This window comes from Marmota marmota, unplaced genomic scaffold (genome assembly GCF_001458135.2).
Source record: "Marmota marmota marmota unplaced genomic scaffold, marMar, whole genome shotgun sequence".
NCBI lineage: Eukaryota > Metazoa > Chordata > Mammalia > Rodentia > Sciuridae > Marmota > Marmota marmota.
Window position 1 is genome coordinate 57,446,284 of NW_026000037.1, and position 72,089 is coordinate 57,518,372.

At 42.4% G+C, this 72,089-nt stretch overlaps 1 protein-coding gene across 4 annotated transcripts; it reads left to right on the plus strand.

Moving 5' to 3' along the window:
- Positions 1-10,369: 10,369 nt before the first annotated feature.
- Positions 10,370-50,866, plus strand: Gad1 (glutamate decarboxylase 1). 4 transcript variants are annotated; one of them, XM_048812456.1, is made up of 18 exons: positions 10,370-10,511; positions 11,140-11,297; positions 12,754-12,881; positions 16,162-16,224; positions 22,032-22,190; positions 23,455-23,697; positions 28,693-28,783; positions 36,251-36,363; positions 37,568-37,683; positions 37,768-37,847; positions 38,077-38,131; positions 39,455-39,571; positions 40,822-40,886; positions 43,419-43,497; positions 44,511-44,660; positions 47,221-47,328; positions 48,583-48,672; positions 49,435-50,866. In XM_048812456.1, exons 3-18 carry the CDS (start codon positions 12,800-12,802, stop codon positions 49,606-49,608), a joined length of 1,785 nt encoding a protein of 594 aa, XP_048668413.1. In that variant the 5' UTR covers positions 10,370-10,511; positions 11,140-11,297; positions 12,754-12,799; the 3' UTR covers positions 49,609-50,866. The 4 variants fall into 4 exon arrangements, with proteins under 4 accessions (XP_048668413.1, XP_048668414.1, XP_048668412.1 ...); XM_048812455.1 differs by lacking the exon at positions 10,370-10,511 and adding an exon at positions 11,803-11,878 and having other exon boundaries at positions 10,983-11,297; XM_015479305.2 differs by lacking the exon at positions 10,370-10,511 and having other exon boundaries at positions 10,984-11,297.
- The last annotated feature ends 21,223 nt before the right edge of the window (positions 50,867-72,089 follow it).

Consider the following 72,089-nt stretch of genomic DNA (forward strand, 5'->3'; position numbering starts at 1 on the left):
GAAATGACCTATTTTCATTTCAGTTTGCATTGAACACTCCTCCTCACCATAGGAAAATCACCAGCTGTTAATCTGATGATGCTAACTTGATTATAGAGCCAGCCCTGCCCCATCAGAAGTTCACAAAATACTCAAATTGATGCTGAAAACTAAATGTGTTAAAATGCGATTTTTAGTTTTAAAGGAATGAAGTAATTCTAAGGAAGAAACTATTAATAAAAAGCCATAATATCACAGACCACGTTACAACTAAATCTAAGAATTTATAAGACTTGCTCATCCAGTATGTCTCTCCCTCTTATTCATCCAACTTTCACTTTTTAATCAATGAAAATTGGGGCATTGGCTTAGCCTAACCATACGTCTGTGTGTAGTAATAATAGCTAAAATGTAATCTACAAAGTACTTTTAAAGTATTTAGCCCTTTATCTTCTCACAATAGTCTTATGCGCATGTTATCCTCTTTGATCATACAAATTGAATTTGGGGTGATTAAAAACATATAAAGTTATATGTTAGCTAAATTATGGAAAGTCAGGTAAGGAAATAGAAACTTAGAGATACCAAGTTACGTCCTGATTTTAGAGATCTAGTGAATCTTGAATCTGTTGTTTCATGCTGCCTCACACATAGTTAATTCTAGAGACTAAGTCAACCAACAAGTTGTATCTATATAGACAATTCAGACCCAAACCCTTGCTTTCTTCCACAATGTAAAACACATTACATTTATGGTAAAGAACCCAAATATCACTGGGTGCAATGGTGCATGCTTATAATCCCAGCAACTCCAGAGGCTGAGGCCAGCCTGGGCAACTTACTGAGATTCTGTCTCAAAATAAAAAAATAAAAAGAACTTGGGATCTGGTCAGTGGTTAAAGCACCCCTGGGTTCATTCCCCATTACCAAATATGTATATCCAACAATAAGAGAATATGTAAGAATGCCTACTCAATAGACCTGATAGGAGTCCATTGAAAAAGTTTCATTTGTTTATTCAATAGTTACTGATGGTCTAGTAGGTTTATTATGGGCTGCTGGTGGGGGTCCAGTCTCTGTTTTTAACCAGCACTGTTGCAATGCAGGGTGTTACACACTGCCTGAGGAAGTCCAGGGTACTAAGGGAACACTCAAGAGGGACACCTAAGCCAGGCTAAGCATCAAGGGAAAACCTTCAAGAGGAAAAATGAAATCTAAGCTAAAAAGATAGAATGCATAGGAATTAGCTACAAGAAAAAGGTGTGTGGAAGACAGTGGTGGTGGGGTAACACAACTTGCAAAAGCCCAGAGATACATTGCATCCAGAAAATAAGGTCAGATTGTAAAATGAACAGAACCATGCATGCGGCCGGGGTTCGATCCTCAGCACCACATACAAACAAAGATGTTGTGTCCACCAAAAACTAAAAAATAAATATTAAAAAAAATAAAAATAAAATGAACAGAACCAATGAGAGCTGAGAAAAAAGAGGAAGTTCCAGGTATAAAAGGGCTGGGTAATGTGGGGTCTTTAGAAGTCAAGGTAAAGTTTGAAATCTATCTTTAGAGTAGTGAAAGGTATTTGAAAGAAAAGTATTGTACTTTAAAAAGATCCATCTGGTAGTCAGGAAGAAAAATATTTTATCAAACTATAAATCATAATCCATTGGTAAATTGTGAAATCAATATAGTGAGTCACAAGTAGCTGAGATTTTGAAAAATTAAATACATGAAATAGAAAATAGTATATTCTACAAAAAAGCATAAGAAGTCTTAATTTGCTGGGCATGGTGATGCACACCAGTAATCCCAGCAGCTTGGGAGGCTGAAGCAGGAGGATATCAAATTCAAAGCCAGCCACAATAAGTTAGCAAGGCCCTAAGCAACTGAGACGCTGTCTCAAAAAAAGTAAAAGGACTGGGGATATGGCCCAGTGGTTAAGCATCCCTGCATTCACTCCCTGGTACCACAAATTAAAAAGAAAGAAACAGTCTTGTTTTGCAAAGCTTTTGTTTCAGAGGTGTATGTGTGCATCCTATATCTTGATGTAAAATGTATTTCTTCCTATGGGTCTCAATAAAAAATAAAAGAGCGGTATGAATAGCAAAGACTAAAGTAGGATACAAAACTCCATTGTTAACTGTTCAAAATTGCCACCTGGAAAAAGACAAAGTAGAGATGAAGTGGACTAGAGGAGTTACCTTTACAAGTAGAAAGAATTGACAAGAAAGGGTGATGGATTTAATGTGAAGGAGAGGTAAACATCAAGGATGAGTCCCAGTTGGATCACTAGGTATATGGTAATGCTAATTCCAAAAATACTAACACAGAATGAAAAGTAGTTTTGCTGACAAGACAAAGATTCACTTGCATCAGTTGAGTATGGGAAGTATATTTGTTTCCTCTGACTGGCAGAATAAGTTACCACAAATTTAGGGGCTTAAAACACAAACTTCTTACCTTACAGTTCTGGAGGTCATAAGTCCAAAACAGGTCTCTCTGGCCAACATCAGGGTATCAGCAAGGCCACAGTCCTTCCAGAGGTTCTAGGAGATAATCTGTTTCCTTGCTTTTTCCAGCTCCTAGAGTCCTCCTGTATTCCTTGACTCATAACCACATTTCTCCACCTTCAAAGACAGCAATGTCTAGCCATGTCTCACAGGCTACCATCTATTTCTCCCAGCTTCTCCTGCCACTTTTAAAGATTCTTGTGATTACACTGGACGCATGTGAATTCCCCACAATAACCTCCCTATTTTAAAGTCAGCTGATTAGCAATTTTAATTTCATTGGCAAATTAATCCCCCTTTGCTCTTTAACAGTCACAGGTTCTGGGAATTAAATTGCTGATAACTTGGGGGTGGAGGGGTATATTATTCTGCCTCCTATAGGAAGTAATGGATACATGTTATCTCAGGTTTTGGAGTTCGTGGTGTGGAACTTAGAAAAGACACTTGGGCTAGAAATATACCATTATTAGAAGGCATCAAATCAGAGAAAGTCATCAAAGAAACTGTGGATGCCCCATGGAGATAGAGTATTCTGAATAGAAGAGGATCTGGGATAGAGTCGTAATGATCACCAATACTGAAGTAGTAGTCTAAGTACACAGAGGAGACTGAGGAATCACCAGGAGGAAAATCAGAAAAGGAAATATGAAGGATACCATTGGTTGTCTACTTAGCATCCGTTCCTTTCTGTTGCTTTGTAAAGAGAGCCCTGGATCTGTTCACGTAGTCACTGCCCCCATCACCACCCCGCTCCACACACATACACACAGCCATGAAGCTCCAGAAAGCTGACTCCATCTTCAGCCAATCCGTGCTCCCTGGTGACTCTGACTTACTCTCATGATTAGAAGAGATGTTCCTCCATTACTCTGGGTAGGAACTAAGAAGGATGCTGCCCTGTCACTGCTGGCTGCTTATGATCATGAGAACTAATCTAGCTGGGCACAGTGGTACACAACTGTAATCCCAGTGGCTTGGGAAGCTAAAGCAGGAGGATAGCAAGTTCAAAGCCAGCCTCGGCAACTTAGGGAAGGCCTAAGAAACTTAGCGAGGCCCTAAGCAACTTAGAGGAACCATGTCTCAAAATTTTTAAAAATTTTAAAAAGGGCTCAGTCGTTAAGCACACCTGGCTTCAATCCCTGGTACAAAAACAAACAAAAACTTAGAATGAAGCAGATGCTGAAGATAAAAGAACAAGAACAAAAAGAACCTAGGTCCCTGATCCTCAGCACCACATAAAAAATAATAATAATAATAACATTTAGCTGCTGCACCAACTCCCCGGGAGCCAGCCCCTTGTTTGAGCTTACTGTTGAGATACACTTATTGTTTTTTTTTTTTTTAAAGAGAATTTTTTAATATTTATTTTTTAGTTCTGGGCGGACACAACATCTTTGTTTGTATGTGGTGCTGAGGATCGAACCCGGGCCGCACGCATGCCAGGCGAGCACGCTACTGCTTGAGCCACATCCCCAGCCCGAGATACACTTATTGTTGAAGCCAGTTTGGGTCAAAGTTTCTTTTACTTGCTCACAACTCATCGTAGCTGATATAGGTGTCACCACAGGAACCCAGAAAAGAGTTTCAAGGAAGATGGAAAGATCCATTTTGCCAAAAGGTTGTAGAGATGACAGATAAGAACTATAAAAGGTGACTGGATCACAACAAAGAGGTGGATGGTGGTATTAGGCAAAGTACCAGCTGCAGCCACATTTGGATGAATTTGAGTGCATCAGAGGTGAGAGAAGCAATAACAAGGAGTTTGAAGAAAAAAGATGGAGTATCATTAGACGACAAAAAGATCATAGTTGTGTGTCACTTAAAGATGGCACTTCTGAGAAATGTGTCTTTAAGTGATTTTGTTATGTGGACATCATAGCATTTACTTACACAAAGTAAGATGACAATGACATCACTAGGTGATGTAATCTTACGAGACCTCAGTTGTGTATGTTGTCAGTTGTTGACCAAAATGTTGTTATAAGCACCGTCAGTGGGATAATAATATATACTAAGAGCTTGTGTTAGGCACCATTTTAAGTCTTCCACAAGTTAATGTTTTTAATCCTCATAACACCTCTATAGTGTAGACATTCTCCCCAACTTACAAATGATAAAACTGAGGCCTAGAGAAAAGAGAAGAAATATTAAAAATTTTATGTCACTAGGGACTGGGTTGTGGCTCAGGGGTAGCGCGCTTGCCTAGCATGTGTGAGGCACTGGGTTTGACTCTCAGCACCACATATAAAAACAAATAAATGAAATAAATGTCCATCAGCAACTAAAAAAAATTTTAAAACATCACATTAGCCTAACAGGGAGGAGCAGGAGCAACAGTTGACATTTATGGAACACCATCAACCAGGCACAGATGAACTTGCTAGAAAGGGTTTTATGAACACCACAAAAGATAACTCACAGAGCTGGTATTAGTTTCCTGTTTTGCTGAAGAGAAAACTCAGAGCAGTTAAATGAGAACTGATAAGTAGAATCAAGATGTAAACTCAAGACTGACTGACTTCAGTGTTTTTACTTTTTTATTTTTTAAATACCTTTATTTTATTCAATACCTTTATTTAGTTTATTTATTTTTATGTGGTGTCGAGGATCGAACCCAGGGCCTCACACGTGCTAGGTGAGCTCTCTACCACTGAGCCACAACCCCAGACCCAGTGTTTTTACTTTTTTTAAAATATGATTTTTTTTAGTTGTAGATGGACAACACAACACCTTTCTTTTTTTATTTATTTGTTTTTATGTGTTGCTGAGGCACAAACCCAGTGCCTCATGCGTGCTAGGCAAGTGCTGTACCACTGAGCCACAACCCCAGCCCCTGTTTTAACTTTTCCTCCAGTCAAAAGCCACCTTGAAGAGCCCAAGAGGTCTTTGAGTCCATAGCATTTACAACATGAGAAGATTCCCCAGTGAGAAGAGTCACGAAATATTATTTCAGAAGAATGAAGCCTGGTCTGTTTACCTCTAACACTTTTATTTCGGAAGCTCTGAGAGAGTAAGCAATTTTTCCAAGGTCAAATTGTTATTTTGTGACAGAAGTAGAAGACCTCACTTAGCAGTGCACAGAGCACTGTACCTGAAGGGAGACAAAAGAATTTCCTGATCACTTCTCACCCACTTCCTGTAATCTCTCTGGATTTAACTTTCCTCATCTATAAAACAGAGGACCTTGAGTGATAATTGAGATTTCATACAACAAATACACCACATGATTTCCATGAGACTTATTTCTAACTTCTAAAATAAAATTTCTGTTGCTATGAGAGACAGAGAAGGAGACAAAGATACAGATCTCTAGTACCCCAGACTGCTTCCACCACCTCCACCACCTCCACCACCACACTGTCCCACAGTAAGCAATCCTGGACAGCCTATGCCAACATGCTTCCCTGAGTCCACCTTGGTTCCTCTTGGCCTTCTTGGTATGGGAGAGTATATTCATCAACTACTGCCATAATATTAATACATAACACATCACCCCCAAAACACATGGGTTTGCAAGTTAGCTCCACTTCAGTGGCAAAACCCAACCTCAAGGGGATGGGAGAGAGAGGAGTATTCTGTCCTGATCCAGGAAAAAGAACTTTCAAGTCTCCTTATACTCTGATGATTTTACATGGCTTATCCCTGCTTATGAAGTTGAGATAATATAACCATAACTCCAGGGAGAAGATGATTGCCGTTTAATCCTTTGTTTAGGGACTGCTTGAGATCTTGGGTTAAATGGATCTAAAGGATCCCGGGCTCATCTGTGGTCAAAGAAAATAGGACCTGAGTCTGGCAACTGAGGGTAAAAAGAATGAGATCCTGGCTGTGTTGGGGAAAAACCCATGGTACTAATTTACCAAAAATTTCAGTGAGCTTTGCCACATAAGTTCTTTGCATTAAACAGACTGGGTTGAGCAGCTGTGATAAACCCCTCCCGTTAGGTTCCAGTTAAGCCCCTGAGTAACCGATCAGAATTAGGGTAACAGCCTGTCCTGAACTAGAAGTTTAAGTTAATAGACTATCCACAACCAAATCAGAACCATCCAAAAACTTCTCACAAAGTAGTCCCAAACACCACCTGAAAATGGGGATTAAACACCTATTATTTTAGAGTTCAAGAGCACTAAAAGTAATGGGTAAAATATTACAATCCTTAGTCTTTCATTCCATACACCATTTCATTACAGGAATCTCATGTTAGAAATCCCTTCTCACACCCCATGTTTTTGGGGGAAAGACTGATTTGGCTTAACTTTTGTTGAGAGGATAGAACACAGACATATCTTTAAAGCTCCCTGTCAGAATTGAAATCCAGATCTGTTACTCCCTTGGTTTCCGGTTCTGTGATGAAACAGTTTCTTGCCTCCTATCAAATGGTTCACTTCTTCAGGGTAGCTTCGGGATGTAGCTGTGGGAAAATAATTAATGCCATGCATCCCCTTCTCTTCCGCCAATTGTACAGAGGACCCGGGTGTTTCAGGTCACCTTTGGAGTATCTCTCAACATTTCAAAAGGCTCTGCTTTGTGAAAAATGGCAGGGATGAGCATGACGTGGAAAGGCCTGCAGGCTTCCTTGAACAGCTCTCTTGTGGGGCCCGGCTCAGAAGTTGTAATCTATCGCCACCTGGTGGTCACTCTGTGTTCGTGTTTGGAATAGCATGAATTGGGCGTTTTAAGATTGGCACAAGGAAATTTACCCATATACTACTCACCCAGTCCTCCTTGATTAATTATGTAAAAATATTTTCGCCTTCTAAATACCAAAGGGCAAGGACCATGAAGAATTTAGTTCTACTCCTTGCGAGAAATCATTGTATATCCAGAGTCCTCTCCAGCGTTCTGACTAGAATTCTGCCTCCAACGCCAAACTTTTAACCCTTTCCTGCCTCCCAAGAGTGGGGTTTTTGTGATCTGTTGGGATAATAGTGTGGATTTAGCTATGCCTCTCCAATGAGAGCCCACAATGATTCGAGAACTATCTTTGAAGTACACAAACAGCAAACGGACTTAAGCTTGGACTTAAAAAAAAAAAAAAAAGCCGAAAGTGAGGTTAAGCATCACTTCCCCAGTCCTCATCTAGAGAGACCCATTTAAAGATGAGCACTGAGTTTTTGTTGTTATAAATTACCTGTTTAAAATAGATTTTAAAGAACCATCTGAAATGAGCCAACAACTTGACTCTAGATCACCTTTACTGGAGATTAAAAATGCTAAGTACATTTTCCAAAATTGTTTTTTTTATCTATTCACCTTGACAGGACCCCTCACACACACACACACACACACACACACACACACATGCACACACAAAGAAAGAAGAAAGGGGAGGGGACCTGGAAGCCGTTTGGGCGTCCCTTTCTTCTTTTGCTGGAATATCTTTAAACCTGGGGGTGGGGAGGGCATTGTGGGAGGAGAGACTTGTTCCCAAGTTCCAACCCTAGTTGAAAGGGATTTTGTATTTGGCAAACAGGATGGAATAGCCAGGCCGCAAGTTCACAAAACCCAAAGCCCAGGAGAGAGAGACCGGAGGGAAAGCATCCTCGCCCCCTCCTTTTGTTGCCTTTAGGCGTCGTTTTCCCATTTCTTCAAAGTGCTGAACCTCAGATCAAATGCAAACGAAACAGCTGGGCGGACACCACTCCCTTCCGGGCCACCAGTTACCACCCGGTTCGAGTCTCTGGAGAGGATATCTTTTTTTTTTTACACCCCCATTATCCTAAGCAGTCACCCTTGGGAGTGTTAAGATTAAAAGAACAGTGAAAAACACAAATAAAAATAAAGGTTCTAAACGTTCTCAAGAGCCAAATAACAACCATAGCTATCCTCAATCCAAATTCTTACCAGAGAAGTGGGCGAAATATTCCACCTCTCTCAACCCCCAACCAGGCAAAATATACATGGCAATTACTACCAAAAGCAGGGGGCAGAAAAGATGAGCCCAGCGGGCTATACATGTAATGCCCACAAAATGCCGGATTATGGGGCAGAGCGGTAGGTGCTGTCCACGGTACTGAAAGACCTGTGTGTGGGGGGCCCACCCAGGACCCACCCCAACTTCAACACTTTTTATATTGGAACTGGGTAGATTTCTGGGCCCTCAATTCCTTATCGTTCCTACTGAGCCCAAGCTCTGAGCTGTAGTGGAACACAACTGGGAATAAATCAAAGTCATGAATTCCTAAGTCTACTACTCTCCCTGGCTCATTGGAATGTCAATTCCATTAGTGCAAGGATGATATAAATTGAAAGGTCAAAGTAAACTCCAGCAGATTAGTGCCTGTCACATTGGAGATCATTAATAGACATTCATTTATTTAATTAAGTACTAATATTTATTTTTTCAGATGGCATGATATCTTTATTTATTTATTTTTATGTGGTACTGAGGATTGAACCCAGTGCCTCACATGTGCAAGGCAAGCACTCTACCGCTGAACTATAACCCAGCCCAGTACTAATATTCAATTCAACTTTTTAAGATTAAGAATGAGCAGGAGACTTCATTCCTTCCCTCCCCACCATAAGGGAGAAAGAGATGTCCTCAAAGCTGGACAGAGCCGACTTTAATTTGCAATAGTCTTACAGGTTCTTTTTCCAACACGATTATTTTCTTGACTGAAATGTTAAGGGTGTTTTGAATCCTGGGGTAGAAGGAGAAAGTGTTTTGAGAAATTCTCAATCTAGTGCTAAGGTGAAGTAAATGAATCTTTCTTTCCAAGGAATTTCAGGTCTCCGGAGAAGGTCGAAGAGATAGAGGGCGAGCGGGCATCTAGGCAGGACTGTGGACATCTCGGAGAACCGGGATTTGTTGCCACCTCCCTCCTCTGCCCAGTGCGTCTTGAATGATTTAGTACTGGCACCAGGCTCCCTGATTGGTGCAACCATATCGTTTAGGGAAGACTGGAGAAGGGGGGTGTGGATGGAATTCCTAGTTCACCTCGCTGTAAACCGCGCATTTCAAGGGGCTCAGACAAGCTACCGGGTGTTTCCTACGCGGAACAGGCACCCCTACATAAGTACGGTGCCCAACTGGGTGCACTAGTGCGGGGGACTGCTGTTACCACGCGCTGTGCCTTTCACGATGCTTTTGTGCCCTTCAAAAATGTCCTGGCTTTTACTGTAAGGTGAAGAAGAGGCTACAGTAGTTTCTTTAATATTAAAAACAACGATGTTATTTCAAACTTCTCCGCAAATCCCTCTTGTTGATCGAACTCTTGTTATCCCTCTTGCTATCTTCCCAGGGCGGAAGCTTCTATCTCCCTTATGGAATTTTAGATGACTTATAAGATTTGGGGAGTTTGTGGTGGTGAAAAGAAATAAGATATTCAGAGGAAGGGACAGGCCTCGGGTAAACCAGCGAAGCCCGAGACGTGCGAATAAATGATCCCTGCCTGCTGCATCTCAACTAGGGGGGTGGAGGAGGAGTCACCGGGAAAACGAGTAAAGCAATCACTGAATGTATACACGGTGACACCGAGACAAGGACAAATATCAACTTTGTTTTTTCCTAAAGAAAAATAAAGTGAGTGATAAGAAAGAGGAGAAAGTAAACTAACGAGGAGAGTGGCTAAGAGAAGGTTTGAAGAGGCAGAGTTACAGAGCTTGGTCGCCTCTCCAGGTGTTGGTTGGGGCGCGGGAGGAAAGGCCAGAAGAGCGCGGGGACTCTCTGTCTCCGGACGTTTGGCGCCCTCTGGTGGGAATTTTACCGTCAACGCCTTTTTATGGTGAGGGACTTGACCCTACGTAGCCAAGTCATTAAAGGTGCTTAAATACTGCAAAGGGAGAACCTGTTAAGCGCGTGAAATCGAAAGGAAATAAGGGGATGGGCCATAGCAAGGAGGGTCGGCCCACCCCTCCCAGGCCACCTCTGTGCTGGGGTTCCCCAAGCGTGTGGAGCGGCACTCGTGCGTGTTATTAACCTTCAGACATGATCAATCAGGAGGACTTCTTTTCCCTTCGCCAAGGAAGTGAGCGTATACAGAATGGGAAATGGGACCCTTTTCCTACCGGTGGCACCAGGTAGCTATACTCAGATGAGGTAATTTGGGGATGCCTCAAGCTGAATTAGGAAACTGGAATGAGATGGAGACTCCTCCATGGTCTGAGTGGTCCCCTTTATCTCTGTCTTTACAGCAAAACCTGGCACAGCAGAGAGCCAGTAAGGACACCCAACCCAGAGCGATTTCGCTCGAGGAAGCGTTTTGGGACCTCGGATCCGGGGGAATCACGCGGAAAGAGATTGGGGAAAATCCACTGCCCTAGTCTCTTCTAAGATATAAGGGGTGGGGGAGGAAGGGAGTAAAGAAGGAACGCTCAGTGAGGAAGAAATCTTCGTAGGAATTATCTTTTCCCTCCTCTCTCACTGCCTATTTCAAAAAATAGAGCGTGCTGAGTACGTTCTGGATTACTCATAGGACCTTTTTTTTCTTTCTCGGTGCAAAATCGTGAGCTGGATTTATAATCGCCCTATAAAGCTCCAGAGGCGATCAGGCACCTGCAAAGGAGCCCCGCTGCTCCACCGACGAGCTGCCCCCGCGAGCAGCAGCCTCGTGATTCCCCCGCGGAGCGGGTCCCCGCCTCCCCACTCCGCCCCCGCCTCCCCCGAAGCCAAGCAGCCACCTCTCCGGGTCTCTCTCTTCTCCTCCAGGCGCTCGCGTGCCGGACAAGCGTAGCGAAGGCGAGTTAGCAGCTGGAGGTGACGCCGGACACATACGCCTGTAGCAGAGCCAAGCGAAGCCTGGTGGATCCTTACACGCTGCGCAGAGGAACAGCGGGAGTGTCCGGCTAGCAGTCGCTGGAGCCCAGGTAGGTAAACGCGCAACCACTGAGACTTCCCAGTGCCCAGCTTCCGCTGTTCAGCTGGGTTCTCTCGGCCCTCAGCTTCTCGTCAACCTCTACCCACTGCGCCCACCACCCACCCACCTTCCAGAGCCGAGTGCTTCCCATCCACTCCAGTCCGTGTTCTCCGCTAGTGCGAGGCGCAAGGACTTCTGCCTTGCGCACTCTTCCTATCCCGCCGTTTTGTGCCCCAAGGTGGCACAGAGGCTTAGGTTCGCGCTGAAGTAGAAGGAGAGCGATTTTCCCTTGTGCGTTCAGACTGCGAGCGCCCGTCTTTTCAAAGGGCGCCTAGATAGCAACAACGGAAGGTGCGCCTAGAAGCAATAACCTGTTACTTCCCCAGCAGCAGCGTTCCACCTGCGCCCGCGTTGCTGTGAAAGCGCGCGCGCGCGGGGCTGTGTAGGGCAGGGAAAAAAGGGTGTGGAGGCAGTAGTTGATGGGCTCTTCTCTCGGGGATCTTTGATCTATCCAGATCAGCCCGCATTCTCTCGGTCCCGGAGCCTTTGGACACCATCGTGCCGGCGCGGAGCACCGGGCGGGGACGCCAGGTACTGATCTTTGTCCGTCGCCTCTTGCACTTTAGGCGCAAGTTCGTTTCCCGGGTGACGTTCGTTTCCCCCACCCTCTCGGGTTCTGTACGGCGAACTCTGGGGGGGGGTTAGGTAGCGGAGATGCACAGAAACTGGGACAGAGCCTCGCCCTAGGCTTCAAGATGGCTCAAAACCGGGTAGAACAAGAAACAGACGAGCAAGCGAGGTTCCGACCCGCTGCTTTCTGGATGATTGGAGTGCAAGGTGACTCTGTTTCTCACCCGGTCACGTCCGAGGGAGAAACGTCAAGATATGAACATTGTTTTCCTCTCACCTTATCTCACCAAAGTCCCGGGTCTCCGGAGCAGTTAGCCTCTCCTTCTTTCCAGGGAATTAGCCAGACACAACAACGGGAACCAGACACCGAACCAGACGTGCCCGCCCCGTGCCTCCCCACCCCCCGCCTTCCAGCACGTCGGCTGCCGAGAGCCCAATGGGGCTTGTCGCGGCTTGACTGAAAAATCTTTCACTGAGCGCTCCCTTGTGCTCCTAGCCCAGTCCCTCACACCCCCGCGTCCTGTACTGGCCTTGGTCCCCCCTTGTTTCTGAGCTGCACTCCAGGTCGCCCGGCTGCGCAGCCAGACTGGAGAGCCGCCCAGGGCTGCGTTGCCTGCGCCGGAGTCCCTGAGCTAGCGCTCACTTGTCCTCCGCCCCTCACCAACCGCTCACCCTGACCAGCCAGCTCGCTGCCTTTCCTCCCCCGCTCCCTCCCGCACCGAGACTTCAAGGGGAGTGTCTGCACACGCACACACACCCCACTCTGGCCTCTCTGTCGCCTCCGCTACGCAGGACTCCAAAAGCCCTCGCCACACAGCTTTCGCTTGTCTTTGCAGCCTGTTCTCGCGCCCAGCACACCGAGGACCCCGGACAGTAGAGCTTATGGCGTCTTCGACTCCTTCTTCGTCCTCAACCTCCTCAAATGCAGGAGCGGATCCCAATACCACCAACCTGCGCCCCACAAGTAGGTCCTGCCCCAATTTCCTATCAAATGGACTGCAGGGAAGATGGGGGGCGCTGGGACGTCGGCAGACTGCTCTGGCGGAAAGGGAAAGGGGAGCTCGGAGATGATGGAGGCTGGGAAATAAATGGGGCTCTGGCCCAGGTTCCTGCCAGAGGTCATTTGACTGTCAGGGAAGCTAGGTTACCCCCAGAGCATCCAAGAGCGAAAACCCCTCAGGGTTCTAGCGGCGGCGATTGTTAGGGGCTTCTCATTGGGCTAGGGGCGCTCAGGAGAGTGCTGTTTTTGTTGTGTGGTGTGGCTTCTTTGCTTGGTGGGACTACAAGGGTCAGAGCAGAGGGCAGTGTGAGGAGCCAGCGTCCTATTGGGAATAGAGTTTTCTGTCTCTGGCTTTCGTTAAGCTAAGATCTGACCTCCTCCTCCTCCTTTCCCCCTACGCTGTGCTCAAAGTCTATAATCAGCGGAAATTTCGACGTTAATTGCAGCTTTTAGAAAACTCAGGGTCCCTAATTGCTCCAAATTTGCGTCGAGCTATTGACAGTGAGGGAGAAGCCAGGGGCGGGAAAGGTGCATAAAACTGTTTTGAGACTGAGCCTGGACATTTCCTACACTTAATTACATCTCTGAGACAAAAAAGGGTGGGGGGCGGATGTTGAGCAACATTCTGAGTGGCAAGAGGTGCGGAAATGGAGGAAGCAAAAAGGTTTTCCAGGGTGGGAACCGAGAACACCTCTCTCCTTTCTCCCAGGGGACATAATTTGTCAGCAGGTGACAAATGTTAGAAAAGGGGAACAGATTAAAAGGAGTGGGATTTATGTGTCCCTTTCCTAAATCCTACCAGTTCCTCAAACATTTGCAGAATCTTTCTGTAATTCAGATTTTCTTCCTCTCTGTGAAGGCATGGGAATGAGGGGTTGTTTATCTTTTTTCCAAATTAGAGTGAAGTGTCTCCTCATCCCACCCACCCTCCCAAATTTTTCAGCTTCAGACACCCCAGAATCACCCCCAGAATTTCTATTCAGAAGAGGCTCAGGGAGGACAATGTGGTTAGGAGTACTTATTGCTGAGCTTTAATGGCACTTTCTATAAGCTTGAGAAAATAATTGTCCTCAAGAAAGGTGGGAGGTGTTATTGGGAAAGCAAAGACCCTCTCCAAGGACCCTTTGGCACTCACTCTGGCTCCTGGGCTGGAGGCCTTGTTTTGAGTCCTCAGGCGATGTTCCAGTTTCCTCTTCCCACCACCCAGGCAGGCTACAATTACCCACACAACAAAGAGGGGCTTGGGAGAGCCGCCAGCCCTGATGGCACGTGAGCCAGGCAGAGATAGCAGAGCTGACCAAAGCAGGCCCAGAGGAAGGCGAGGCTCAGGGCCTTTTGTCTGTTGCTTTGGCCTTGATAGATGTCTTTATTGGTCTTCCCCCTTCCCCCCTTTCTATCCAGCAGGTTAAGGAAGCCCTTGAATTCATCCACCCCCATGTCCCTGCCCCTACTTCCCATCAGATGGTCACTGCACCCAGCTCCTGGTGCACGACCCAGCAGAAATGATGGCCTGAGTCCACATATGGCCTGGCATCCCTGAAAGCCACTGTAGTGGAGGCAAGAGAGCCAAAGACGCTGCCTAGGAAGAGCAAAAAGCTCCTGTCCCAGTAATCTTCCCTACTTATAATCTAGCTGTGTCAGAATCCTAGGCTGTTCTGGCAGGCACACTCCACTTTCATCCTCTTTCAGACACACCCTGGCACCCAGCTGGCTCCACTTCTCTGGCCCTTCAAGGTCTCCTGGGAGGTGTCCTCTCTCCACCTGTGCAACCTGTCTTACCCTCTCACTCCAGCAACCCCTGGCCAGGCCTGGAACCCTCCTTGTCCTCAAGCACTTGGTCTTCCCCACTTCTGCTACAGCAAAGGGGCTCTCTAGCTCCTGCTTTCCCTCTCCACCTATTTTGCTTTCAATTCTGAAAGGCAACAATGTATTTGAAATCCAACCTCCCACGTAATGACCTTGGAAAACTCACTACCCCTCTCTGAGCTGCAATGTTTTTCTTTGTCAAATGAGTCTTAGATCAACACTCTACCTGCCTGTGTCATAGGATTGTTTTAAGGTTAAGATGAAATGATGTTTAAAATGAAGGCACTTTATGGGGTGGAAATAGTTCTTTATGCCTCGCGCATATTATTATTAGGGTTTTGCTTTGCAACCGATCTCCTGTAAGTGGAATTTCATCCGTGACACGTTGTCTCCCGGACGGACATCAGGCCATTTCTTCTCCCCACTAGGTCTGTGTTGTGCCTCGATTTTAATGGATGTCACTCTGCTTATCGCAGCCAACACTCGCGCTGGCTGGAGGCTGGGGCTCGAGCTGGGGTAGGCTGGGGGATGGGAGTGATTGGAGGCGCCTTGCTTTGAGGAATCAGAGGGAATTTCGCGTTGGCCCCATCGCACTGGCCTTTTTATTCCTTGATGGAAATTAACCGCAAAGGCAGGTAAACCCAGAGGGGTTTGAGAACCGCTTAGCGAAGGGGGAAAATCCGTGATCCTCTTGGTTGGCGGTTCAGACCCAGAGGAAGGGTACCTGATTCCGTTAGCCTTCGCTTGCTCCAGAGCCTAGGTGTCCGAGGGTAGGGTTAATGAGGGTCGGGGGTGGGAAGGACTCGGATGAAGACCCGAGGCGCATTATTGTCTTCCTGACTCCCCAGTCTGACTGAAGAGCAGCCATGCGGGCCCGATTATCTAGTCAAATACTATTTTTCACCCAATTAATTCCTGAACTCTTCCGCGACCCCATTTCATGCCAGTTTATTTTAAGCTGCCACTAGGCTGGAGACCCGCCAAGAAATTATGAGATGTTTCGGTCCCAGATGCTTCTGTGTTCCCTTTCTGTGCTGATGTGGTCGTCCTTCGAGTCTGCGGGCCGAGACCAGAGGACTAGGCCTTTGGGTGCTGGGCAACTCGAGAGGTGGGGTCTGGCACTTTGCACATGGGGGGTCAGCCTTCACCCCATCCGACCCAATCTTGGCGGCTGTCGGGTGTGGATCTCTTGGGGATCCTCGAACCCCGCCTTTCAGAGACACTGTTGTGTATCTGAAGCCAAGAAGAGGAAGTGAGTGTGATTAGGATTCTGGAGGGCATGCCCACAGATCTGGTTTCTAGTACCTTTCAGAAAAGAGCTTTTAACCAGGACGTTGAAGACCTTCCCCTCCCCCCGCGAAAAAAACTTTGCTCTCTACCCAGGTTCTGGCGGTCCAAGCCTGCCTAATCACACCCCTGTTGCTCTCTCTTGTCCTAGCCTACGACACCTGGTGCGGCGTGGCCCATGGATGCACCAGAAAACTGGGACTGAAGATCTGCGGTAAGCGAAAGGGCCGGTGGAAGCTTGGCAGAACCGGCGGGGAGCTTGGCGCGCGGGCTTTGTAGGTTTGGAAGAATCAGATGCACGCGGAGGGGATCCTGACCCCTAGGTCTCCTTATCTAATGTAATTACAGCCCCGACATCCAGTGAGGACACTCTTTTCGAGGTCCTGGCCCTCCTTTTCTCTCCCCTGACCCAAACCGAGGGGCCTTTTCCTTTGGGGTTCTTGCTCCCGGAGACCAGCTAGAAGGAACGCTGAGAGCCCAGGAGTAGACGAGGAAAACGGAACACAGCGCCCCCACGCGGCAACCTCGCTCTCCCAGCCCTGCGCCCTGCGCCGGGCTCGCCCGCCGGGTGGGTGCACTATGCCCAAGAGTCTGGAAGGTCTTCTAGAAAAGGTGAACTGACCCGGCTTTCTTGGAGAGCAGACCAAAGGGCGCAGCATGTGCCTAAAGCTGCCGCTGAAAAGTACCCCTCCCCGTTATCATTGCCCGTCCCCCTTCACCAATCACCCCAGGGCCTGGGAGCATTGAAGGTGGCATTTCCAACTTGAAGTTCGTGCCCAGAGATGTCATAATGGATTATTTCGTTCTTTGGGGCTCGGAGGCTAAGGGAAAGGATGGCTTGCAGCTCTCGGTGGCCTCCCTAGCGGAGGTGCCAGAAGCGCAGGCTCGAGTGTTTGCAGGGCATATCCTTGAAGGCGAGGAAGGAAGGGACCGGAGAGGACAAGAGCCCACAGGCAGGGAGAAGAGGGTGTTGTCTGACAAAATAGATCCAGAAGCTGGAGAGGAAAAAGAACTGCTCTCTGGAGAGTGGGGGTCTGGAATGAAAACGCCCAAGGGATGTAATTTTTTTTTTTTAAGGGAAAAAGGGAGATTTGTTCGAAGGGACACAGCTGAGCGGCTCCGGCTGAACAATGAGGACTTGGTTTCCTTGCTACATTTCACCGTCTAAAATTCTCCAGCCTTATCGGGCTAGAAAATACGGATGTCCCCGGGCAGGGGGTGGAGAGGCGGGGGAAGATTAACGAGGGGCTTATTAAAGAGCCATTCGTCAGCTGCTGCGCGCCGAAGATAGCGGCAGAGCAGGCTCGCGGCTCGCCAGCCCCATCAGGCCCCAGGAGCCAGTGGGCGAGTGGGTGCTCTCTGGACCTGATCTTCCCGGCTTCCCTGGGCACCCGGTTCTGAACAGGGTGGCAGTTAGGAGAACACAGAGGGGTTATTTAGCAGCTTTTTAAAACCGCTATCCTTCCCCGCTTGGCCGCGCCGCTCTCCTCTCTGCGTTTCTGGGGCTTGTCCCCTAGATCCCGGGGCCCAACATTTAAGGGGTAGACGGGGAGCTCAATTCCTAGACCCAGTCATTTTCCGGGAAAAATCCAGCCCTGCTTCAGGGCTGCCTGGGGGTTGGTCCACTACCTAGCGCGCGAGGCTGGTGGGCGAAGCCAGGGCAGCGTCTCCGCGTTGGGGCAGCCAAGGGTCCAGCGCTTTGTTCTATTAATAGTCCCCTCCTCTGCTGCCATACCCCATCACGCCGCGGTTCTAAGCTTAATGGCGCGTTTCACTCCAGGTCCCCTCGGTGGCGGTGACGCTTGCCTTCTGCAGCCGTCATTGTCATGCAGCTGGGCAAGCAGAACCGAGCAAGCCTGGGCCTCTAGGGCGGCCGAGGACTGGATAGGGGTAGGCTCGGGGAGAAGGCTGCCTTTCCTGTGGTTCTGGTGGGCTTGCTGGGACTAGAAGGGCAGCCCTCACCGCCCCCACCCCCACTCCCTGCTTCCGCTACTGGTCGGGTGGTGGGGGGGGGGGGAAGAAAAGCTCTAAGCTCCCTTCTGGGGACATACCTTATTCCCTGAAAGAGTAAAGGGGCTGGATAGAGTTAAGCTTCCTTGAGTCTAGGAATAGGGGACCCTAAGTTATCATTAACTTCCCCTTCCCTGATGCCAGCCAGTGCCATGAGGAAGAGTTCTCTTGAGCATTTGAGGGCTACCATCCTCAGAGAGTTTCTTACCTGTTTCTTACCCCACCCCACACCCCACCCTCACACTAATTTCTGGAAACTTGCAATCTGAGTGTCAGTAGGCAAGAAGACAGAATAGTCTCTTGAGAGGAAATTACCGTCTGCTAAAATGCTGTGCTTTTGGGGACCACAGGTTAGAAGACTCCCCTTTAGGTTTGATTGGGGGGTGGGAGAGCACCAGGTCAATTTATTTTTCATTCAGTAAATAAACTCTGGTTTTCTTTTTTAATCTAGTGGAAGCAGAATGCAGTCTCCCTGCTGCCCCCAAAACACACACCCCTAGGGCCTTGTACCTGCTAGGCTAGCTCTCTAGCACTGAGCCATATCCCCAGCCCCAGAGTGTAGTCATCAGCTCTGGATCCACAGCACCCTCTATTGTCTCCCACCTCCTACCCTGTCCCCACACATTTCCTTCATCCCAGACCTTCATATACCAGAGGGTGCCCTCTTAATCTGATACTAAGATTAGTTTGACTTTTCACCTTTAGACAGCAGAGGTACTAGTGGCCCTCATCCCATTTTCTTCTCTACCCTTTACCCTGGGTGACCTCCATTACACCTTCAGTCCTGGCTAAGATTCAGCCCCCCCCCCCCCCCCCCCCCCCCGCCTACTCTCTTGTCCTCCTTCCCCTTAACCTGGGAATGAAGCTGTAAGGAAGGTTCTGGGTGCTACTGATAGTGCCCTTAGCTCTGGAAGCAGAATCCCCATGGGAGAGTAATCAGAAGTAACCCAGGGTCTTGCCAATAATTGGAAAGTGGCTCCAGGCCTGGTGGTGTGACCTAAATAAAATGAGTCTCCGGGATCCCTGAGTTCTGGCCCTGGGTTCTGCTAAATTTCCAGTGTGTCCTTGGGCTTCCATCATTATTTTATACAGAGATCCCAAACTTGCTGCCAATTAGAGCCCCTGAGCCATTTTATTTAGTCCACACAGTGTGTTTAATTATGTATTAGTCCCCAACTTTTAAAAATAGAGAGACCTCAAGTATTCTGTGTTTCTGGTTTCTCTTGAAAAGAAGTGGGAGGAGATCTGGCAGTGTGCTGTTAGCCCATAAAAAAGTCAGAAGAGCCCCTTCCTCTAAGCAAAAGTAATTCTATGCCAACAGCTTGGTGAGCAGAGAATGTTCTGGGCTTAAGCCCCTACATGGCCTGTTGGCCATGAATCCTTATGCTGTGCACAGCTTGGGGCTCCACTTGGAAACAACTGGAGGAAGCCAAGTGCTCTCTGGTTCCACACAGCTCCCTGCCCTCCCCTTTCCCCAAGGGTTGGGAGCAGGAGTGGGGAACCAAAAGCAAGAACACCCCACCCCACCCAAGCTCACAGCCCAAAGACAGAGTCCTTACAGGACCTCACTCTTCTCCCTTTAAGGCAAGCCAGCTATGACCTGCAGAAACACAACTGCTCCCTGGCTGTCCTTGGCTTTCCTATTTGCTCTCAGAATGTAGAGTTCCATGACAATTATCCACACATGGAGTGCAGAGTTGAGAGGGGGGATAGCCTGTCCCAGTCTCAGGGACCCTGCTCCCAAGACTCCTTACTAGCCAGGGAAGTTGTCAAAGCCCCCACCTCCCTATCACCCTTCATCTCAGTGATCTCCCAGGACCTCTTGGGCCTAGAGAAACCTGCATTTACCTTTTTGAGGATCCCAGTATTTTAGAAAGACAATGCCTTCTTAAAGTGAAAGAAAGGACAGTCTACATTAAAAGTTTACATTAGCTTATTAATGGTTTTTCACACAAATCATAATTCAGTGTAAGTGTGCTCTACACAAGATAATTATGCAATCTAGAGAAAATTTGGGTTCCTAGATGTGTAGTCCAGGAATAGGAAACAGGTTTAAAGTTATGTCATAATTGTCATCACTCAGCCCCATCAGGACATCTCTGGATGAGCCCATATGAAAGCCTTCTTTGGAGACAGTATCCAAAAGCCTAAACTGTGGCCCTGCTCCCAGTCACTGGTTTCCAAAGGAGTTTCGAGATGAGGATACTTAAGCCTTCCCAGGAGTAAGTCAAAAGACCAATAGAGATCTGAGAGTGCAGAGTGGGTTTCAGCTGGACAGGACCTCACCCGCATTGGCATATGGTCTCTCTACTCTTGCAAATTCCAAGGTCATTTTCTGGGACAAGGAAAGCAGTGTCAGGGTTCAAGAACTAAGTGACCCTGCATCCTCCCAGAAAATGAGTGCTGGCACCTGCATCTGGATACTGGGGATTTAGAAGAGGAAGAAAGTACAATAGAAGAGGGAAAAGATACAACTCCCATCTTCATATCCACATAAGCAGCACCATTACAGTGTATCTCCCACTTCTGATGTTCTTTGAGGCTTAGTAATGACTTTAAAATGTGCTAGGAACAGTGAAAGGCTTGTGTGGGGGAGGATTCTAATCCCCATGGCCTCCACTCCCCATCCCTCTTCCACTCATCACCATTGAATCCTCTTCCTAGGGAAATGAAGCTGAATTCCCAGATTAACTTGCCTTCCTTTACACCTCCTGGGACTTTCTTCCAAGCCTGTCTTGTGATGTCTGCAACTCCCCAAGGATCTTAGTATCCACAAAGACAGCTTTGGTGTCACCAAGAAGCTTAGCACTTTCTCCCTTTTTTCAGTGTGATGCCTCATGGGCTCAGGCTGAGGCTGTACTGGGATAGGAGATGCTGGGGGAAAGATGGGGCTTATAGGCGGGAGCCCTGGAGGGCAGCTGAGGGAAGCATACTCCAGGTTGTCAGAGCCTTTTTGACTCAACCCTGTTTCCCCTTTGCTGTTGCTATCGTTTGCTCTGCCCACATCAGGTGGGAGATATTCTCCTGCCTCTAGGGAAAGAAGTGAGGGGCTATGAATCCACACTGGGCCCAGAGCTCTCTGTGGAGTTCTCAGATGCTTTCTATCTCCATCACAACATTAGTTGTCATCTGCTAGACTGTAAGCCCCTGTCTACAGTCTTCATCAGTTCCCACCCTAAATGCATCCCAAACTGCTCTTCCACAACAGGTGCCTTGTACACACTTACAAATTAAATGCCAAGGCCCATAAGATTTTAAATGTTCTTATCTTTCTACAAAACCTTTAACACAGAGTGGGTAGCACAGGAAAAGCTGAACTGCAGAAAAATGACACTGATATTCAGTCCGGTGAGGGTTCCCTGGCATCAGAGGAAAGCATCTTCCATGATCCTCAGGATCTCACCCTCCTCCCTCTGCTGTCCTCATTCCTCCTCCTCCCTCTGATGTCCTCACGCTCCTCCTTCTGCTGTCCTTCCCGCTCCTCCTCCCTCTGCTGCTTTCACCCTCCTCCCTCTGCTGCTCTCACCCTCCTCCCTCTGCTGTCCTCATCCCTCCTCTTGTCTCTGCTGGATCTCACCCTCTTCCCCTGTAGTCCTCTCCCTTCCTCTTCTCTCTTCTCCTTCCTCTGGTTGCCTGTAAACCTGAGGCTGGCAACATCCTGTCTGATTGGGTCCTTTCCTTCAACACCCCCATCCTGAGGCTGGTTACTGGAGTGGAAGCTGTCCAGTTGACTTAGCTCTGAGTTCACTGTCACGTTCAGAGAGAAGCCTGAGCCTCACTTACTATTTTCTCTCTTGCATGACTGGGTCTTTGCCACTGATGGCACTTGGCATTGCCCCATCCCTGCCCTCCCTCCTGCCTCAAGGCTAGCCATGCCAGAACCACTATATATAAAACACAGATACTCAGCTTTTCTTCTTAGCAGAAGTGAGAGTCCTGCTTGAAGAGGGGACCTGGTCCAGAGTGGCTAGGTAGTTTCTAATTTCTCTGACCCAGCTTCTTATACCTTAGGATTCTTGCAGAGGACCAATAGCCTGGAAGAGAAGAGTCGTCTTGTGAGCGCCTTTAAGGAGAGGCAGTCCTCCAAGAACCTGATCTCCTGTGAAAACAGTGACCGGGATGCCCGCTTCCGACGCACAGAGACTGACTTCTCCAACCTGTTTGCTCGAGGTGGTCCCTCCTCTGGCTCTTAGCTCTAGCACTACTAGCCAGTTGATTCCTTACTTGGTGTCTTAACTTTTTCATGAAATTTTACTTCTTTTGCCAAGAAATGTCATTACTGTCTGTGAACTCTCTTGTAACTGCTTTTCTAACATTGGAGTATAACAGACACCCTCTGTCCCTACTGCCAGGTAGCCCATCATTCTGGAATGTAGATTAGTGAAGTCCATAAAACAGTCAACTTTAAAGATACATGCAGACACAAATATGGATTCATAAAATCTCAGAATCCAAAGGAATCTTACATATAAGAGAATCTAGTGATTTTCTTAATCATACTTATCCTCTAACATTGCCAACTCCTCCCCAAAATAATCACCCTATGGGAAGTTGTTCAATTAGCCCTCATAACCAAGGACAACCCTAAAACTCACTGTCCTTCTGTAGATCCTTTACCAGTTCCTGTGCCCCCATAAATTTGTTCTCAGGAGATGCTCCACCACTGTCTCCTAAGTGGCTCAAAGATGAATCCACCGCCACCCACTTCTACTCCCCAGAATGCCACAGAAGCCAGACCAGAACATTGACTAAAACCTTAGAGATAATCTAGGAGTGGGCACAGTGCAAACTGCTTTTTGAGCTGTGGCTGACCTCGGTGGGGGTCCCCACCATTCTTCCTGGCTAGCTCCCCACCCCCCCAACCCTCCCCTCCTGACTAGGCCCCAAAGGATGAGGTCAAGAGAAAAGCAGGAATCCCTTCTATCACCTTCTTGAGGCCCCAATTTCAGTTCTAATTTACTGTCTGAGGACAGCACAAAGGGCCACCCTCTTCAGGAGGGACCTCATCCTCTACCAGCAGAGGCTTTACCCTCTGCCATCAACAGATCAAGCACATCATTAACATCAAACCAGATGTATAGGGACACTTGGTCCCCCAAGGGCCCATCAGAAATATCTTTGGTCATGCTGCTCACAAGTGCCCTTCAGACTCAGGTAGAGAACTGCAGTTGCAGGTTGCTCGCTGCTTCTCAAAGCACACAGTCCATGTACGAGCAGTCTGATGAGCAGAAAGTCTGTGAACCCCTGTAAAGTATATGCAAAATTTCTGTGTACATGCATACGTGCCTCCCTCTGGGGATGTCACTTCAGTGCATATGCACATCCTGGAATGAAATTGGGCCTCATGGATATCATGGCTGATATTAGGGATCTCTGGATCGAGAGAATCCAGGTACAAGGCAGGTGATAACCACCCATTGGCTTTCCCTCTCAGATCTGCTTCCAGCTAAGAATGGGGAGGAGCAAACCGTGCAGTTCCTACTCGAAGTGGTGGACATACTCCTCAACTATGTTCGCAAAACATTCGATCGCTCCACCAAGGTGCTGGACTTCCATCACCCACACCAGTTGCTGGAAGGCATGGAGGGCTTTAACTTGGAGCTGTCTGACCACCCGGAGTCCCTGGAACAGATCCTGGTTGACTGCAGAGACACCCTGAAGTATGGGGTTCGCACAGGTAAGGGTGAGAGCCAGGTGAACACACAGAAGCAATGCCCTCCATGTCCCCTGGCCAGTTGTGAGGACAGCAAACTCCTGGTGAAGGAGAAACACACCCTGGTAAAGAAAGGCAAAGTGTTCAGTGGCCATAAAATTAACCCTTGCAAAAGCTCATCATTGAGCTGGGTACAGTGGCTCATGCCTCTGATACCAGCGGCTCAGTAGGCTGAGGCAGGAGGATCGTAACTGAGAGTTCAAAGCCAGCCTCATAGTGATGCCTTAAGCAACTCAGAGAGACCTTGTCTCTAAATAAAATATAAAAAAGGACTGAGGATGTGCTCAGTGGTTGAGCGCTCCCGGATTCAATCCTCGATACCAAAAACAAACCAAAAAACCCTCATCATTATTTCTTGTAAAAATAAATTAAAAAGATACAGATACATGGTAATAGGTCAAGTTCATTTTGAGGTTCAGGCTATTCAGGACCTAGAGAGCAGTTTCCCCTATTTTTTCTGCCTCCATTTTCATGCCTGTTTTGTTCTGATAAATCTTACCTAACCTTCCCTGTCACGGACACTGTGGAGAATTTGGGCCTGTTTTCCTCCCTTTATTAGTTTCATAGAGCTGTCATTACAAATTACTACCAACTAGGTGATTTGAAACAGTAGCAACTTATTCTCTTACAGTTTTGGAGGCTAAAAGTTCAAAATCAAGGTGTTGGTGGAACCATGATCTCTTTGAAGCTCTCAGAGAAAATCCATCCTTGCTTCCTCCAACTTCTGGTGTTACAGGTGTTCCTCCACTTGTAGATACATGGCTCCAGTCTCTGCCTTGCCTTCACATGGCCTTCTTCCTGAGCACAGCTGTCCAAAGTTCTCTCTTCTGAAAAGGACACCAGTCTTTGGATTAGGGCCCACTCTAATCCAGCATGACCTCACTTAACGATTCCACTCACAAAGACCCTATTTCCAAGTAAAGTCACAGTTCACAGAAACAAGGGATTAGGATTTGAATGTGCAGGGATATAATTAGGATTTGAATTTGAGGGATGTAATTCAACCCACAGCACCATCTTATTGGATAGCCAAAAAGTCAGTCTCTCTCTCTCTCTCTCTCTCTCTCTCTCTCACACACACACACACACACACACACACACACCCTCTCTTTACATTCCCCAAGTCTCCAAATTCTGTTTCCAACTAGGAGACCTCAAGGTTCTCCTCTGGCCTCCCTTTCATTTTACAGGGTCCTCTCTAATCGGCAATCCTGGCTAAAGTGATTTCTTTCCAATTTCCTCAGGTTCAAGGACATTTTGGTCCTCTGAGCTGTTTCTTAGCACAGAAGTGAAGCAGCATTTTCTTTTTCCTTGTAACTCTCTCCCCTCTGCAGCTGACTTGCCTGAGTTCTTGGGCAGACAGATCCTCAGGAATTAGCAGTCCTTAGCACGCTTGCCACCACATGGGGAAACCCCCAAGGCCACAACTGGCTGCCCACTGTTCTTTTTTGTTGTTGTTGTTTTGTTTTTACTTCTTTCTCTTTCTTTTTCCTTTATTTTCCTTCTCACCTTTCTTAGTCATAAGAAGAGAGATTTAAGACCAAGACTGGGGAGGTTGGGGGAGATAGAGCAGAGCAGGGCTGTTATAATGAAATAATGAGGCGGGCCAAAGAAGCTTTTTAAAATAAGGAATTCCAAATTACTTTTGAAGTCTGCCAATTCCACTAAATAACTTCTGAGTGAACCCGACTCAATTATATGTAGAAAGTCTGATAGTTAAATAGTTAAAGAAAACCACTCTAATAGATTTAGATGCATCTCACTTTGGTCTGATGGCCACCCAAGCCCTGTGGAGAACAAGAAGTGTTATTTGACTGAATTTAAAATGAGTCAGAATTCCCCATGTTTGTTTTAGCTTGACTTGTTTTGGTCCACTGTTTCTTCTTTTGTTCATTCACTTTAATACATACTTTCTCAGAGAAATGAGGACTACATATTTTTATCATTAATAAACAGAAAAGAAAAATACATAATTTCATCATGATAGCACATCATATCATCTCAAAAACTGAAGATGCTCAGAGAAAGCAGTCATTAGTACAACATATGAATCCATTTAGGTATTTAGTCTGCAGCCATCCATTTCTGTTGCCCTGGAAGCAGGTACGCATTTACAGAATTCATAATCTTCCTAGCAATGTAAAGCTTTCCGTTGCATCTCAGGGAGTTGGCCCTCGCTAAGGTATACTGTTGCTGCCATATCATAAACAGCTACAGGTTGCTGGTCTTTGATTTAGGTGGCAATACAGAAGCAGTAGGGTAAACCTTGCAGGTAGCTACACACAGTGAAAAAAAAAATTTTTTAAGTGCATAAACAGCCAAAATAATGAATAGTTAAAACATACTAATTTTGTGAAGGGATGATGAAAGCATTTGGAAATTTCTGTATAAATTAACAAAAGACTGCTTCAGAAAAGGAACCAGCATCTATAGATTCTCTATGAACTGATGCAGGTACTAGTGAGGCTTCACTCACAGTAACTACTTAGGTGATTTATAGATATACCACATTTCTTTTATGATTGTTGTTGTTCTTCTTCCTTCTTCCTTCTTATGATGGAATATTTTAAACTAAGCAAAAGTAGAATCATATGATGAACTCCATGTACCAACACCCTGCTTTAACTATTATCAACTCCTGACAACTTTATTTCACATGTACCTCTGCCACTGCTTCCCCCTTTTTTATATTATATGGAAGCAAATCCTCAATTTAGTATTATTGCTTCCATACATATTCTTTTTTTTATTGGTTGTTCAAAACATTACAAAGCTCTTGACATATCATATTTCATACATTAGATTCAAGATATTCTTCATCTTCAAAAACTTCATTTTTTATGGGGAAAAACCCACAATGTCATTGTTTAATCTAAACACACACACACACACACACACACACAATTTCCAAGTGTCTCACCAATGTTGTAAATATTTTTTTTTTATTTTGCTTTAATTCATTTGAATCGGGATCCAAATAAGTCCCTCACATTGCAGTCGGTTAATATGTCTCCTAACCAATAGATTTTCTACTCCATCCCTTTTATTTTCACTTGTAATTTTTATGTTGAAAAACTTTACTTGGAAAAATAACCCTTTCTTTTTCCTGCTACATGATCTTAGGCTCTGTGCTGCTCAGTGTCTTGTCTGTCATCTGTTATTTTCGTTGGATACAGAGATTTGGAAATTGAAATGTAAACTAGGTTGTTGCTTGATAGAAATTCTGGTAGAAAATTTTGGAAGCATAAAATTGTAGCTATTTGCTAAAAGTAAGGTGGGGGGGGACTCAGTGTGCTTTATATTTGAATGGGCAAAAAGATAATGTTTCACTCTGTATCAGCCTCTCTTTGTCCAACTTTTGCTTCTGCCATGCTGTGTGCTTTTGATGCATTATCAGATAAAGTGTGGTAGTACGTATGTATGATTCAGTCCTGTTTAATATAACATTTAATATTTGTTGTTTAAAAGTTTTCAAATGAGTGTTGCATATATATTTTAAGTACATATATATTTTATTTTCAACAAAAAAAGTATTTTTTGGTATCGGGAATTAAACCAGGGGCACTCAACCACTGAGCCACAATCTCTAGTCCTTTTGATTTTTTAAGTTTTGAGACAGGGTCTTGCTAACTTGCTGAGGCTAGCTTTGATCCTCAGCCTCCGGGATTACAGATGTGTACCACTGCACCCAGCTCAACAAAATTCTTTATATTCCAGGAGATCTCATAGATTCTGTTGGCACTGAACAGAATAGAGTAAATGCTATAGCTTAAACTATTTAGACGAGTCTACATGAACATCTGGAATGCGGCCCCATATGTACACTACATTTACTGTTTATGATTTTTTATTTTTTCAAAAAATCAGTATTATTTTTTGAGGGTTCTTGAGATGCAGAGATTGGTATCTTCTGACATAAGAAATCATAGTTCAGTTGTTGTGAATGAGTCCCCCTCACAACTAGGAAAGAGCAGACCATTTCAGGGAGGAGAGTTAGACCAGAAATATTTGAACACTAACTCTCTGACAGTTATTTCACAGGCAAAGGCAATTTCCACTGGAAACATAGTTGTCAGCAACTTTCTAACACCAGTTCTCTGTCACACATCCCTAGATAATCTATTGTGTTGACTCCTCTGTGACAGCAGAACCACGCCTGCTGATATGGAGTTGAATTTTTGGTGAATGCCAAGTTGGCAAAAATTTGGCCACAGTCCTGAATTTCTGAGGACAGGGCTATTAAAGCATAGTGTGAGTTGCACAGGGCTTCAGAGTTGAGTAGCAATAACAATTACTGCACCAGCAGCCCAATAAGTAAAGGAAGACTGTATCTTCCTATTTCACAAAGGAGATGCTAGGTCAGCTCTGCAATCAAGTTAGTTAACAGGCACCTGGCTATATAAGGGCAAAATACATCAGCACTTGATGTCATGTTTGTCACAGCCACTCAAAGAATGATGGGATGACCTTAGTGTCAGCATCAGTAGATACTTCCCCCAACCTTGGTTTAATCCAAGAGCTAAGAACCCTTTTTAAGGCCTAAAGCCTCTTCTCCCATACCAAAGTTTGATTTAGGAATTAAGATCCTTGGGATGTTGAATTATAACTTGAAAAAGTTGTGAAAAACAATCAAGACCACCACATCCTCTAATTAAAAAATATGAAAGGAACTCAACTGAATCTCAATAAAAATATTATAAAGCATGATTCACTTTATGATAGTCACCTTTTAAAAAATATTTAAAAACATGATGCTTTAGAAGCCCATAAGTTGGGGGGCATCTTTATTATTAACATTGGTATAGACTGGGTCAACCCTTCTCCAATATCCTTGGGTAGCACAATTAGAAAGACCACTGTGATGGGACTTCATCAATGTGATACAGTAGGACAGACCTTTTGCTTTGAAGATAGAGTGAAAAATATGGGTTTGCCTTGATGCTTGCCTGTTATCTCTAGGTCATCCTCGATTTTTCAACCAGCTTTCCTCTGGATTGGATATCATTGGTTTAGCCGGTGAATGGCTGACATCAACTGCCAATACCAATATGTAAGTCTCATATATTCTTTTATATATATATATATGTATACATATATATGTGTGTGTGTATATATATATATATATATATATATTTATATGTAGTTGTAGATGGACACAATACCTTTATTTTATTGATTTATTTTTATGTGGTATTGAAGATTGAACCCAGTGCATCACACATGCTAGGCAAACACTCTACCACTGAGCCACAACTCCAGCCCCTCATATATTCTTTTCATATAAGCAACCATGATCTGTGACTACGGTTTATTGCTTTAAAATTTCAATTTCAGTAGTTCTGTTTTATTCCCTGGTCATTTTTTCCCTTAAAATCTTTTAGATTTCTCACAGCCCTAGTTTAATAGTAGATACTTGATTAGTGTTTTTTTTAATTGAATAATGCAACTTGAGAGAACAGTCATGAGAATTCTAGCTTTCAAAATAGAGTGTGAAATTTCATGTTAGTAGACTCCATTATTCTTACTGGTATATCTTAAAAGGCTACGTTTTGGGGTATGATCTTGGCTTCCTTTTCCCATTCATTGGTCCTTATCACTTAGGTAATATTTCTTCCATAATTAAAGCTGACATAAAGCCACTAGCCAATCTGATCAACATATTGCTTAACTAAAAATTCTAAAATGAAATTCAGCTGATACTGATACACTATACATTCCTTTCAAAATAACTAATCGTTTTGCTGAATTTGACATCTTCCCCACACTGGTTTATGTAGATAAAGCTTTCATTATTTCTAAATTCCTGTAAATTTACATGAAACTGACTCTAAGATCTTGGAGGTACAAGAACTACCTGGGTAGCCTTCTCGCAATGACCCTAAAGTTTCCTCTGCACACATGTGTCCTCTTTGGAGATAAGGACAGGAGTAATGGAGGGTCATCATAGCTTAGTAACTCCTGTCTTTTCTCTTAACAAAAATCACAGTGTTTCATCATGATCTATACAGCTAGACAATGGCACCACATTCCATTAATGTATTCAGAGGAAAATAATGAAACAATTTTTTACAATAATTTAAATAATAACTGTAGAAGAATTATAAGGGTGTTAATTATTGTGGAAATATTCAGAAAGCTAATTACCCACTTACTTATTTATTTATTCATTTTGTGTGGTGCTGGGAAATAAGCCCAGGGCCTCGTGCATGCTAAGCATGTGCTTTATCACTGAGCTATACGCATACCCTCAGCCCCACTCCGACTCTAAGTTCATGGTAGAATAGATTCTGAAAAATGAATTTAGGTCAAAGAGTGGAACTGTTTAAAATGAGAAATTCCATTTGATATCAAGACAATGCAAATTATTAAAGCTCAAGGTATTCCATTTTTCTTAAATAAACTATAACCAACCACAAAACCAGACAGGCATTTTCAAATTACATATTGTTCATGTGCATTCCAAGGCTGTCTAATGCTATGACTCAAAATACTAAAACTACATTCAAGAAATGTTTCTATTAATTAAAGATTCCTGCTTTGTTTGCTAATGTTAAAAACACTGACATGTTTTGTAAAGTAAATGTGACAAGTGAAGCCTTCAGTGCTAAAAGGCATTAAAAAATCAACTGATTGAAAAATGAAAATGGTTTTCATGCTCTCTGCTCACAAGTCATGAGTAACTTCACAGAATGTCCACATTGGATCACAGAGACTTTAAAGGGCCAAGAGGAATTCAGGTCGAAGACAAAATTAGCTTGGATGATGGCCTCCACCCAAAAGCTCCCTTTTGCAATCTTTACTGTATTACAATTTGGGGGATAAAAATATTTCTGCAAGTACAGGCATCATAATATGCTAATTATAACTTGAAAAAATTACACTAATGCTTAATTATAGCATATAACACTAGACAACAATTTAAATTAGAAAATACTGTTTTTAAGTCAATAATTTCAGAAAATAAATGAGAAAAGCAGATTGTAAGGTACATATTCACTAAGGCGCAAGTATCTATAGTAATATAGGTACTGAATTTACCCACCATCTTTAAATATGTATTCTGCAGACCCTCAGCTGTGGCTTCTTAATATATCTAAGCCACTTTCAAGGTAAATAAAAGGGACTCACCCTTTTGAACCATTTATGACCAGATATTCTCCTAAAAACACTTCTCTTCAACCAGAAAGATCCCACAAATTATTCTTTGTCTGTGTTCATAAAATCAAAATTCCTTACTTTTCTCTTACCTCAGCTCAGTCATGAAACACTAAAATATGTCCCAGCCATCTGAGGTCAAGGCCAGTCCAACTAAATGACACATAGTAATTGCCACTGTACTGAACAGTAGATATTTATAAAATATGATCTGATTCCAGTAGATCGATAGAGGAGGTTATTTAAAATAGTGAAATAGTTTCTGTCAGTTTTGGAGAAAAGGCATTGTCTGAAGAAGTAATAACTATTATCTAGAAATCGTTCTAAGCCAGTTCCCCTGGAAGATCATGAAATGTGGCAGCACTGTAGGAGCTTAGGCAGCATTTGCTCCCTTGGGACAATTCCTTCTCCAGCTGGGAACAGCATTCAAAATATGTCTGGGGAAGAATGGCAAAAATAATCTTTCATTGGCAGAGCATGATTTAATTAGTGATATCCCCTTTTCCCCGCTTGGCCCTGCACTGAGTATGGGGGCAGTAGTGATAGAGAATAATTACTATATTTCTCTGTACAGTCCCTGTAAAAGAACTGTCTAATATTCTCATTCAAGTAGCAAAGGGTAAGGTGCCTCTTAGCAAAGAAAGAACGTTTGAACATATATGCTTATGCCTCTGCACCTGCTTGTGCATGTAGCTTCGAGATCTGTTCTTCCACGCAAGGACCCAGTGAATCTTCAAAGAAAACTTGCAAATATGTAGTTGTCCTTGGCACATCCAGTTCTTTTCTTCCAAAACAAGTCTTCCAAGAACAAATGTACAGGTTGAGCAGTGCCCAAGTGTAAACGACAGCCTCTCTCAAACACCTGATGGCAATATATAATCTTAATGGCCAGCTCTATCACAACCCTTTGCTATGAGGTTATGATTTCAAGCATCTAGTGCTTTATTTTCATAGAAGTTACATAGGAGAAATTTCCTATGGGAGTTATCAGTCATCGAATACTACCAGGCAGGCTGTTAGAGAGGAGCCTGCAGTAAGCAGTTCTCATTTGTCACAAAAAAAGCAACTATGACGTGAAAGACTTGGGATTTTGGCTCTGAAAGATGCCAAAGTGAAATCTTAACCCAAGACACAGAATTTCTCTGAACATCACTTACTTCATCAGAAAAATGGGGGACGATAATATCCATCCTACAAAGTGGATCCTACAAATAATATCCATCCTGCAAACTAAGAAAGGTTGCAGTCCTAAACGCCTAGTGTATACAAGATGCAGTGAACACACTTAGGAGAGGCAGCCCATCCCACAGGTCACTGTTGCCATTTGAGACCCCTCCATTCAGCTTTGTGGATTTTTCTTTTTTCTTTTTTTTTTTTCAGTCTGTCTTCAACTCTGGACAACAGAGGTTTCACTAAGCTCCCCTCAAACATATTACCTTTTAAGATGAAGATGTGATACCTGCCATATCTATAGAGTGAGGAATCTAAGAAATATCAAGATACATAATCACCTTGTGTTTTAGTCAGTATTTTTGCTGCTGTGACTAAAAGATCTGACCAGAACAACTATAAAGGAGGAAAAGTTTATATGGGGGCTCACAGTTTCAGAAGTCTCAATCCATAGACAGCAGGCTCCATTCCTCAGGGCTCAGATGAGGCAGAACATCATGGCGGAAGAGTGTGACAGAGGGAAGCAGCTCACATGATGATCAGGAAGCAGAGAGAAGTATTCTCTTACCAGATACAAACATATACCTCATAGCCACACCCCAGTGCCCCACCTCCTCCAGCCACACCCCACCTGCCTTCAGTTACCATTCAGTTAATCCCATCAGGGGATTAATTCATTGATTGGGTTAAGATTCTCAATCACGTCTCTGAACTTTCTTGCATTGTCTGACACGTGAGCTTTTCTAGGACACCTCCCATCCGAACCATAACACCATGCAAGATTATTTCTTTCCTTCTTTAAAGAAGTCCTCATTTTGACAGTCACCAGGGATCCAAGTTCCTTGTGCCTTTTTGATCTATATTATAGCATATGGCTCTCATCCATATGCTACATGTTGGCTTCTGGAATTCTAGCCAGTATTTCTATGTTCCAGAACACAGGAAGGAGGAAAGCAGGAAAGAGTGAAGGGCTAAGGAAAGGAGAAGGGGTAAGGAGGAGGGAAGGAGGAAGGAAAGGCAAGCAGGTAAAAAGGGAACACTCTCCCTACTACTAAGAAACCTCAAAAGTCACACGCAGCATTTCCCATAGCAAAAGTTTAGCCAGAACTTAGTCCCATGGGCACACTTAAGGAGGCCAGAAAACATAATCTTTGATCTGGGTGAATTGCAACCTTAAAAAAATTAATGAAGAAAGGGAAAATTGATATGGTTAGCAACTAGCAGACTCTGCCACAAGGGAACTACAGAGGTTTGACAATCAATTTGCCTTGGTCCTGAATAAATCCCACTAGGAAAGTGAGTTGTACCATTAAAAAGGAGCTGACTCATGTCCCTACTCAGAATTTAGAAAGGCTCAGAATTCTCCTTTAGTGATACTCTGTGAGTATCCCCATCTTACCGTTTAAATCCTTACTTCCAGTCCCATGTTCTCATGCTATGACCCAAAGTATTTTGCAGACTAGTGTCTTTTTCTCTGATTCTGAAATGTGATCTTGAACTCTGACGTAAGCATCTAATCAGCTGCTTCTGAATCCATATTTAACCTTGGATCTCTTTATTTCATCTGTTTTCATCTGTCATGTAGGGAAAGAGTACCTAACCTGGGGTCCAGATTGTGTAAGAGGAGAATTTCCTATAATTATACACAAAATAATGTGCATAACTTTTTACCTAGTGATAGGGACCTAGCTTTCCTAGGATTCCTAAGGGAGTTTGTGACCCCCATTAAGTCAAGAACTTCTGCTCTATGGTAAACTTCAAGACCTTCTATAAGGCTTTGGGTGCAAGCATACTTCCCCCAAAACAATTATAAACATGACCTAGAATGGGAAGGCAGGGTCAGAAGTGGAGTTAGGAATAGGGAACACCACGTTATCCCATTTGTCAGTTAGGAATAGGGAACACCACGTTATTCCATGGATCAACAGCCATGGGCCAGTCTCCCAGCTCATAGGAGAGGAAGAATGTCAGATTAAGGTCATGAGCCAGAATAAGTTTGTTGTTAGTTTGGGAAAATTGATCCTTCAGACCTAGGCAGTGACTGTCAAACAGGAGGTACCTTAGGTCAAGAGTCAGATGCTGGATTCCCCCTAAGAAGCTTCCTCTTCAAGATTGGGAATTCTTCATCTCCTCCATGCATAGGATATTGCCTGGCACTTAGTAAGCATTGGATGAATAGAACTGAAAAAGGTTTAGGAATCAAGTGCCTGGCATAAATAAGGAAATTGAAATAGACAAGGTCAGATAGCCTCATGATAGAACCTTCTTGACTTCCTATAGATCCTGAAAATAATGGCCATGTTACTGGTCTTAGGTAAGACCAATTCATGCAAACCTGAAGCCTAAGTAGATTGAAATCATGAAACTCAGAGCTGAACCAAGCCCCTGGTCTTTGGTACTGTGCCTTCTCCCTTCCCCATGCGGTTCGCATCTGGCTGTCTAACACCAACTTAATTCTAACTCAGCTTTCATACAATCCTTGATACGGTCCTGATATTATAGTAAATGATTTCATTTGTTCCTTGCCTTACCCCAGAGAGATTTCTTTGGTATTGTAAGATTCTAACACACACACTTGCCATCTGTACCTCTTTACCATGCAAACATTTTTGCCATTCCAACTTTTCCAAAAATCTGTGGAACCACTGATAATTCATTTGTTCAAGAATGGGTGGAAGCACATCATGAGTTTGCCTCTTGATACACTCAGCAGCACAGGCTAAACCAGGAATCCTTCTCTTCTTCTTCCTTTATCAGGCCATCAGACATGAGGGAGTGTTGGTTTCTACGGTGATGGGGCTCAGAGCAGAACCAAAGCATGATTGTGACCTCCAGAGGTGATGGTAACTGAACACATGGTTCCCAAGGGTCTTCCTCCTAAATTTCCAGGGGCCTCCCAAGGAAAATGGACATGTTCTTTTTGGAAACAAAGTTCTTTTACCAACAGACATTTCCTGAGGATCCTCTCGGATCTTTTTGTCCTCTTCTATTGTCGTGTGATTAATGTGACTGCTTTTTCCTCTATCATTAAAACTTAGTAGCTTCACCTATGTCTCATGTACAGCATGAGTTATCTCGTCCTTGCAAATAGCTTTTCTAAATCATTTAACAAGCAAGAATTCCCATTAGTACTAGTCACTAGCACACCCTAACCAGTGACAATGCCTCCCCACATCACTTGACTGAGTCGGTCTAGGCATCTCTCTTCAGCCCAGCCCACAGACTCAAATGCTTAAGAAGTTCAAGCAGAACCAAGAAAGACAAAGAGCCTTAGAGCTTAGTAAATATCTTTTGGTCTTCTGGCTTAATTTTAGGTAGATGGACCTTCCTTCATTTCTCTTAGGCTCTGTTTGGTGCATGATCTTGTTTCAATGACTGTTCTACTAGACTGTGCCTCTGCTTTGAATTGCTTTGAAAGAGCATGGCTTGCCACTTTCACATCAATTTATTAGGAGACAAATGTAACCTGCCAGGAGATCTGATGCCCACAGTTAACTGTGAATGCCAGTTGACTATCTTCTTGTTATTTATAATTTGTAATTAGAAAGTCATCATTTATAATTATTCTTGACAGATATTGACCTCAGAGAATTATAGATACATAGCTGTCCTTGGGGAATATCAGTAGAAAAACCATGTAGATAATTATATTAAGGTCTTTAAAACATGGGTCAATATTTCCAATTATTTTCACAGTTAGCTCTCAGATGTTTACATTATTTGTAAAAAACAGACTTTGGCTCTGGTTTTTATAGATTCTACAAGTGTGAAACTGGCAGTCCTTTTTAGAAATGTTGCAAACCAATTTTCAGGAGAACTTAGAATATATTTTTTTCAATTAACATTTGCTCTGTCCCACACTAAGTCTTAGAAGTGAAAGGTAAAAACGACCCAGAAAAGTCATTACCTTTCCTTCTATTCCTCTGGGTGAACCATACCTAAGACTGATGAATCTGTTCTGCTGGTGAAGTACCACAGAGCACACCCTCCCACCACCACCTCTCTCCCTCTCTCGGTTACCCAGGCTGGTTTCTGACATTTTATGATTGGTGAGTTAATGTATTTGCAGGAAATGAATTGTTTTAGAGGTTTTGAACATCTGTTTAGAATCCAAGTTCTAAACCAATTGTCTGTGTTCCAAAAATAAGTGATTTCACTTCTTTATTCATCCTTTTTCTTAACATCTTTTCAGGTTTACATATGAAATTGCACCCGTGTTTGTCCTCATGGAGCAAATAACTCTTAAGAAGATGAGAGAGATGATTGGATGGTCAAGTAAAGATGGTGATGGGATATTTTCTCCTGGTAGGTTTCTCTGACTGTCCTCAGTTTTTATAATATGGGTCCTTGGGATTCTTGGATGAAGGCTAGCAAGAATGCTACATTTTCTCTGAACTAATAAAGGCTGTGCCTAAATCAGTACAAAGTAACAAAGGCTGTATGAGGTCATGCTACACAAAGCTTCACTGTCAATAGCAGTTTGATGTGCTGGAGCATCAGTGTGTCAAGATTATTAATGAACTGATTAACTTCAGCCAAATTGTGTATCTACTTTGAATCTCTAGTTCAACGTAGATACAACAAGGCTGAGGCAGGAGGATGGTAAATTCGAGGCCCACCTGGATGACTTAGTAAACTCCTTTCTCAAGATAAAAGTGAAAAGGGCTAAAAATGTAGCTCAGTTATCGATTACCCCCAGATTTAATCCTCAGTACCACCAGGACAAAAAAAAAAAAAAAAAAAAAGTATCAGTAATCTTCAAAACAAAGACAGGTATTCTTGGAGTAGGGAGGAGTTTTAGATGGTGTCAGAGAGAGTGTGATTGTGTGCAAGGTGGAGAGAAGAAATAAAAAATGCAACTGTCCAGGCAATTCAAGCAGACCATGAATTTGCCCATTTCATTTCAGGTAACTGATGGAAAAGTGGCTAGTTTCCAGTGGCCAAACATACCTTGATAGTTACCTCAATTCTCCTTGTGTCTTTATTCAGTTAAAACATGAATTCATTTTTATTTAAGTAAACTTAAAGCTCTCCTAAATGACTCAAAAACCCAGTCACTAAACAATGTCACTATTTCCTTCTGGAGGTTTCATTACTCTCTCTTACTCTCTCTTTCCCTCTCGTCTTTCTGGACTCAGGGAACAGATTCATTTTTGTTCAGTAAATAGATTGAACAGACAGTAGAAGCTGAAAGGTTGTAACTCACCCATCTCTTTGTAGCCACTGCTGCCACCTCCTCTTGTATTTCTATCTAGGCTTCCTCTGGGAGGGGCACTGTAGTAAGTGAATCACCTCCAGCCAAACTGCCTACATGGCCTTGGAAGTGAGTGTGGCCACTTCTATCCCCAGGGACAAGGGTCCAGAGAGAGACCCTGGCAATAGGGAGGCCCCCAAAACATATCAGGATATTATCCTTCCCTTTCTTGACCTCCTTTCTTTCTTGAGACACCAGCTCAGGCTTTGAGGTAGAAGCAATAATGAAAGAGCCCATATGTCTGCTTGCTGATAGGGGGAGCCATATCCAACATGTACGGCATCATGGCTGCTCGCTACAAGTACTTCCCGGAAGTTAAGACAAAGGGCATGGCCGCTGTGCCCAAACTGGTCCTCTTCACCTCAGAACACGTGAGTCAGGGGCTTTGGCACACGGATGCGGGTGTTTTCCAAGGCACTGTTAAACTTTTAACCTTACGCCTCCATGTGTTGCAGAGTCACTATTCCATAAAGAAAGCTGGGGCCGCGCTTGGCTTTGGAACTGACAATGTGATTTTGATAAAGTGCAATGAAAGGTAGGCAGGGGAGAGTGAATATTAGGTTCTTGATGTATTAAATGTGTTCATCTGTTAAATTTGTTTTATTGTGCTTAAGGACTGGCACAGTACAGTGTGCCAAGCTGCTAATGGTCTGTTGAAAATACCCGATTAAATTACTTTTTTTGCTGCTGCTGCTATAAGTTTTTTTCATGTGCAGTCTCATTGATTCTTCATTTTAATTTCCCTCCTTTTACAATAATTACAGGGGAAAGATAATTCCGGCTGATTTAGAGGCAAAGATTCTTGAAGCCAAGCAAAAGGTATGTACAATATAGTACACCTATATTCCAGTGACTATGAATTTTTTAAAATGCCCTATTTCTGATCTAGACAATGAAAATCTTTGACCCTGAGATAATTTTATGTGTTTCTAAAATTCTTTTCTCAGATATTTGCTTATTTGCAAATTATGAAATAATTTGGCCTCAAACGACTTGTAGATTGATGTCTACAAAATATTAGTTTTCTTTTTGAAAAATGAAAAATTTAGTCCCTAAACCACTTGCCTTCTTTATGCAAAGTGATTAGTTTGATATTCTTCTATAAATCAACTCCCTGAGCATTAGGAAGATCCAGCCTAATTGGACTTGTTTCTTCTTAAGTATGACCTCATTTTATTAAGAGCATTTTAGCTTTAGAATTGTGTTACGCAAAGTGCTTTCATGCCCTAGCAGATGGCCAGGGGTATTTGGCAAATCCAGCCTCAACAAACTCTATTAAACAGACAAATTTCACAGAACAGATGTATCTTCAAGTCATTGCCAGGTAGCTGCCAGGCCATTTCCAACACATTGTTGTTTGGGTTATCTTCTTGTATCTCCTTCTCTAATTGTAGCTGTTTGCTGGGGTCTCTGCAGAGAAGGAAATGTTGCTAGGTCTGAGCAAGAAGGAGAGGTGAGAGACCTGAGCTTCAGAAGCACCTGAGATTCAGATTTCCCCAACCTGTTTTATCTTTCTAATCCACTTCCTCATTTGTTTCTTGTTCACATCAAAATTTCACCAGGTGTTACTGTGTTAGCTTCCACAGTGTATAGACCTGCTCTAAATAACTGAACAATTTTGGTTCAATTGTTTATATCAGTGAACTTAAAACAACACAACACCTACAAAAAACAACATCCAGATGATATTCAGAAATGAAATATTTGGAGTTATACCTGCCCATCACTCCAAACCCCAGTCCCATACATTTATTTATTTAGCCACAGAACTTACCACTAAATTTAGGGTGTATTTTGATTATTTAATTTTATGATCTGTCACTTTTCCCTCCTTCTAGAATGTAAACTTGGTGAATGCAGAATTTATCTACTCTGCTCACTGCTATAGCCCCATCATCTACAACAGGGCCTGGCACATAAAAGTTACTAAAAGTTGAATGAATGAGTGAATGAACCAACAAAGAATACTACCATACCAGCTCTGTTGATCACTGTTTGAAATAAATGCTATTACTTTCTTCCAATTCATATGAAAGTGGGAAAATGAGAAAGGTTAAAAGCACTAATCAGCTTTCTCTCTCTCTCTCTCTCTCTCTCTCTCTCTCTCTCTCTCTCTCTTTCTCTTTCTCTCACCCCTCATAGGGATATGTTCCTCTTTATGTCAATGCAACTGCTGGCACAACTGTTTATGGCGCTTTTGATCCGATACAAGAGATTGCAGATATTTGTGAGAAATACAACCTTTGGCTCCATGTCGATGTAAGTGCTATAATTCACAGAGCAGCCCAGTCCATTCAGGGAATGGAAGCAGCTCTGTTTTATGATTTGCTTCAAGCTGCTCCCAATACCCCAGCTGGCCTTTTCTGCACACCAAGGTAGTTTTAGCTCTTCCCTGGTCACTAGCCAGCTAATCATGACTGATACCTACCAGAGACCTGGGACTCTTCCAGTTCCTTACTGTTCAGTTGCTATCCTCTGTGGTTCTTCCTAGAATATGGTTTCTGTTGCCTTTCCAGGTTCCTTTGTTCAAACAAATGGCTACAGAGTACAATATAGCTGATTTCAAAGGGGAAAAGTGTAAGACACCATATACAGAAAGTGACTATGAATGTGAACACTCAGCTACCTGCCTGAAGTCCAACCTTCTATGACATTTTTCTAAAAAGAATGCCTATCTGCTACATGCAGGAAAAATAAGGAAATATATGGAAGATATTATCAACTAAGAGGTTTAGTCCCAAATTTTCCTGGCAATACAAAAGGTGTACTTTCACACATGTGATTGGGTGTCTTTTTCCTTTGTTTCTGTCCATCCTTTGATGCATTTAACTTCTTACAACAGGACAATGGGGACATCTGCCCTGCTACTGAACAATAACTAACAAAAGCTGCTGTGTCGGATAACATGCCAAGCTATCTAGTAAACATGTATCAGTACCCCTGAAAATGTCCTGCTGCTGCTAGAGCTTGGTGGGACCTCCAGACCTGGTGGGAGCTGATGCTTTCTGATTTTCTCAGGAGCTTTTAGAATTCTATTCTAGGAAGAAGCAGACAGCATGCCCCAGCCCTTGGGGTAGCTTCCAGGACCTCCTTAGGAGACTCACAGTATCCCTGGCTTTCCACAGTACTTTGGGTCTTGGACCCAAAAGACACCATAAGCTCAGACCTGGCTTGTGGGTATCAGTCAGAGAGCTGACACTCCACTGGAAGAACTTTGTTTCTTTTTCTTTCTTTTTTTCTTTTTTTTTTTTTCGTGGTGCTAGAGATGGAACCCAGGGCCACCCACATGCTAGGCAAGTGCTCTACCACTGAGCTACATTCCCAGCCCAGAACTTCTGGTAAAGAAACGATCAAGGTTGAGGGTACTGGTTGAACAGGGTGGGCTCCTTTTATCAAAGAAGCTTGCTTTTCACCTTTTACATTCTGCTGGTTGGTTCCTAGCGGTGTGGAGTGACTGGTCTTAGATCTCAATGTCGCTGCTCCTCTCCCTCCTTTCTCTGTCCTCACAGGCTGCCTGGGGCGGTGGGCTGCTCATGTCCAGGAAGCACCGCCATAAACTCAGCGGCATAGAAAGGTATGGGCCACACATGCTGGGCCTCCCTGCATCCAGAACACCAAACACGCTGTGCTCTGATGTCAGCCTGCCCTGATTGCCAACACCTTTTCTCTGACTTAGTTCACTCTTAGTTCAGCAGGCATTTATTGAGCACTTACTGTATGATTGATTTCTCAGGCAAATGAGTCCTCCGTGCATTCTCAAATTAGATCCCTAAACAAGCAATTATAACACTGTGTCATAAGTGTGACAGTAGATAAAATTGCAGGTGCCCAGGATGGAGAGAAGAGACACTAAACAGTGTGGGGATTTATTTGGAGGCTCAATCAGAGTTAGCCAAGGGTACAAGAAAGTCCAGCAATTCCATTTGTTTTTGATTTTATTTTTGTTTTTCCTCAGTAAACTGACTCCTGGGAAAATAGCAAGAAGCTCAGCTCCAGCTACCTTATCTTAGCAGTACTGGGATAAAGGGAGACAGGAAGCAAGGATATGGGAAAGAGTGTTCTAGGCAGTGGGAATGGCAAGCACAAAGGCCCTGAGGCAGGACTGTTCTTGGCAAACTGAAGAACCAGCAGAGAAACCCGTGAGGCTGGAGCAAAGCAGTGGGGTGGGAGAGATGGATGTGTAGCAAGTACCAGGCAGCACACCATGATTTCTTTTCTAGCAAGAACTCTGGCTTTTGTTACCACTCCTCCCTTCTGTCTCAGTTTCAAAGTGCCAGTGTCAAGATGGGCGAGACTGGCTCTTTGAAGCAAGATTATATAGTCCTATAACTTGGAAAATAATATATGCAATGACCATGAGCCAGCCCAACTGGACATGAGATTTTTCAGGCAGTTTTCTCCCCCCATCTTTGACTCTAGGAAAACCTAAAATATTTCGTACCAGACTTTTTTTTTTTTAACATTTTAAATGTTAAAAAAAATGTGTCTTTTAAATGAAACTGAATTCATACCCTGTCTTATTACTTTCCATTTATAGCAATAAAAAATAATAATTTACTTCAGACCTTCGAGATATTCAGAGAACCATTTAAGACATTTTATGAGATCTTAATATGATTTTTAAATGACTTGATAAATGACAGCAATGAGAAAACTGATCAAATTCACTACCTTTTAAATATGGCTTCACATGAACGCTTTTTTGTGAGGTCAGAAGTTAATTAACTTGTCTTGGGAGTACTCACAGGTTTCTTTCACAAAGTTTTCTTGCTTATGCACTTAGGGGGAAAGTACTTGAGGCCTTTCTCTCTTCTCCTTGAAATGCAGTGCACATATGCACTAAGTTATTCCCCCTCTAAAGGACTAAGAAAGATGAAGAGGTTAAAAATTCACAGCAAGGGTTTAGTGCGAAGAGTAGAGGCAGTATAATTCCAAGGCAATTGCTCTGTCAGGGAAAAGCAGTTTTCACAGGTATGAAAACACAGTGCTCAGCTGTGGGCCAGGCTATGGGGTAAGAAGTCTGTAACCCACTGAAGCAAGTTACCCAAGTTTTAATCAACATACATTACACTCGGTTGTTTCTGTAATTCCTGGCCCGTGTGCTCCTTCACCATCTAATTGTGTCCGATGGACTGATGCTGTTGCTAGGAGACAGTGCTTGTTGGGTTAGCACTGCAGCCCAAACTGGCAAAAATCATGCTCATTTAGCATTTAAACAGTGCTGCTAAAGTAAATTAATAAATAATAAATTTAGAAGATTTTTAAAAATAGGAGGAAAAATCAATGCAACTAGTTGGTCAAAGTCTAGAAGAGTCTCACAGTTGATTTTTACTTTCAGGTGTCACTCTTTATTACTGCCCCATATGTAGGTAGGTTCCATATCACCCATCCGTTTTATAAATAAGAACAGAAAGGCACAAAGAATCCAAGGTCTGGTGCCCAGAGGGAGACAGTCTAGTGGAGTGGGCGTGAGCATGGGCTCTACAGTTAGACTCCTGGATTTGAATCCTTGCACCAGTCCTTCCCAGCTGTGTGGCTTTAGGTAACACATTTAACCTTGTACATCAGTTTCTCCATCTAAATTAGGAGCAGTAATAGTACCTATATCATAGGGTTGTGTGGGAATTATGTGTTCCAGGCACTATTAGAAGTATGTTATATTTATTAACTCATTTTATCCTTTATTTGATTCTAAGGTAGACTTCCATCTTACAGATGGGAACAATGAGGCCCAGAGGAGTTATGTAACCTGCCCAAGTTAGCAAATATCAGAGCCAGGATCTAGACTTGGACAGGCTGGCTTCAGAATCTGAGCTCTTAACCACACTCCCATATGGATATATGCCTAAAGCTCAAAGAACAATCAAACACATAAATTCATCATAAATGTTATCTATGATTAATAGCAGTGACTTAGCAGATGCACTCTGCAACGTAATACTCTGAAACTGCCCGCAAATATTTATTACTAGATCGTCAATTTAGGAGAACAGGTGGGGAAAGATTTCTGACTCAAGTGGAGACGGGTGGCGTTTTCATCCACAGGGCATTTGCCTTTCTCTCAACTCCTGCACCTTCTCCTCAAAGGATCCTATGCTTCTTTCAGGGCCAACTCAGTCACCTGGAACCCTCACAAACTGATGGGCGTGCTGCTACAGTGCTCTGCCATTCTCGTCAGGGAAAAGGTCTGTACTCCTTGCAGAGATTCGCTGACCGCCTGCAGGTCCATTTGACAGCACCAGAAGGGAAAAGCATGGGGTCCTTTCACATACTTGCCGGCTAACTCACAAGATTGGCAGCCCCATTGTGAGACTGTGGTTGCTGTCCTTCCCTGCCCTTGTGGCTCACCTAGATTCTCCTCCAGGCTCTTGCCATCGACTGCCCTTCCTCCTTGTTCAGTACTAACCTGTCAGGGAATTATTTGTGCATCCCTTTGTGTTTGCACAAATATGAGAGTGAGAGTGATCAGGTGAAGACAAAAGTGCTCACTGGAACATACTTTGAGTTCTTAGTATGGATGTATGGTCCCAAGGGCTGAAATAAAGAAAAAATCAGTTCTTGCCTAAGGAACAAGAACCACAAATACCAACTTAGGGCAACAAGGAACACTGACCAAAAAGCTTCTGTGGATAAAATAATGCCGTGTTCCCTTCCTCATTCACATAACAATAGGAGCCTGCCTTCCAAAGCATCTCTGCTTCCTAAAACTGCACCCTGAGTCATCCTAGGAAGCCCAGCTTGTGAAGCCTAGACCTGCATAGCCCTTGACTCCACTCATACACCAAGTCCCTGTTAACTTCATAGCAGATCTTGAAAAAGAGGACTTTTGGGAGGCACTCTTGGGGAGAAATTTTTTTCACATCATGAAACTGTCCCACCAACTTAGGAGGTTTATATCCTTAACCCCTGTCCACTGAATGCCATAGCACTTCCCAGACTTTGAAACAACTCACAACACACACACACACAAATGTCCTGAGAGGGATAGGGCATCTGAGGAAAGAGATCATTTGCTCATCAATGACAGAGGGCAAAAGGGAAAAGTTTTTTCAGGAGTGGTTTTAGAGAAGGATATCAGAACAAGTATAAGCCCTCAGAAAGTCATCAGCAGAAAGACTGCATGTGACCCCCAGTCCCCTCTGTGCATCGACATCTCTAATCTGTGAATCAGATGCACGCACCTTGATTTCCACTACAGGGTATACTCCAAGGATGCAACCAGATGTGTGCAGGGTACCTTTTCCAGCCGGACAAGCAATATGATGTCTCCTACGACACAGGGGATAAGGCAATTCAGTGTGGCCGCCACGTGGACATCTTCAAGTTCTGGCTGATGTGGAAAGCAAAGGTATGAAGGGGGACATTCGGGAAATAGAGCAGAAATGTAATTTGCACAGACCGCCTGTGAAAGAGATGCCATGATATATCACGGATAACTCACTATGTGTGTGATCAATACTTAGATAATTGAGTTAACTGTATTTTCTTTGTGAATGAAATAAGTTTATTGCTTAGGCCAAATTCTCTCTTCTTCCTTCAGTTCTGTATCCTCAGTTTGAATTATCATGAAGTTTTCTTATAACTTTCTCTTATAACAACTAAAACTTATCCTAAGATAAGGATTTCTACAGCAATCCTTAGGGATGTTAAAATTACCTAGTGAAGACATAAAGAAAGAGGTAAAAGATAAAACAACTGCCTTACACTGAGAAGAACCCTAAATTCCTTTATGAGCCTCTCATCAGGGAATATATATGACAGTTTCAAGTTCTATTTAAGAAATGCCTTCTCTATTATTTGTACTTTATATACTATTCTAGAAACTACACAATGTGTGTGTGTGTGTGTGTGTGTGTTGCTGAGGATTGGAAACTGCATACTTTATTTTGAGAAATCCTGTACTAGACTGAAACATGCTGTTTTAGTCATCTTCAGGCTCTTGGGTTGCACTTCAGTTCATAGGGGGACAAAGCTTAACTATTAGAATTTCCCCAAAAATATAAGTAATGGAGAAGATTACTAGTAACTGTTTCAAAAGCTTTTTTTTTTTTGTATCAGGGATTGAACCTAACCACTGAGCCACACACCCAGCCCTTTTGTATTTTATTTAGAGAAGGGTCTCTCTGAGTTGCTTAGGGCCTTGCTAAGTTGTGTAGGCTGGCTTTGAACTCCCATCCTCCTGCCTCAGCCTCCTGAGCCACTGGGATTTCAGGTTTGCACCACCACCCCCAGCTCAAAAGCATTTTTATATTACCAAGTAAAGGCAATTGATTTCACAACTGTATATCACATTAATTTTTAATTTACCTATTATAAGTTAATTTTAATAATTTCCATGTTTAAGATGAGGACCACCTGATATCAAAACAATAAGGATTTCTAGCAAAATATCAAGTTAGTGTGCCTTAATATAGAAAGAATCTGATTTTAATTTCTACCACAAAGTAAACAAAAGCTATACATTGCATTAAGAGAAAGAGCCCTATTATTTAGAAATACTGTAATGACTACATGGCCCATCTCAGTCATTTTGCCTAATGATAGCCTCTTGAACTGTCCTCAGGAGGGTTGGCTCATGGTGCATCGTTTGCTGAGGTGGGATCCTGGGGGAGGCTTCATTCCCAGGGGCCAGTTAACAGTGACACTACTCGGAGGCTCAGGCTTTGCCAGCCTGTACTCCACCCAGGCCCATCAGCCATCCAAAGCTAGCCTTGTGCATCTGCTCTCCTTGTTAACACTCACCCACTCAACAACCCTCGTGCTGCCATTAGTAACCAGCTATGCTGGCTTTGGAAACTCACACTCAACCAGTTTGTCAATAGTTGGATCTATTTCTGCCGTAGGGCAGATATTGAGAACAATGACTTCCCCTTCCACCTGCCTGTCACTGAAAAGGAATAATTCTGTGCTAGGTAAAAGGTAGCCTGCCTGCAAGAGTGTGGAATGTGTTTGGTCAGGACTTGGCTGGGGAAGATGGGTTCTAAGGTAGTAATCTTTTAAGAACCAGTTGTTTGTTTTGTAACCTATCATGGACTGATACAATTAAGAATTGCTAGAGAATCTCAGGCTAAGCGAAATAAGCCGATCCTACAAAACCTAGGGCCAAATGTTTTCTCTGATATGTGGTTGCTAATTCACAATAAGGGGTGGGGCTAGAGAAGAATAGAGTTACTTTAGATTAGGTAGAGGGGGTGAAGGGAGGGGAGGGGTATGGGGGTAGGAAGGATAGTAGAATGAATCAGACATTATTACCCTATGTACACTATAACTATACAACAGGTGGGATTCTACGTCATGTACAACCAGAGGAATGAGAAATTATACTCCATCTATGTATGATGTATCAAAGTGCATTCTACTGTCATGTGCAACTAATTAGAACAAATAAAAAAATAATTGCTGGAAAAATGAAATATAGAACATATAAAATATAAGCCAATATTTTCATTAGAGTCAGTATGCATAAAATTACTCTGTTGAATGGCTTTAATAGTTTCTTAATGCTTAATTGCGTTGTCTATAACTCATGTCATCCTGGACTGGTTATGGTTTGTGGACTGGCCTCAGTCCAGATATGACTCTTTGAGTAGCACTATCCTAAAGAAATGAGAAATGGGCATCAAGTTGAGGTTATGAATAACTAGCAGGAAGCTCAAAGTCCTATTGAGAATAACTGCCCAGAGAACAGAGTGTCTTCAAGAGAGAAAGCAAGTCCACTTCATCTTACTGTCCTCAGAGCTTTGAAAAAGCTGTACTTATTCAATTAGATGGTTTTTTCTGACTGTCTCTATCCAGGAACACTCCTTTTGATATTCCCCATAGACAAGGACAGCATAGCCTTCCCAAATGCCCATCCCAGGGAAATACAACTTACCATCAACAACTATGACCTTTTTCTTTAAAAACAGGGCACAGTGGGATTTGAAAATCAAATCAACAAATGTCTAGAACTGGCTGAATATCTCTACACCAAGATTAAAAACAGAGAAGAATTTGAGATGGTTTTCGATGGTGAGGTAAGTGGTTATGGACCAATGCACAGCACTTCCAGAAAAACCACTGCAGGAATCTTCCAAAGCCAATATTCCCACATTGCCATGAGCTGCTTCTGAATTTTCATTCATATGCACTGTTCATTTAATTCCCTCCACGTTCATGAACTTTTCTTCTGGTAGCACTGCACTGACTTTCCCCCCTTTACTTCATTTAAAATCCTGTCACTCTCAGCCAGCTCTTTGCATACTAGAGGTCTTTCCATAGAAGTCTGAATTTTTCATCATCCAGATGAAAATGTACTGGACCTCTCTGATAAAGTGTTTCTCAATTCCAAGAAGTTTAGAATGGGATCTCTTAGGTTGGGTATATGTTTACCCACCAAGACCAATTCTAAAATGAGATTCTGTTTTATTCTACGTAGAATAAAGGATTCAGATAAAATTGTCTTTTCCCTGAGTTTATACCCCGACTTCACACAGTAAAGCATTTATCGTACTAGTGTTTACGGAGCTCCTACCACATTCCAGACCCATGCCAGGGACTGGATTATACAGTATTGGCCAAAACACATACTCTCTTCCCTAATGGAGCTCTCATTGAATAAAGAAAGATGAAATTGGAGCCAGTGCTGCGAAGAGAAAATCCACTCGGAACCCAGAGTATACAACACCACCTACATTTCACTTTTGCCTGTTTATCAGGCAACCTCAACTATCAGGAAAATACCTGAGAGTCCCCAAATGAGCACAGAAAAAGCTCTGAGCAGTTAAAATCAATGGTCTAGTATTTGGGCATCTCACCCATGGGACCTTATTCTGATTCTTTGCATTATTTTAAACATTCTACTAGCAGACTGAAAACAACAAATGCAGTGTCTCAAGCCAGTCACTGGCAGATGTGGTGCTAGAAATGGCAACTAGGGAGGAAAGTGAAAGCATCAAAAACAAACTATTTAGTATCAATAAACTAAATTATTTTTCAAGGATCTTCTGTATGTGTGGCTCTAGAAATGGCAAGATAAATAGTAACCTTTTTTTTTCAATTACCTAAATGTACTTAATATTAATATTTCAGTGTTTAAAAGTGGTAACTGGAGTTATCTAGAAAATTGATTGCAGGGAGAAGCTCTCCTAAGAGATATGATCGGATAAACCAGGCTTTTTCTGACTCATATATTATGGTCTGAGAAACTTCCACTGAGGGTGCATATGGGCTTGGAATCAGTTTTCTCTCATTTTCTCTTAATTATCTTTTGTTTGTTAAAATCTTTGCAGCCTGAGCACACAAATGTCTGTTTCTGGTATATTCCACAAAGCCTCAGAGGTATTCCAGATAGCCCTGAGCGACAGGAAAAATTACACAGGGTATGGACTTATTTTTTTGTTTCACCTAATTCTTTGCAGTTTCTCTGGTCAGGACATCCTCATTCTAATGAGAAAGAAATGAAAAATAAAGACTTGGGGTGGGCTTCTAGCGATGGGTGTTGGTGAGCCATCTTGTTACATTGTTCTCAGGTCTAAATTGAGCCCTTGCTGCAGTTCAAATATAACAGGGAGCTCTAAAGAACGCATCTTGCCTTAGGAAGGATGGCATTCTTCATTATAAGAATCCTATGCGGAGCAAGTGAATGACAGACATATTTCTAGGAACATTTGACATGAAACTATGTCCGTTATGATACCTTTTTATTAAGTCTAAGTCTACTCTAATGTTGATTCATTTCAGCTGTTGATTTCTGTATTTATTATCCAGAGTTGTTAGTAATATATTTATGTAATATTTTGTTTATCCAACCACAGACCAAATCCATGTTTAACACAGTATCCTGAGCTCCTATGCAGAAGCCTTAATTTGTATTGTTAAATTTGTCTTTGTTTTTCTTTATTTTTGTTGTTCCATGACTGACTTTCAAAATTCAGTCACCCAGTACTTTCTGAGGGATCTTATGACTGACTAGGTGGCTTAAATAGTCATTAGATATTAGCCACAAAACACACCTGATATAAAATATTTCTTTGTGCTTATATCAGTGTAGACACAAATGGTGAAAAGCCAGTTGGGTTGAACTGTTAAAAAGAGAAGGTGTTAATATTGGTTTTGAGTTTTGTTTTGTTTTCCATTATAAGGTGGCTCCAAAGATCAAAGCCCTGATGATGGAGTCAGGCACAACCATGGTGGGCTACCAGCCTCAGGGGGACAAGGCCAACTTTTTCCGGATGGTCATCTCAAACCCAGGCGCCACCCAGTCAGACATCGACTTCCTCATTGAGGAGATAGAAAGACTGGGTCAGGATCTGTAATCACCCTCGAAGAACATTAGTTGATGGGACTCCCTTTCCCCTCTGACACTCTAGAACAAACCTCTATAAGTTGCTGAAACACATAAGTCATTTCATTGAAGGAAAATATAATATCTTGAAGAATACTTGTTACAACTTTAAGCTTGTTAGAGTTAGCAGGAAATAATGTTCTTTTTTTAAAAAAAAGTTGCACATTAGGAACACAGTATATATGTACAGTTATATATACGTCTCTCTCTCTACATATATATATGTATAGTGAGTGTGGCTTAGTGCTAGCACACAGCATGTCTCCTGCCCCAAGGGAATTAACTTCACTTTCAGCAGTTACTGAGGAGTTAAACACATTGCAAACCAGCTTGCCCAACAATGGCAGGAAAGATGGTCTCCAAAATGCTGTGTCATAGAGGCCAAAGGGAATGTTGGTGATGGGAGTTGACCTCCCTGTCAGAGTTTCTCCGACCTGAAGAATGATGGATGAGAAAAAGCACTACTAGATGACAAGCATCATGCCCTCCCCATTAGTGTCCTGTTAGGGAAAAACAGTAGCAGTCATTGTTACAGGTGTACTATTGCTGCATTTTTAGAGATTGATTTGTGTAGATTGTGTATATTACCGTTGTCTGATCTTGGGTGGGGGGAACATATGTAATGATTCAATACTGTTTAACTGTATGTCAGTGAAATATTGCTTATTTATATTCAGAGATTTACCATGTTAAAGAGGCATCTTGTATTTTCTTTCCATTTGTAATGTATCTTATTTATATATTAATGAAGTAAGTTCTGAATACTGTTTATGGTATTTTCGTGCATTTGTGAGCCAAAGAGAAAAGATTGAAATTAGTGAGACGTATTTATATTAGAGTGCCCTTAAAATAATGATTTATGCATAAGTGTACTGTCTGTAAAAGAATTCTGATATTGTACATAGAGTCATATATATTGATATCTTATTACTTCAAAAACATCTGCTCTTCTCTTGCCTTCTGTCTGGCTGTATGTCTGGTGTTCTCAATGCTTTTCTAGTAATTGCTGGAAATAACTAGATCTCCTGTAATTTTGTAGTAGTTCATGACCAATCTCTGTGACTCGCTTAGCTGAAACCTAAGGCAATGTTTCTGAAGAACTTCTGAAGATCTCTGATAAACTACCAGTTTCACAACTGTTTTTGAAGAAACGAAATCTACACTGTGTGTTTTAGAGTATGCAAGAAGAACGTAAATAAATATATTCTCCATGGAGAATTTGAAAAATATTTCTTCTCACTTGTATTTCATATAAAGAACGATTTTGAGTTATAATTTTACTTAGCCCATTCACTTTCCACTAGCTAAGTTTAGGTGATGCTCAGTGTCTTCATTAAGCTAAGATTCAACCTGTTGTCATAGATCCTGAGCCCCTCATCTATAAAAACAATCAATCATCTATATTGATTGTAGTTAAATAAAATTTGCTGTTCAAGCCTTAAGAAAAGTTGATCCCACTTATCATTTTCCTATTTATAGCTTGGAGTTCCATTCATTCAACAAGTATTTTCTTTCTCTATATCAGGCACTGTTCTGGACACTGAGGTTACAGTGTTGTGCATGGCAGACACATATTCCTTCTAGTGAGGACTGTATATCTTTTGGTGTCAGTGGTCTCTGAATGTGTGTAAGATCACAGACTCATACCATCTTACTGCATTTTCTTGTATAATAGTCCTAATTCATTTCCTCAGGAAATGTATTTTGGAGTTGAATTATTAGAAAATAGGGCCCAATTTCTACGATATTCTATTAAGTGATAATAAATATTATCTTATTCATATAAATTCATATTCACTGCATACTAATGTTTTGTGTGAACAAAGGTTTCATTTGACTTGGGTAAATTGCCAGGTGTAGGATTCCTAGATTATATGGAAATAACTAGATCTCCTGTAATTTTGTAGTAGTTCATGAGTATGTCTAACTTTATAAGGAACTGTTAAGCCATCTGCCAAAGTGGCTGCACCATTTTGCATTCTCAGTAAAAATGCACAAATTTTTCATTTACTACATATTCTTGCTGACATATGGTATTGTCAACTTTTTTTTTTAAGGAAATGAAGCACTCAAGCTGGGTTTGTGGCTCAGCAGTAAAGTGCTTGCCTAGCACATGTGAGGCATTGGGTTTGATCCTCAACACCACATAAAAATAAATAAATAAAATAAAGGTATTGTGCGCAACTATAACTATATATATATATATATATGGCAGAATATATATATATATATATATATATATATATTCTCATATATATGTGTATGAGAGAAATGAAATGCAACACTCTACAAATTGTAAAGTATGGTTTTAGTTTACTTTTGCATGATGCACTTTGGAAGGATTCCACTGGAGTCCTTCACCTTGGATGCAGTCAAGATCTCTCCTCTGGTGACCAATTAGGACACAAACCCTTTGTCCTGAGTCTGTAGCAGTCTCTGCTGTCCAGACCTTAGTTGGGAGTCCCTCTCCTTCAGGCATTTCTCTTGAGTGGGATCATTTTTATTTAAAATCATCCCAGATTATATAAAGAGGATTTTTTTAACACACATACATAGGGTAAAGAATAAAAATAATGTTATCTATCACCATCTACCCTAGCTGGTGACTTAATGATGGGCTCACAAAATCTGACTATTCCAATAACTTAAGAAAATGGCAAAGAAGAAAGCATGCAAACACACAGAAGTACCTTTTCAATAATCCAGGGACAGCTCTGAGACCTTCAGGGTCCATGGAAAGAAAGAGAGCCACTGGAATTCTTTATTCTTATATAGGAGACACAAGGGGAGGTTCCATGGAACATTCTATCCCCAAAAGGGCAAAAGGGTAGGATTACAAAGGAGCAGGTGAGTGTAACTCAACCCCAGTGGGTGACGCCTAGTCCTGGAGCCACGCCTTGTTATCTTAGCAGGGGTAATGCCCAAGTTACTGCGACCTGGCATTACCTTGCCAGACTGAATGCAATAGTTGTTCAGAACCCGGTGCATCAGGACTTGAAGTCATCTGCATCCAGGGCAGCTCCCGACAGTTATTGTTGAGTCCCCACTACTCAGTCTAAGATACAAAACATCAAAGTACCTTAGAGCTCTCCAACCCCATCTTGTTCCCTTCCCTAATGGGATGCTCCCCTCTCCCCAAGAAGTGATCACTAGTCTGAATTTTGTGCTGTCACTCTTTTCTCTATTTAGTTTTACCACATATATAGACATTGTTGTTTAGTTTTGCTGGGTTTTGAACTTTATGGAAGTGAAATAAAACAGAATTTATTACTTCTGTGACTTATCTTTCTATTCAACATTATAATTTTGCAAGTCCAGACCTAATCCATAGAGACTTGGTGCAGTTAAAAAAAAAAAAAAGTTACCCGTTCCTTCAAGAACAAGCTTCCCTTTGCCAGTGGGGGTGCCTACTCAGTCCATTGGCACAACCTGAATGCACAGCTGTATGTGGAAGCCCCATGTTTTCGGGATTCACCTTCAACATTCAGTTTTATTGCTGTCTTGCTATTGCAGTGCATGGGTACACTTCACTTTGTCCATTCTCTGGGGAGTGAATATATGAGTTTTTCCAGTTTTTTTGCCCTCGGGCACAATGTTGTTATGAGCATTCTTATATTTGTTTCCTGACACCGTATGCAAAAGATTTTTAAAGCTTTATAATACCTAGCAGAGAAATGGTTGGGGCAGTGTTGTTGAACTTTATTGAACGAAGCCGAGCAGTCATACCAAGTGGCACTACACTCAGCAATGCAGTTACTCCTCACCCTCACTTGGCCTTAAACTTTTCCCAATTTGGTGGGTATAAAATCATATCATATATGGATTTAGCTTGGTTTTTTTTTTCTGATTACAAATGAGGTTGAACATCTTTTCACATTATTATGGACTTTTGTTCTATGAGATGCATAGATCATATCCATTGTCCAATTTTCAATTGAATTATCTCTTCTGATTCTTTAACTCTTCTTTACATATTTCATATACTGATTTTTTTTAAAATTATGTGTTTAGTGAATTTTTTCTCCTAGTCCCAAACTTTTTTTTTTGCCTTTTTGCTCAACTAAAATGGTCTTTTAAAAACAAGTTCTTGCCTGGCATGGTGGCACATGCCTTTCATTCCAGTGACTTGGGAGGTTGAAAGCAGGAGGATGAAAGTTGGAAGTCAGCCCCAGCCACTTAGTGAGATTATGTCTGAAAATTAAAAATAAAAAGGACTGGGGATATAGATCAGTGGTAAAGCACTCCCAGGTTCAATCTCTAGTACCAAAAAAGTTCCTAAATTAATATAGCCAAATTTATCAAAAAATTTCCTCAAGAAATTTTTCCCTACATCAAATTATAAATGTAGTCCCATGTATTGACTTCTAGGTTTTACGGATTTAATGCCTTTCACATTTAAGTCTTTGGTTTATCTTGAGTTGACTTTTGTATTTAGTTCTCCATTGAGAGTGAAAGGGCTATTATCATCCTTTTACTCTTCTACATAAATTTTGAGATCAATTCATCAAGTTCCACAAAAACAAATTCTTTTGGAGTTTTTCTTGAAATTTCACTGAATGTGTGGATCAAGAACACTAATATCTTTTTTAATATTGAATATAGCAACTAAAAGCATAGTATGTATCTCCATTTAATTAGGTCATCTGTAATGGCTTTTAATAAGCTTTCAAAATGGATATGTAAATTTTTTGATAATTTATTCCTAGGTGTATTAGATAGATAGATTTATTTTTTAACTGGGGATTGAATTCAAGGGCACTTAACTACCGAGCCACATCCCCAACCCTTTTATTTTTTATTTTGAGACAGGGTCTTACTAAATTGCTTAGGACCTCACTAATTTGTCAAGGCTGGCTTTGAACTTGAGATCCTCCTTTCTCAGAGTCCTGAGTTGCTGGATTACAGGCACTTACCACCATCCCTGGCATATATTATTATTTTAAGTGGCATATTTTTAAAATTTCATTTTATAATTGATTGTTATTGATACATTGAAATGCCTTTTTTAAAAAATATATTTCCAAAGATTTGGGCTTTTCTTTTTAAATAGTTGTTTAGTTGTAGATGAACACACATTATCTTTATTTTTATGTGGTGCTGAGGATTAAACCCAGTGCCTCACACATGTGAGACAAGTGCTTTACCACTGAATTACACCCCAGCCCTGTCATTGCCTTTTTTAAAAATTAATTTATTGAAATATCATTGCCTTTAGGCAACGAGCAGTGATTTTGCACCTAGAAAGCTTACTCAAACTCAAATTTGTGCCATTTATAAATAATGACAATTTTGTCTATTCATTTTTTTGATTCTTATGGGTTTTTTTTCCCTCTCCTTAATATGCTGCACAAACCAAACCAAAATATCCAGTATAGTTGAAAAAAAGGAATGTTAGTAGGCATCCTTGCCTTACTCCTGATATTGGAGGAAATGTTTTCACCGGTCACCACTGATTTTGTTTCTTGTTTTTTTTTTTGTTTTGTTTTGTTTTTTTTGTAGTTGTCCTTAATTGGGGTAAGGACATTGGTTTTCTGAGTTGGCTGTAAGTTTTTATAGTAAATATGTGTTTAATTTCATCAATAACATGTTCTGCACTTGTTGGAATGATCATGTCTTTTTTTTTAGCTATTAATATAGTGTTACTTGAATTTTTTTAAGTTTTCCATATTTTATTAAGTCAGTTTTTGCAAGTTGTATATTTTTTCAGGAATTTACACATACTTTAAACTGTCATATTTGTTGGCATAAAATTGTCTGCAATCGCTTCTTCTTAAAAACTGTTTTTATATTTATATTTTATATTTATATTCCCCATTGTTTCCTGATAGTCTTAACTTGTGTCTCCTCTCTTTTGCTATGATTACTCTTAGCAGAGTTTTGTCATTTTCATTAAGCTTTTCAGAAAGGGTTTGTCAATACTCTCGATTATATGATTGCTTCTTACCTCATTAATTTCTCCTTCTATATTAATATGTCCTTCCTTCTACTTAAAGATACTTTTTTTAGCTTAATCTGCTTTTTCTTTTACTAACTTCTCAGATTGCATGCATAGGTCATTAATTTTGAGCTTTTCATCTTTTCTAAAGGAAGCAATTAAGAGTATATGTATTCCCTGCAAGGATCCCATTGGCTAGATACCACAAGTTTGGGCACATAATATTGTGTTATCATTCTATTCTGAATATGGGAGAGCTGACAGTTTTCCCTTATACTTTGTTAATTTTTGTTCTCTTAGTTATAAATGAATTTTAATTTTTATATTTTTCTGGTAACTTAAAACTTTCATCACTAGGTAGTTACCAACTTTATTTTGCCTTTTTTTCTAATAGTCTGTTTTGTCTGATACTAACACAGCTATACTATTTTTCCTTATATAGTCTTTGCCCAACATATTTATTTTCTTCTCTTTGAACTATAATATTTCTGTCTTTGTTTTAGGCTTGTCCTGTATAAAAGGCCTAGAGCTTGATTTCATCATTCTTCCAATCTATTTTTGTCTTTTAACTGAAGGATGTCATCTAATCACTTATTGTGATTATTGTCATATTTGGATTTCATTCCACCATCTTATTTTGTACAATGTGCGCTCTCTCTCGCTCTCTCTCTTTTAATTACTGTTTGTATTTTGTTTCTGTTATTTTACTCTTTTCCTTCTCTGCTCACAGGTTATATTCTGCTTTTCCACCATTTCACAATAATGTTACTCTCCTCACAAATCACATGGGAACCTTAGAATACTTTTACTCTGATCTTCTCCTCCCCATTTTTATGCCAATATTATCCAGTATTTTAAATATCCTTTTGAACCTCACAATTTATACAGTAATCATTTTATTCAGATGACTTTGGCTTAGATATGCCCATATATTTACCATTACATTTGTGCATGGTTCCTTCTTACATCTCAGACCTTCCATTTAGGTCATTTTCTTTTTCCTTGATCTGCATGTGTTTGAACTTTTCTTTATTGAAGCCTGTTAATGGCCCCTCTTGTAGAACAAGCTCTGTAACTTTGCTTCCCAGGCTTCATTTGTGAGGCTGGTTTGAAAGCACAGTGATGTGCTGTCTTGAGGATGAGAAAGGTAACTAGGAGTTAACAGCACCATTCCAGTCCTACCATCTAGGCATTATAGGATTCTGTTATCTTTTACACATAAAGGAAACCAAATACATGCATCATTTACCTGCCAGTAACAAACCCTTTGACCTGAGAAAATGATGTAAAGCAAATTAATAAAGGGTATCTCACTATGTTTGGAGCTAAAGAATGAAATTTTTTGTAATAAACATGGTATGCTAGGTTGCTTTAATATTCCAACAAAACCACTTCAAGACTCTTTTTCCTGGTTTCTCATTATCCATAATGGATTTTCCTCCCTAAAGACAAGGTGTTGGCAGAGCTGTGCTCCTTCTGCAGGTTCTAGGGGAGACCTCATTCTTTTTCCAGCTTCCAGAGTCTGCCACATGCCTTGACTCAGGGCTCCATCTCACATCTCCATCTCTGACTCTCCTACTTCCCTCTTTCCTTTATAAGGACCCTGACGTTTACATTGGGCTCACCCAGATAATCCAGATAATCTTCCCGTCTCAAAGTCATTTTTGCCATGGAAGGTAACATATTCATAAGTCTCAGGGGCAATGGTATGGGCATCTTTAGGGACTATTGCTCAGTCTACCTTAAGAACCTATGGGTAGGGTTAGGGCTGTGGCTAGTGGTAGAGCACTTGCCTAGCATGTGTGAGGCACTGGGTTTGATTCTCAGCACCACATATAAATAAATGCATAAAATAAAAGTTCATTAACATCTAAAAATATTTTTAAAAAAGAAAAAAAGAACCTACAGGTAGCATCCAACATAAATAAGTGCGCACAGGGGCCAAGGTACCTTCTGACACAAATGTCATCTGAGGAAAAGGCAAAACTGATGGTCCACGGACAGTGAGAAGGTGTGAACAGGAAATCTGTTAAGTTGAGCTGGAAATATCCTGCTGAGAGTATTTTTTATAGACAAAGACCTTAGATTATTCTTAAGAACTAGTGTCAGAGATCTATGAAAAGGGGTTAGTGAGAAGGAAAGTTGTTTCACTATAACCTGAGAAATTTAGAGCACAAGATGATATTTGGAGGCACATAACATAGTGGAATCCACAATGGGGGTGTGTGGGGAGAGTGCCAATGGCTTTGTGGAAAGGGCCAAGCCTTCTGCCAGGAACTCAAGTTAGTGGATTAAGTTTGGCAAAAGCAAAGAGTTTAATGATGGTGGTTTCAAAGTAGTTAACCTTTTTTTTTTAAACTTTTGTTTAAAATGTTTTTTTAGTTGTACTTGGACACAATACCTTTACTTTATTTATTTTTATGTGATGCTGGGGATCGAACCCAGCGACTCACGCGTGCTAGGCGACCGCTCTACCACTAAGCCACAACCCAGCCCCAACTTTTTTCTTTTGAAACAGGGGGCTTTTATTTATGTGTGTGTGTGTGTGTGTGTGTGTGTGTGTGTGTTTCTGGGGATTGAACCCAGGGCCTTGTACATGCGAGGCAAGCACTCTACCAACTGAATTGTATTCCCAGCCCCAAAGTACTTAACTTTTGAGGATGTTTTATTCCACCCATAAATATAATTTTAGGCCTAAAGGGAAGAGAATCAGGTGTACCCATGCCAGGACAACGTGGCCATGATGGAGCCCACCTAGTCACTCTAGCCGATGTGAGTAGAGAAACAGCAGGCAGATCTGCTGGCAGGAGGACATGGTGTGGTGAGTTATCTTGTGCTCTTCTTGTGCCCCTGGTCCTCAAAATATGGGTGTGGGGGAACAGAAGAGTATGTGAGCAATGGTTTTATATTCTGGAGCAGATTAATGAGTGAGGTTTTTCTCTTTTCCCCAAATTGATACTTGGGATCCATCACTGGAGACACAAAAGTGGTAAGTACTCCACATTCTAAAGACAACTGCCAACCTTTGGATCACTTATGGATTACTGGGGGGTCAGAGCTGGCCCTTTTAACTATAGCAAGTTAAACACAACCCCAAGACCTTCTCAGAGAAGAGAGAAGGTATTTGTCAGGGTCATAAGTTGGGGCTCAACACCCAGAGCATCTGGAGGCTGGAAAGGAGACATCCCAGAGGAGATGCAAGCTTCCCCCACCCGACCCTGTGGGCAATAAAGGAAGAGGAATAGAGCAGTCTGCAGGCTGCCTCTACCACTTCACGTCAGCATAAGCCTAGCAAGATGGAAAACAGAGAACTTTGTAAAGTTGGAACATCTTTAATAATCAAGAGTGATCAGGAGGTTATAGAATCTAAGTTAACACCAAGGGTCCACTAACTGATGAGAAAGAGAGATTCAATAACTGAAACCAGAGACTGGAAGACAAAACCAGATCGTGGTTTACCCCACTCTGTTAGGCTTGTTCAAGATGTTCACAACTAATTTGCAATAATGGCAGAATAAGCACAAGCATTTTCCCCTGGTAGTATTCGGGCTGCGTTGTCTTTCCTAGGAGCAGAAGAGATTTCCCCAACAGCTTCAGAGAACAAAACCTAAGAAAGGGGCACAAAGCAGACTCGGTCATTTTATGAGCAAACAAAGACAAAAGACTTTGCCTAGGTTTCTTACATACTTGCATGTTGGGAGGAGGGAGCAAAAGGAAACTGTATGAGGTCCCATCAAGGAAAAGGCTCCATCATGCCAGGCTGTAGGGGGGTCCTTCCTTACTAGTGATGTTTGGAGCATGCTTGCAGACCCAGAGAGCATGTTCCATGCCATGGCTGACTGGGAGCCACTGAGTGTACCTTGTCAGAATGCAGCCCAGCCTGGCTGGGTGAATTCCCGTGCATTTAAGGGGATACTTCTGTTACCGTCTAGGGGTGCTGGGTTCATTGTCTCCATTCAGCAAAGAATTGAAGAACAGGACACAGAGATAACAAGCAAGAAGTAGATTTATTGCAAAAGCAATGGAGTTACAGAGATAGATTTCCCTGAAGAGAAGGGGCCCCAGAGCTGAGAATCCAGGGGAGGAGTTTTGGGCTGTTCTTTTTATGGTCTCTGGAATTTTCTCCTTTCTTTATCTCCTCCCCTGTTCATGCTCTCCTCACTATTATTCATTGGTGCCCCCTCTGTCCATGTGTCTGTATTTTTTTTTCTATTGGATCTCCTACTTAGAAGCACAAGTACAGAAGCGTCTGACTGATTGGGTCCCTGCTTATATTCATGAGCACTTTTGTCAACCAGGAAGTTGACCTCATCAGAAGACCCTCTCCGTGCTCCTTGTTCTGGCCCTGCCCCCAAACCCCTCACTCACCATCTTGCCCTGACTGCCTAAGCCTTTCTGTATCTCCCTCACTTCCTCACCTGGGCCTTCTGAACTAGCTAGAAAGAATTTGAGCAGGCCTGGATCTCCCCCAAATAACACTTGAGAGTAGCCCCAAAGAAATAGGGTTTTGCTACTAATGCAGTGACCATATTTCTACTCCCATGCAGATATGGCCTGGGCAAAGGAACTCAGAGACCAAATTCCAACTTCTTTCTTCCCCTCAAGTTGATCTAAAAACTCACTTTCAATCCTCAAACTTCTCTGAATTCCTTGGAAATGCCAAGGTCTTTTATTGGCATAGCTTCAGTTTCATTTTGTTGGAGCAAATCGATGTAACCTCTCAGGCCAAATCACACCTCTGCCCACGCGGACCCTCATGCACCACATTGCTGCTGTCGTCAACTCCCACTTAGTGGATAAGAGAGATTTTTTTCCCCCACTTTCTTCCGTCCAAAGTAGGTTGAAAATGGAGAAGACTTGAAAGAAAGAAAGAGACAAAGAGGAGGACAAAGAAGAAAAAGAGTAGAAAGGGAAGCCTGGGGCCACACTTCTTAATTGCAGGGCCTTGGGAGAAAATCAGCTGGAAGGAAGGAATGGAATGAGGTGAGGGTTAGGGCGCTCAGTGGGCTTCAATTACAACTTTAGAGCAAACTGGTTGGGCCATGGTTTCAGACATTAAATGAAAGAATAGCCTCTTGCCTTGCTCTAGCCAGAGGCGCCTGAGAGGAGCTGGAACCCTCCTGGGAGGGAGAAGTAGAAAGGTGCCTTGTTTTAATGTTACTTTTAGGAGTGGGGTTGGGGTGGTGATGGTGGTGGATGGAATAAATAGAAAGGGAAAAGAAAAGCAGAACCCTTCCTTTGTGCTTTTTTAACAGAAAAGCCCTCATTGTCTCTCCCCAGCCTCCACAGGTGCCACCTAGTGGACAAGCTGCTCATCCGCAGCTAGAACCTGCCTGCCAGGGTTGACATTGAATCCCTACCTTGCTTCACCTACCAAATGCAGGAGCATAAAGGATGTTTTCATCTCTTAAAGGCTGCCCATCACACTGGGAAAGAGGCTGATCAGGGATTCTGGCAATGGCCTAGGAATGCCAGGGATCCCCAAGTGGTGGACAAAGCAAAGGGAAGTCTGTGACTGTTAGACTCAAGCCAGGAGACTGAAACCAGAAGATCAGGGTTACAGCTGCCTGTGGACAGCAACAAGCAAGGATCCTGGAACTTCTGGCATCTGAGGAGGCAGGTTGGAACTCACTGTTGCTTAGAACAGCTCTGACATTTAGAAGGTAATTATTCAAGACAGTAACACCAGCCAACTGAAATCAGTGTCGAGTTTATTGTAGGTGGGGAATATCTGTCCTCTAATCTCTACTGTATTTTGTACCTCTATGTGTGAATTCTGGGCCTGAAGAAGACTTTAGGGGTCTGTGGGAGTCTGAAAATACGGAATATTTCAACAAACCTGAAATAAATTTATGATACAATCAAAAGATTCCTAAATAATATGGTTGCTCAGTCCTTTGCAAAAGACCATGAAGAGTGCCAGTGGTCAGAGATAAAGCAATAGTGAAGCAACAAACAGGAACCCTCTATCTATGTGCCCACAATCCCTTCAAAGGGGTTAGTCCTGCCTCGGATATCTTGATGAAGGTATGAAGTAACAAAGTACAAGCCTTCTTCAGGAGGGAACCAGATACTCTTGAACAGTTACCCAGTCAACTACAGGCTGCCAATCCATAGGCAGCCATCAGATGATGATGGAAGGGATGCTGTCAATCCAATATGATGTTGGAACTTTAGATTAGGTGGATTTTTAATAACTGAAAATGACCATAATGTTGAATAAATTACCCATGATACTGTTAGAGGACCTCTCATCCAATGGGCAGTGAGATATATTTTAACAGTTGGAGTTAATAGGCAGGGAGGGGGACCAGATACATAGATTTGCATAGTATTAAGAAATGATAACTGCTATAAGCTACCAACCTCTAAATTGCAGGTGCTTAATGCAAGGGTGCTTATTTCTCTTTCACATTACAAATTTTGGCAGGCAGTTTTCTACTTGGTGATTCAGGATCCCAGTCTCCCATATAATGACTCCACCATCCCCTGTGACCTCCAGTCATCCTCCAGCTGGCACACAGGGAATGAAGGAAGGAAAAGTAAGAAGAGGACTTTCTTAAAGGCCTTTGGTTCACAAGTGGTACTCCTATGTACAAGGTACACCAGGAGATGCAGCCTCAGCCTGGACCCCTACTATACAATAAAAAGGGAATACAACCCTCTGGTGGAAACCGGCCATGTCTGTTGTTGGTATTAAAAGACAGAGCTAGGCAGATCTATTTTTCCCCTGGGAATTTCATCTAGCAAACGCATGAGGAATTGTTCAGTTTGTGATTGAGCTATGGCTAAAGGAATAAATCCATTAAGATTGACATGAGGTGTAGGAGCAGGGGGGCAGGACATGAGCAACTTTAAAAAGAAATGTATTTCTTATGGGAAAAAGTCAAGAAATGAGCTGTCCAGTGCTGCTCTGCTATCTGCACTCCATAAAGTCCTTAGGGATCCAGGCACCTTCTGTTGTGTTGCAATAGGCATGGCCTCCATTCTCAGGAATGGTTTCTTTCTAGTCTCCCATAACTACTCGATGTCCAGTCATCTGTCCATAGTCTCACCAGCAAGGTGACCAATCAGTTGACCTTAACATAGGGAGTCTAGTCTGGACGATCCAGGTAGGTCCACTGCAATCACCTGAGCCCTTAAAAGCAGAACTTGGAGAGATGTGGCAAAGGGAGAATCAGGACACCATGGCTGTTTTGAACATGGAGGGGATCATGTAAGAAGAAACGCTAGTGGCCACCAACTGACACCCCAGCAAGGAAACAGGGACCTTGGACCTATAGTTGCAAGAAAACTCTATCAACAGCCTGAATAATCTAGGAAGTCTTTCTTTCCCAGAGCCTCCAAATGGGAACCCAGCCTAGCCAACATCTTGAGCATGAAACTCCGAAGAGTCCAGCCAAGCACACCCAAGCTTCTGAACTTCAGAACTGTGAGACAATAAATGGGTGTGTTGCAAACTGCTATGTTCATGAGACTCCATAATATAGCAACAGAAAACTAATTCCAAGACCAAATGAGTTAGCTGGAGCAGCAGGTCACCCAAAAGTCACGTGGTGTAACCATTTTATTAAGCACTCTTGACTCAATGAATCCAAACTTGACATGATCCTATTTTCCTCCAACCACTGCTAAAATATATCTCACTGCCCATTGGATTAGAGGTCCTCTAACAGTATCATAGGTAATTTCTTCAATCTTTTGGTTATTTTTAGTTATTAAAAATCCACCTAATCTAAAGTTCCAGCATATTGGATTGACAGCATCCCTTCCATCATCATCTGATGGCTGGTACTCAGGGAAGCTCAAGTGGAGGAGAAGACATGGATGCTCTTTCACTCCTCCTCCCCATCTCTCTATGCACCTTCTCTGCAACATCACATTCCCTTTTCTCCTGTGGGCTATAGCTCCTCTGGGGGAGGCAGCGTGGTGGGGGGGAGAGGGAAAGGGACATGCATCTTTACTGGCTTAAGGCTGGAGCTGCACAGTTGCCCACATGGGCATTCCAGCATGGCTCAGCTTCTCCCAACCTCTCTCAGGCCTCTGTCAGTCCTCATGGTTCAACTTCATTTACCCCTTCAAGGTCCATTTGACATGAGGAGTCCTTGCCACATCAACCAATGAGAATGAATCCTTCTGCTGGTGCCCTCTTCTCTTGGCCCTGCTATCATGCCCCAATCCTCATTTGTTCTGCTCAGAAAGGTACAGGACAAATTCACATGTCTACTGCCTAACCAGACATCCAGTAAGACAGCAAAATACTGAACTCTCCCTTTTTCAAGTTTCCCACTCTCTGTGAGTGGATCTCCTGAAATTCTTCTCCCACTATCTAGCTTGGAAGAGGAAGGGCATTCCCTTCCCTCCCCACTTCACTAAAGCAGTGCTAAAGTTAAAATTACTCCATGAAAAATTACTGCATGGCTCACAGGACATGAAATGGGTGGAGACCAGGACTGAGTGATAGATGCCAGTAAAAGAGCCAGTTAAGCCACAGTTTAATACAACCAAGAAAGGGATCTAGCCCAGCGGTTGATGGATCTCTTTAAAACATGAGGTACTTAACATTTCTTTGTCCTCATCTTTGAACTCCAGTCGCCAATTCCTGGGCAACACAAATAGTCTCACTCAACATCTGTTTCAACTGTAAAAAAAATATGAAAATTGTCAACACAAACAACTTCCTTCCTTCCTTCCTTCCTTCCTTCCTTCCTTCCTTCCTTCCTTCCTCTTTTCCCTCCTCCTCCCTAATTACACATGATATGAAAAAGAAACAAGACTAGTATGTAGACTCACACTAACATTGAAATGCATCAGCTATATTAACACAGAATGAGGATGATGAGACTTAAAGATGTACAAGTTAAAAGAAAAATAAGAATAATGAGAGACTTTAGTGACTGAGTTTCCAAAGCAACTTGGCTTCCAGAGCACTTACTGAAATCTGTGGCTAGATGTATCGAAGTATATTGTCCAAAACAGGATGATAATAGCCTCATTGTCTTCCAGCCTGCTTGGGCCACATCTAGAGAGCCATTGGTAATGGCCTGGGAAGGAGTGGCTAGTAAGTCAATATTGACAGAGTTCAGCAAGGAGCACCTGGATGGGAATGTGCTTTTATAAGGTGCCACTGGGGATGTTTCATTTGGACCTGACTTGAGAAGGGGGAGAGAATAATGACTGCTATTTGATGATGTTGGTAGTTCCAGAAAGCAGAACCGAAGTCAGGACAAGCAAAGTTACAGAAAAGAACACAACAACTCAATACATGATGAAATGTGATCATTGCCACTGAGTGTTGCCTAACTTGTGACATGTATGAGCTCATTCACCCCTCACAGAAACCTAGAAGGTTGGTACCATTATTATATATAGTTAATAGATGAGGAGACTGGGTGGTACCAAGTTTAAGTAACTTGTTCAAGGTCACAAGCTCTTGAGTGTCAGAATCAATTCAATCCAGGCAGTCTAGCTCCAGAATACACACTTTACTTGAAACCCTCCACTGCCATTCATTCCCTGGAGTGAGATGCTGTCCCTCCTCCCACTCCTTACAGGGAGTGGGCTGCCTTACAGGGTTCTGCACTGGGTGGGAAGTTTGACTAAGAGTTCTCCAGGAACTTTCTGAATTGCTATAGTAAACCAATTTGATTGTCTTCCATGAAAATGATTTTTCACGTAACATAATTCATTCATTCTTTCATCTAACAAATATATATTATTCACTTATTATGAGCCACACCCTGTGCATAATAGTATTCAGAGATGAAGCCCTTCAAAAACCAACTTCTCTTATGGATTTAAAACATGAATAACTATTTTGTTTATCTCAAAATTTTTAGATAGTGTATCTACAAAGGAAATACAGCTTATGCATGCCTTTCATCTTGCAATGCTGATTCAGTTTATTCTATGTGCAGCTAAATATTTCATCCAAGTTCAGCCGGCAGGAGTCATTATAGAGCCAGCTCTATGATCCATACCTTGCCAAAAATATGTTCCTGGATTTTCTTAAATTACAGATTATTGATCAGTGCCCAGAAAAACTTATTCTATCTCTTTAGAGACCACACAGTGGCCACAATTCCTAGCATCCCAGGCATAGAGCTGTTGTCTCTCCCAAGAGACTCAACTCATACTGAATACCTCTACAAAATGTGAAAGGCAGCGCGTTCTATTTTGAAGGTCAAAGTCTTGAGTCACTGGGAAATTGTTCCAGGAAGAATAAAAGACATTTCTTTGTAACCAGTTTATGTTTATATCCAAGCCAAGCACAGGAATATTTAAATGTGACAAAACCAAATATAACAGAAAAGGAGGAAAGTTATTTTAAAAACTACCTGCAATTTGAGGAATTTGGTAGGGAGAGACTTTTTCCCTTAGAAAAACAGCCTAATGGATGATATTGGTTACCAACAAGTAAGCTTCCAAAACAAAGTGCCACAAATGGAATGGTTTAAACCACAGAAATTTATTGTTTCACGTTTCTGGAGGCTAGAAGTCCAAGATCAAGGTGTTGATGAGGTTGATTCCTCTTGAGGGATGTGAAGAGTCCTCTCTCCTTGGCTTGTAGATGGCCATCTTGTCCTTTGTCTCTTCTATGGTCTTTCCTCTAGTGTATCTGTCTCTATGTCCAATTCCCCTTCTTATGAGGACATTAGTCATATCAAATTAGGATCAGCTCTAATGACCCCATTTGAATTTGATTACCCATAAGAAGATCTTATCTCTGAATAAGGTTGCTCTCTGAGGGACTGGCGGTTAGGTGTTCAACATATCATTTGGGGGGAGGACACAATTAAACCTTATAATAAATGATAAGAAGAAGCACAGCTGGGATAAATTCCCTGGGGAAGGATAGCAAGGACCTTTAAGTGTATCAATGTTTATAAAATGAATCAGACATATCTTTCCTATCCTTATATATGAATACACAACCAATGTAACTTCACGTTGTATACAACCACAATAATGGGATCCTAATTAGAACAAGTTATTCTATGTGTGCATAATATGTCAAAATATACTGTACTGTCATATACATCTAGAAAGAACACATTTTAAAAAAAGAATAGCAATGTTTAACATCCATTTTAAATATTCTATTCTGTAAATCCTTTCCATTATCAAACAACTTCAGTAAAAAGTCTGCCACCTATGAACAATGCTGAGATTGGGGTGTTTTGGAGAATGAGATTCTCTGTCTGAGGAAGAACTCTCAACCTTCATTTCCCACTCTGCCCACTCTAAGAGCAAGCCTGGAGACTGAACGCCCCTAAAGGATTCCTAGCCATCGCTGGAAGAGGTGCTGATGGCTAAATGTCCTGACTTCCTTGCTTTCTACTTGGGATAACTCTAAAATATGTTCCTCACTGACTCTAGAATCCCACTGGCTTCAAACTCTAGTTGCCCAAGGTGGTAACATGTTATTCACTTCCTTTCCCTTCTGACACACTTCCCCACTCCCTACCACCTCCACAGGGCTTCCTGGGATAACCTCACAAGCAAACTACTGTGGTCAGTCTCTAGTGTGAGGGTTTGCTACTAATGATCCTAAACCTGGACAGTGACCCAAAAATCTGCAAACTAAAAACTAGAATCCCAATATCTTTCTTTGCTTAGTATGGGGGGGCGAGAGTCCTAATATTAACTGTCTGCTACTGTCTTTGATAACCCACTGCCCTAGAAAATAATACTGTATCAAAGTTTCTTGTGTCATTCATGAGCTTTCAGCATTAAATTTGAAAAGTTGGAAAACTACAAATAAATTGTATTTTTAAGTTCAATTTCACTTTACTCCCTGCTAGCACCTTAAAACAGATGGTATCCATTCATATGAAAATGAGGTATAAAAGTGACTTTTATTAAGATTAACATTCAATTTAGGTTTTGCTTTATTATGCATATCACAAATAACTATGTGAGTTCCCTGAAAATAGGTTGTATATATGACATAATTCATAGTTATTCATGCTCTACCAATTGCACTGAAATTATGACGGGAGTTACCACAGAACCTCAATAATCATTACTCTGTAATTTGCAGTTTTCCAGATTGGGGAACTCTTTGGAAGATGCAAGTAACTAGCCAATTGTTTTTAGAGAGTACAGTAATGACTGTTATTACCGAGGAGTTGAATGAAGCTCCTTTTTATGCCCTGAAGATTACTTGATAATTACACTTGATGCTATCATTTTTTTTTAAAAAAGTAACCAATAGATAAATAGACAGCAAACTAAGTATATAATGGTCCAATAATATGGGCCAATATTGTTGGCTGTGAAAATTAACACTATCTTCCATTGATTTTTATTTCTCTAATGGGAACACCTGCTTATACAAGTACACTTAATTAGATGGGTTGCCTCGGCTCATGAGTGGTATTAGAAAAACAAGTGAAATTAAAGGGAAGATTTCTGAGATTTGGTTTATAACATGAAAATACAATAAGCTGCAAAGATGACTCAAATTAGATCAGCTTCCCTTCCCTACCTTAAAACAAACCCAGCTCTATCTTCTGAATCTGCCCAAAGCCACTTCCGCTTCCTTTCAGCAATCTGATCCTGGACTAGAATTTATTACTACATCCCACTTCTTAGGAAATCTTTATTTTCTGTAGATGAGACCCATTAAGAGATTTCTACATTTAAGTACTGAAAAGCAATATTGCCTCTCTATTTTTTTTTTCTTTTTGAACAAAGCCACAGTAGGCCTTCTTCAGACATGTTGTGCAGAGAAACATATTTCCTCCTTCGCGTTGCCCCAGGCCACGGTGCTCAGTGCCTAAAGATTGCTTTCAGTCCCAGTAACCTCTTTCTCCCAGCATCTCCCTCCACTCATCGTTAGACATTCAGAGCACATCAGAGCAAAGCCTGCTTCTATAATGCCAATCCATGTGTTACCCTTCCCAGTGACAATTGCTCTGTCAAATCACTTCTCAGGAATAAATGATTTTCTCCCCATCTTAAAGTACCTCAGTCAGGGGTGAGGGGAAGGCATTTGGGGAGAGTCAAGTGATTTCTGAGTCTGATGTCACAGGCTGCACCTTGTCACATTACCTTCCTGCAACTATAGATATAGTCAACAAAACTGCCCACTGTCCTGATCTCCCTGCCAGAGAAATGGAAGTCCTTGTCTGAAAGCAGCCACAATTACAGCATCAGGACTTAGTCTTTGATGCCCTCATTTTCTGCAGCAGCTATTCCAAAATAAAAGCTTCTGCCTTTCACTGGTAGGTTGCCCTGGGAACCGCTTTGATATGTTTACTGAGATCTTTGTTCATGCCCTGTCTCACAGCTAGTATTGGGCTCCTGTTTCTAATTTTAATAAGACTTAGACTAGCCAGCTCACTGAAACAAGCCTCATATTTTTATTCAACTGATTAACTCCAACTGTTTTATGACTAAACCATTTTATTTAATAGTCTCCAAAAGCACCCCATAAAATGCTTCATGAGTCCTTTCTTGGGGCTATTTTAACAAGCAAGATCTACTACACTTTCAAAATTCCTGTGATCAAAGTCTTGTTCACGCCAATTGATAGAAACACTACCTGTAGAAAATCTATTGTCTGTAAGCAATGAAATGACAAAGTGACAAGGTTAAAGTAGACACACTAAGTGCTGATCAGCACTCCCTTGCTCAGGAAATTCCCATCTTTACTCCCTCCCACAGAGGGGGCCACTGGAAGCCACGTTTGTTCTATACATCCCACCACCCTGGCCACAGATGGTTGGACCTGAGAGGAACATCTAACCAACATCTGACCAATCCAAATCTCTGTCGCAGGAAATTGGAATTGAATCCAAGAACTTGGTCTGTGTATGTGTTAAGAGCTCAGGAGCAAGCAGTGAGGGTGGGGGACATATGCTGCCATGTGGACAGGGGAAGCAAAAAAGTCAACCTGAAGAGAAAAGAAAATAACAGGCAGAAAGAACCAGAGGTAAAGGGCAAAGTGTTCTGACTGTACCCCAGTCCCTGGGTCCATTCCTTACTGAAGTCCTGCTTCAATTGTGCCTGCCCTAGGGTTACCTGAGACCCTGTAGCCTTCTAATCTAACAAAGCCCTTGCTTCTGCATTAGCAGCCTCTTCCCAGGGCCTAGGTGATGCTTTTAAAATGTATCCACACATTCTTTGACTCTCTTTCTTTTAAATGGTGAAGACTAAGATGAAGACTAATTTCCTCTGCCCAGATGTGGGCTAGACTAACAAAATTAGAATTGATGAAATTGATGGTATGACTCCTGATGCTATTTCATAAAAGGTACTGCCATTCCACCTTGCTGTCTTGTACCTCACCTACTCTGAAGTGACCCAGTAGCCATGTCCTGAGGATGGGTTATGGAGAGGCCAAGTTGAGAGGCACCAGGGCCTCTTGTCAGACACATGAACCTTCCATCTTGAAGTGGATCCTCCAGCCCCAGTCAAGCCTTCAGATTTGGCTAAAAGCTAATGAGAAACTAAGCCAGAGAGTATTCAGCTAAGCAGCTCCCAAACTCCTGGCCCACAGAAACTTCAGGATAATGTTATTTTAATCCTCCAACTTTTGGGGTGTTTTGTTATGAAGCAATCTTTAAGACTTCATGTGATATGGGCCCCCTTTCAATTATAATTTCTGGCTTCTACTCTCCTTGCTCATTAAGCCCTGACCCATGTGTTTTCCTTCTTACAGCCATAGTACAAGGTATTCCCATGACCTAAAGTCCCCTTCCCCCAAATAGCACCTCCTTATCTTTTAGGTTTTAGCTTAAATGTGTATATTTCAGAGACCTTACCTAGCCTCCCTGTCTAAACCTTGTTCTTCCTCTCCACCCTTCTATTTTTATCACAATATCCTGTTCTTATTCTTTGTAGATTTAATGACAACTTATAATTATGGATTTATTTGGTTGGGGTTTTCTTGTTTATATTGGTCTTTACCCTAGAACTACAGAGCCAAGCACTCTCAATAATATTTGTGGAATAAATTTTGTAAGTGAAGTGGTTTCCATTAGTGCCAACCAGAATCATAACTAATGACCAAACACAAAAACATAGGGCCAAGTAACCCAGATTCCATTTCCTCATTTGCAATAAGCTGAATGCCCTTTCCAAATGTGTTTTTTTTTTTCTCTACAAAGAGATCTGTAGGACAGGTGGATGTTTACCTGTGAAGATGGTTCCTGCACCCTGGTGATTTGATGGTCAGAGGCAAATTAAGGGACCATGAACAAGCCAACTTGCCAGTGACTGAGAATCACAGTTACCTGCTCACAGGCCACTCTGCCTCCACAGAGTTGGCATACCTTGTTTTCCAAATCTTTCTGCAATGGCAGAATTTATCCTAACAGCAGAGTAATAGAAAAATCATGCATCTGGTAGACAGTCCCTAGTTCCTTCTCTTGTGCTAGAAGCGCTTCACTCTTCGGCTGACTTCTCCTATGACACTGAGGGGTCCTTCTCCCCTCCCTCTCATTCCAGCCCCATCGTGTCCAGCTCATTCAACTTTCCTCCTCCGTGCAAGCCTCATGGCCCACTGCGTTCTCACACTCCATCTGGTACCAACAGCACTGAGCTCAATTCACTCCTCAAGTCTATAGTGTACCTCTCAGGACATCCACAGCCTTGAGAACCCCCATCCCTAGGGTCACCATTAGAAGGATGACTTTTCCTCACACCTGAATCTGGGAGACACAGATAAATTTTCAGAGTAGCCTTCCGTGGGCACAGCCCAGGGTTTTACATGGTTGAATAGACAGATAGCCACAGCGCACTCCCCTCCCCTTTTCTTTCAAAACACCACAGGTCTTATCATATAGGTGTCTATTTCAACATATTTTATTCCTTCTCGACCAGCCTCCCCCTTGCTTACTTATACAAGAAATGGAGGCTATGCTCCATCTCTCCAGAACCATTTGCCACAGAACCACAAGGCACTGGATTTTCCTCTCTGTATCTTACTTCTAATTCCTAAGATAGCTTCTGAGAAGTTCAAGTCATCTTGTGGCCAAGTGATGTCAATCGGGGCCCCAACCAATGGTCTGGGGTCTAAGAGGCTGGGAACAGGGTCCTCAGCAGGCTGTGGGAGGAACTTTTCCAGGAGGGTTCAGGGTAGGCCACCAAAAGTGACACTGCTCCACAGAGACCCGCCTCTCAGGTTAAGTGTGCTTTAAGGGTCACCAAACAACTTAAATATCTCCTCCATCAACCCTTGGCATACGAGGAATTATTCAGAAAAATCCTTTTACTAGAAAATATGTTTCAAGCACAGCTTGAAGTCATAAAATAGGATGTTAGAGACCATCTAGTCCAAGAATAACAAACCCTGCCTGCCTACAGAATCCTGTTGTAGAGAACGTACCTGCTCATTCTGTGATGTTTGAATGTAAGGATTTGCTGGGTATTTGCCTGAACATGTTGAGTCAACTGGCATCAGTTCCTTGGGGGAAGCGTCCCTTCTCCACTCCGTATGGTCAGTTGGAGTGTACCTGATGGTATCCTGTTCCTTCCATCCTGGGTAGTAGACACATGATCCAGGCTGA

Coding starts and splice junctions, on each gene's coding strand:
- Gad1 (XM_048812456.1), top strand. CDS start 12,800: ATGGCGTCTTCGACTCCTTCTTCGTCCTCAACCTCCTCAAATGCAGGA. Junction 16,225..22,031: donor ACTGGGACTGAAGATCTGCG/GTAAGCGAAAGG, acceptor CTTATACCTTAG/GATTCTTGCAGAGGACCAAT. Junction 36,364..37,567: donor TGATGGGATATTTTCTCCTG/GTAGGTTTCTCT, acceptor GCTTGCTGATAG/GGGGAGCCATATCCAACATG.